Source organism: Nomascus leucogenys, chromosome 9 (assembly GCF_006542625.1).
Source record: "Nomascus leucogenys isolate Asia chromosome 9, Asia_NLE_v1, whole genome shotgun sequence".
Taxonomy (NCBI): domain Eukaryota; kingdom Metazoa; phylum Chordata; class Mammalia; order Primates; family Hylobatidae; genus Nomascus; species Nomascus leucogenys.
In genome coordinates this window covers 109,935,500-110,007,588 of record NC_044389.1, presented here as the reverse complement: position 1 = coordinate 110,007,588, position 72,089 = coordinate 109,935,500, and the positions used below count along the sequence as shown (strand labels likewise).

General features: G+C 41.4%; 1 protein-coding gene and 1 pseudogene across 1 annotated transcript; both read right to left on the bottom strand.

The window, feature by feature from the left end:
• Positions 1-21,800: 21,800 nt before the first annotated feature.
• LOC100606512 (aldo-keto reductase family 1 member C15-like) lies at positions 21,801-38,332 on the bottom strand. Its single transcript, XM_030818492.1, has 7 exons — positions 38,246-38,332; positions 35,714-35,881; positions 34,675-34,791; positions 33,557-33,634; positions 32,623-32,745; positions 24,035-24,117; positions 21,801-21,843 (listed from the first exon to the last, which is right to left on the bottom strand). Exons 1-7 carry the CDS (start codon positions 38,330-38,332, stop codon positions 21,801-21,803), a joined length of 699 nt encoding a protein of 232 aa, XP_030674352.1.
• A 17,433-nt stretch (positions 38,333-55,765) lies between these two features.
• On the bottom strand, positions 55,766-56,204 carry LOC115836653 (annotated as a pseudogene).
• Positions 56,205-72,089: the final 15,885 nt, after the last annotated feature.

Here is a 72,089-nt window from a genome sequence, read left to right as displayed (position 1 = left end):
AGGCAAGAAATAACTAAGATCAGAGCAGAACTGAAGGAGATAGAGACACAAAAAAAACTTTCAAAAAAAAATTAATCCAGGAGCTGGTTTTTTGAAAAGATCAACAAAATTGATAGACCACTAGCAAGACTAATGAAGAAAAGAAGAATCAAATAGGCGCAATAAAAAATGATAAATAGGATATCACCACTGATCCCACAGAAATACAAACTACCATCAGAGAATACTACAAACACCTCTATGCAAATAAACTAGAAAATCTAGAAGAAATGGATAAATTCCTGGACACATACACCCTCCCAAGACTAAACCAGGAAGAACTTGAATCCCTGAATAGACCAATAACAGGCTCTGAAATCAAGGCAATAATTAGAGCCTACCAACCAAAAAAAAGTCCAGGACCAGACAGATTCACAGCCAAATTCTACAGCGGTACAAAGAGGAGCTGGTACCATCCCTTCTGAAACTATTCCAATCAATAGAAAAAGAGGGAATCCTCCCTAACTCATTTTATGAGGCCAGCATCATCCTGATACCAAAGCCTGGCAGGGACATAACAAAAAAAAGAGAATTTTAGACCAATACCCCTGATGAACATTGATGTAAAAATTCTCAATAAAGTACTGGCAAACCGAATCCAGCAGCACATCAAAAAGTTTATCCATCAAGATCAATTTGCCTTCATCTCTGGGATGCAAGCCTGGCTCAACATATGCAAATCAATATGTGTAACTATTATATAAACAGAACCAAAGACAAAAACCACATGATTATCTCAATAGACGAAGAAAAGGCCTTCAACAACATTCAATGGCCCTTCATGCTAAAAACGCTCAATAAATTAGGTATTGATGGGATGTATCTCAAAATAATAAGAGCTATCTATGACAAACCCACAGCCAATATCATACTGAATGGGCAAAAACTGGAAGCATTCCCTTTGAAAACAGGCACAAGGCTGGGATGCCCTCTCTCACCACTCCTATTCAACATAGTGCTGGAAGTTCTGGCCAGGGCAATTAGGCAGGAGAAGGAAATAAAGGGTATTCAATTAGGAAAAGAGGAAGTCAAATTGTCCCTGTTTGCAGATGACATGATCGTATATCTAGAAAACCCCATTGTCTCAGCCCAAAATCTCCTTAAGCTGATAAGCAACTTCAGCAAAGTCTCAGGATACAAAATCAATGTGTGAAAATCACAAGCATTCTTATACACCAATAACAGACAGAAAGCCAAACCATGAGTGAACTCCCATTCACAATTGCTTCAAAGAGAATAAAATATCTAGGAATCCAACTTACAAGGGCCGTGAAGGACCTCTTCAAGGAGAACTACAAACCACTGCTCAACGAAATAAAAGAGGACACAAACAAAGGGAAGAACATTCCATGCTCATGGATAGGAAGAATCAATATCGTGAAAATGGCCATACTGCCCAAGGTAATTTAGATATTCAATGCCATCCCCATCAAGCTACCAATGACTTTCTTCATGGAATTGGAAAAAAAACTATTTTAAAGTTCATATGGGACCAAAAAAGAGCCTGCACTGCCAAGATAATCCTAAGCCAAAAGAACAAAGCTGGAGGCATCACGCTACCTGACTTCAAACTATACTACAAGGCTACAGTAATCAAAACAGCATGGTACTGGTACCAAAACAGAGATATAGACCAATGGAACAGAACAGAGCCCTCACAAATAACACCACACATCTACAACCATCTGATGTTTGACAAACCTGACAAAAAAAACAAGAAATGGAGAAAGGATTCCCTATTTAATAAATGGTGCGGGGTATCTGGCTAGCCATATGTAGAAAGCTGAAACTGGATCCCTTCCTTATACCTTATACAAAAATTAATTCAAGATGGCTTAAAGACTTAACTGTTAGACCTAAAACCATAAATACCATAGAAGAAAACCTAGGCAATACCATTCAGGACATAGGCATGGGCAAGGATTTCATGTCTAAAACACCAAAAGCAATAGCAACAAAAGCTAAAATTGAGAGATGGGATCTAATTAAACTAAAGAGCCTCTGCACAGCAAAAGAAACTACCATCAGAGTGAACAGGCAACCTACAGAATGGGAGAAAATTTCTGCAATCTATCCATCTGACAAAGGGCTAATATCCAGAATCTACAAAGAGCTTAAATTTACAAGAAAAAAAATCATACAACCCCATCGAGAAGTGGGTGAAGGATATGAACAGACACTTCTCAAAAGACAACATTTATGCAGCCAACAGACACATGAAAAAATGCTCATCATCACTGGCCATCAGAGAAATGCAAATCAAAACCACAAGGAGATACCATCTCACACCAGTTAGAATGGCCATCATTAAAAAGTCAGGAAATAGGTGCTGGAGAGGATGTGGAGAAATAGGAACACTTTTACACTGTTGGTGGGACTGTAAACTAGTTCAATCATTGTGGAAGTCAGTGTGGCAATTCCTCAAGGATCTAAAACTAGAAATACCATTTGACCTAGTCATCCCATTACTGGGTATATACTCAAAAGATTATAAATCTTGCTGCTATAAAGACACATGCACACGTATGTTTATTGTGGCACTATTCACCATAGCAAAGACTTGGAACCAACCCAAATGTCCATCAGTGATAGATTGGATTAAGAAAATGTGGCACATATACAGCATGGAATACTATGCAGCCGTAAAAAATGATGAGTTCATGTCCTTTGTAGGGACATGGATTAAGCTAGAAACCATCATTCTCAGCAAACTATCACAAGGACAGAAAACCAAACACCACATGTTCTCACTCATAGGTGGGAATTGAACAATGAGAACACTTGGACACAGGGTGTGGAACACCACACACTGGGGCCTTTCGTGGGGTGGGCAGAGTGGGGAGGGATAGCATTAGGAGATATACCTAATGTAAATGATGAGTTAATGGGTGCAGCACACCAACATGGCACATGTATACATATGTAACAAACCTGCACATCCTGCACATGTACCCTAGAACTTAAAGTATAATAAAAAAAGATATTCAGATTTATAGAAAAGTTGAAAGAGTAGACCAATGAATACTTATTGTTATAGACTATTATCACATTTAATACTTTTCCTTGTTTTTATTGAAACAATAAAAATAAGTGCAGACATCTTGAGTTTCCTCAGCCTGCATCTCCTATGGATAAGGACACTTTCCTGCATAAACACAACACTATTATCACACCTTAGAAAGCTAACAATTTCCTAATCTTGTCTAATAAACAACCCATGTTTCATGTTCTGATCTCCCCAGTCTTCCCCAAAATGTCCTTTTAGCTTTTAAAAAAGAATCAACTCAGAATCCAACCAAGGTTCATGAATTGGTTGTGTCTCTTTTGGCCTTTTAAATCTAGAACAATCCCTCCTTTTTGGGTGTATATGTTTCATGTCATTGACCTTTTTGAAGGATCTAGGACAGTTATCTTGTAAAATGCTTCACAATCAGCATTTGTCTGTTTCCTTGTGTGCTTTCTATTTTGGGGGTTTTTTTCAGTGAATATTTTGAAATATACATACAGAAAGGTGCTTAAGTTATAAATATGTAGGTTTGTGAAAGTTTACTTTTCAGCCTCTGGGATTTTAAACTTTTGGCTACTTTGCAAACCCTTATCTCTGCACTTCTTTCTCCATTGCCTGTAGAGAATGCCTATTGCCATGACAATTTCCTGGCACTTTCCTACAGATCAGAGTGCTAAGGCTGGGCAGCATCCAATTTAGGCAGTTCCTTGTACTTATCTCAGATCTCCCACTGGGGTTTCAGTTAAAGAAGTTATTGTTCAGTTCCCATTCTAAAAATGTTGCATTATGTAATTATCCTGGCCTAGGAGATTTGGGTTTTTATACCATGTGAATAAATTGGCTATCAGAAAAGTCATTTTAGAGCTTTTGGTGATCTAATTCAATTGTTAAAACTGCTTTAATAACTAGGTTGTAGAAGACACAATATAGCAGGTCCTTGAATAATGTTTTGCTCAATGTCTTTTTGTTACAATGTTGATGAGAAAAAAAAACCATCAATTCCTGGCTGGGGCCACTGTCAGTGGAGTTCACACTTTCTCCCCATGCCAGCGTGGGTTTTCTCTGGATGCTGCAGTTTGTTCCCACATTCCAAGGATGTGCACATGAGGTTAATTGGTCCCATTCTGAGTGACTGTGGGCATAGATTGTGAGTGCACCCTGCCATGGGATGGTGTCCTGTCCAGGTGTGATTCCTGCCTTGTGCCTTGAGCTGCTGGGATAGGTTCTGGCCACCCTTGGTCCTGAACTGTGATAAGCAGGTTGGAAAAGGAACAAATGAATAAATGCAAATTATTGTAAAATAAAAGTTTGTAAGGTCTACAATAATCCTACAAATGCATGACAATAAACGATGTGGTATGAAAGTGCAAAAAAGAAAAAACCATTTCTGATAACCCTGAGTTGCCTTTTCCTCATGAATTGCAGAGTCCTTACTGAACTCTGTTTGGTTAAATTCCCTATCAGAGTTTAAGCTCTATCCAGCTCCTCATAGTTTTCCTGTAAATAACTTCCTCCCCTTCCAGCAAAATGTTTTAAAACAAATGCTGCCTTTTCTCAGTTGATACTTTTACATGGAAGGGCTCAAACATCCTTTATTTTTCTGGAAAGTAACTCACTTGGTGCAGGAAGGCAGACATTCATTATCCCCTCATCATCCCATCTGGTGGTTCCTTCTAGAGAAAACCTGCTAGGATTTCCTTCAGTGCAGGTAGAAGGGTGACTCGAGAGTTCAGATTTGCTGAGAGGAGAGCAAATCTTGCTCAGTTCCCCATGTTTCGCTGCTTAGGTTAGCAGCTGTTACTGTTTAGTTTGGCTTTCATGAGATACAAAAGACGGAGCAAGTGAGGTGGAGAAACAGTCCACCAATATCCAGAAACATGGAAAATGGGCAGCAAAGGTGCTCAAAGAAATGAAGTATTATGATACAGATCAAGAAATATCACAAAGAACTAGCTCATACTCCAGGGAAGATCTGGGATATCGACTTCCATAGATCTCTGAGATTTCGTGTGTCTCATGGCTTTCCAGCTCCCGTGGCTTTATCTAACTGGTTCCCTTCACCTAAACAAACAAAACTACAAACACAGAACATCCGAACCTTACATTTCCTTTAGGACAGAATGGGATAAGAAAAATAAACTACAAAAGTCTCGTTCTCTGAGAATACTCAGGTGAAAAAGAAAGGTGAATTAAAATAAACGTAAATGAACAGGGTAGTATCTCTACTTTTGTAGCTATAAAGATGGTACCAAGTTACGAGCAAGAAACCCATTGTGCTGGGCCCCTCTTAACCTATAGGGCTTATTTAGGGGTTACTTACAGGGCAATCCACTGTCAGCAGGCTGGATAGGAGAACTGTAATCGCTTGCAAAAAAAAAAAAAAAAAAGCATGCAGTTTATATAGCACCATCACTTACTCCCTCCCACCAGCGACCTCCATGTAGCAACCCTCATTTCTTAGGATAAGTTATTGCTGTCACGTGCGCCTGCCTTACAGGATATGCCTAAGTTATTGTTGTCAGGTGTGTCTACCTTAAGGTTATGCTTACGTTATTGCTGCCAGGTGTGTCTACCCTACAGCGTATGCCCAAGTTATTGTTGTCAGGTGAGTCTGCCTTACAGGGTATGCCTACATTATTGCTGACAGGTGCATCTGCCTTCCAGGGGATGCCTAAGTTATTTCTTTCAGGTGTGTCTACCACACAGGGTATGCCTAAGTTATTGCTGAGAGGTATGTCTACCCTACAGGGTATGCCTAAGTTATTTCTGTCAGGTATGCCTACCACGCAGCACCAAAGACAATGGAACCAACCCAGGGAGAAAAATGGATCAGGCCTCCAATTCATGAAAAGCAATGCAAAGAGAAGAGGCCAAAACAGCAACTCTGGCGGCAAACTCAGAAGACAGGTGAGGCTGCTCAAGTATGAGCTGCATGAGGATTCAGGTCAAGGTTCTTCATAATCTTCTGCTTTGCAAATGTTCCCCTGACCAACAATTGATGACTTTAGGAAACTGACACTGGTGTGTGGATGTCATGGTGGTGATGAGAATGACCAATGCTTGGTCTCCTAAATCTGAGAGTCAGAAACAGAATCAGATGACCAACTGGGGTTTGAAAGGAATTTGGGCCAGGCAGGTAAAAGGACCACAGGAAACATTAAGAACTGAAAAATAGTCCTAGCTTTCACATCACAGCAAGCACAATGCAGAAATCTGGAGGTGGCATCCATATCAGAAAAGGTTCCCTGAAACAACACAGTGCAGAGAGAGGGAGAAAAGGGGACAGAGGAACAACACAAGCTCCGTGAGGGAGCTGCCCCCAGGTGTCCCTGGTGTATCACAGGCATTTGGATTAGGATGCACAGAGTGTGGTGCATGAAGATTGTTGCCCAAAGGAATGAATGTCCATCTGGAAGAGGAGGGTTCTTACCCTGGCAGCTCCCCGGGGAACTTTCAAGAAATGCAAATGCCTGGGCCTGACCCTAGGAGATGCTGAATGAGGAAGCCAGAGGTAGGCTTTTTTTTTTTTTTTTTTGAGATGGAGTCACGCTCTGTTGCCCAGGCTGGAGTGCAATGGCATGATCTTGGCTCACTGCAAGCTCCACCTCCCGGGTTCATGCCATTCTCCTGCCTCAGCCTCTCTGAGTAGCTGGGACTAAAGGAGCCCACCACCATGCCCGGCTAATTTTTTGTATTTTTTAGTAGAGACGGGGTTTCACTGTGTTAGCCAGGATGGTCTCCATCTCCTGACCTCGTGATCCACCCACCTCAGCCTCCCAAAGTGCTGGGATTACAGGTGTGAGCCACCGCGCCCGGCCGTAGGCTCTTTATTTTTAAATGAAACCAATAAAAACTGAAGGAAACCAAAGTATTCTATCCTAATATGGGTCTTTCTTTGACATATTTTGAGGCGGCTTTTAGAGGGACTGCCAACAGAAACAGCCCTGCAAAGCTGGCTTTGGCAGGGGAGAGTTGCATCTGGATAAAATCTGCCTCGATGCAGTCTGGCTTCCTCAGAGGCCCTCCCTTAGACCTAAGGATGATTAACTGAGAGTCTGATACCTTTAAAGACCTGAAACCTTCACCTCTTCTCTCTGAGGGCTACTCCCAGTGAGGTTTCAGCTGCACAACAAGACCACCTTTGCTAGCCAGGCTTCCTCTTCTCTCCCTCTCATAACTTATTTCCCCACCATAGCCTGTTTTGTGCTGTGCTCTCCACTCCCATTCTTTTGGTAACCTCAAGATACTACATAAACTTCTGAACCCAATTGAGGGAGGGGTTGGGGTAATCACCCTGATTCTTTCCTTTGCACATTAATACCTTTGTATGCCTCTTCTCTTATTAATCTGCCTTTTGCCTGTTAATTTTCCAGTAACATTTTTTCAGAGGCAAAGGGGATGGTTTCCCTCGGTCCCTACAAAACCAACAAACACAAAAATGTGTGCTATTTTGACCTGTTGTCAGGGTTTCGACCTTGCATTAGAGTTTCGGTAAACCCGTTTTTTGTTTTCTAGGATTCTTAGTCCCTGTACTTGTGCTAACTTCAAGTTCCTTCGGTGTATTTTAGTTCATCTCAGCTGTGCTGAAGGAGAAACAAGGCCACACAGTCTTGTCACCTCTGCTCCGGGTGTAAAGACAGTGTGGAGATCATCAGGTCAATGCAAGTAAGATGAGGACTTGGACCAGGAAGCACAGAGAATGCTGGGCCACTGTCCTTTTCTTCATGGGAGGGTGTTTAGAGAGCATTCTCTGGTGACAATGACTCTCTTCTTGCCCCAACTCTAGTCAGGCTCCTCTGGGCTCCTTTTTCAGTGAGGCCCCATTTTGGGGTATGTCCCAAGACCCCAGTTTTAGGAAGAATCCTGTTACCTCAATTCATCCAGAATCCCCCACCCATGATGTCTATCAGTCACCCTCAGCCTCAATATCTGGCCAGGTTCCTTGTCCCTCACCATCCCCAAGGAATTTCTGGCCACCCTGAGCTGCCTTCCACAGGAATCCTGTTAGGTTGGTTGAGTCAGAATGCCCCTTACCCCGGGCACTTTGTCCTAGTGATCCTCCATCCCCTGCCCCCACCCTGCTTCTTGGCTTTCCTTTAGTTGCACACTCCTGTTTTCAACAGTCATGCCCAGAATTTTAGCCAAGAAAAATTAGAATCAGACCAAACTGTAGAAAATAATAAAAATTTAAAAACATTAAGCAAGACTAGAACCTAACAACATGTGTACTATAGTTTTTGAAACATAATTTTTTGTCTCCAATTTCCCATTTTTACTAAAGACAAATCATGGTAGGACTGATTTGCTTTATTATACTTGGCCTGATTATTTGTATACAGTACAGCAAGAATAATTATTTTTTACACAGGCTTTTAAATTGGCTTTGATGGAACTTTGTTCCACAGAAGGAATCTCAGATAATATTTTTTTGAAGCGAAACCCAGCCATGGATTTGTACCATCAAATACCTATGAGTGGGTGAATTTCTCTCCTCTTGAGATCCCAAGATAAACTTGGGGCTCCTGAACCTGTCAGAAAGTTACATTCTTTACTTACCACAGATCAGGAACCCTGTACAGGCACTGTGTAGACAAAGTATGAAACCAGTTTTCCCAAGGGGCTTTTATTGTCTCCATAAGTCAAGTTTGATTTCGTAAAGAAAGACACCGTTGCAGTCAAAGCCTTGGTAAAATAACCAGTTTCTCCAATTGTGTCCTGTTTCAAATAAAAACATATTCCTATTGCACTTATGCAAATAACTGTATCGCCATAAGTTAAGAATACTAATAAATAGTTTCCAAATTCTGGAGAAATCAGGTAGAGAGAAAGAAATACGCTCCAAATTTTGTTCACGGGAGTATACTAAATTGTTAAAAGCTGCCAATAGCTCAAAAGAAAAGCTTCCTTGACTCTGAAAAATACAGAGGATCAGCAATGTTTTAAACAAAACGTCAAAAAGATTACTTCAGTCTTCTATTAGTTCAGTTCATGTAGTTAATTCTTGCTCTGCTTGATATTCATGAACATTTCAGCTCTCCATGAGTTTTCAAAGTTTTTCCTCTAGTCTGATGTCACAATCTTCAAAGTTACCAGAAACCTGCATTCAAGAGCACCTGTTAGAGTATTATAGCTCTATAAACCACCTTCTAAAGAGGAGCAAAACAAGAAAACAATTGTCTGTGGATGACAAAAATTTTAGAGCAGCCATAGTCAAAAACACAATTGACAGGGAAATTTGTTACCTCTGTGGCACACAATAATTTAACATGACAATGATTATTACTGATAATGTATACTAAGTTATATCAGAGTTATATGAGTTTCCCATAATTTCGGAACACATGCCAATTACATATTTATACAAATACAGCCCAAAGATAACCAAACACCATTTCATGTTTGACAATACTTCCTGTATAATTTTCATACCAAGTGAGCCAAATTTCATTTTTAGATTTTAGGGAACCTAGTATCTTAAAGGATTAATTAGGTCTGAAATAATTTATAATTTGATTTGGAAAGTTTGTCAAATATCAATGGTTTAAAACACTTGATATCACAGGTCATTGTAAAATAAGTCATTCATTTAACCAAAGTGATAACATAAGAATTCCGAAAAAAGGCATAAACCTTTTTTCTTTGAGAGAGAAGACTTAATTTTCCAAACTATAAGCCCTAATAAAAACAGCATGATACCAATTAAATCTGTTTTTCAAAATTTTATTAACAATTTATGAACTTTTAATCTTGACAATAAGATATAACTTTCTTAAGCCTTTTATAACCTTTATAACCTTTACTAAGGAGTCAGTTAATGCTTCACTAAAACCTTGTTAATCTGACACAGGGGGCCATATTCTTTTCTTGCTTCAGTGTGCCTTTGACATTAATGATTAATTTACAGAGAAATTGAACTTATTTTGTCTCTCAAAATTGGCCCTTTCAATCTCACACACCCACCTCTTCCACAATAGTCCTGGGGCCTTGAGGAGTTGAATAGCTTTAATTTCCGGCCCTATGTCTCAGGAATGCAATTTATTTTGATTGGCATCTTCTACTGGGCCTGAAGATGAGGCTTTAATTGTTGTCAGTGTTTAAGATGTAGCAGGACTTGTTGTCCTTTATAGATCCAGGAGTCAAAGCCCTGTAACTCAATGTCACAATGACTTTAAAAGCACATACAGAAAGATATACAGATGTAATAATCTTACTTTTTAAAAAATTTGTTCTAATCTCAGTTTTTTTTTATTTTCTGAGCAAACCAAAACTTAATGATAATGGCATAGGAATTCTTTCAATAAACTGTAAAATCTGTTAGGCCAGTTACCAAAAGGCAAAAGAAAAGACGTTCTGCACTGCACAGAATATTATGTTGGAAGAAAAAATCTCCTTTAGACTTTGAGGAAACATTGTTGAGTGGACTCCAGAGGATGTGAAAGCCACTGACATCCTCAACAGAAATTTCCAATATGCTAAGTTACAATTGTAAGTGATGCCTGCAGATTCTTTCACAGGCTGTTTCTGTAGTATGCAGACAAACAGAGGAATAAATCTTCCCTAAATCAGAGGGACAGGCCTGATTTCAGGAATAAACATGAAACAGGAGCTTCCCTGTAGCCCTCAGACCAGAGGTTTCTTCCAGGGCTCAATCTCTGTTCCAACAGGAATATGAGTTCCTAACTGAAACTGCCAATGTTTGCACCATTGTGAATCCACTTCTTTGATGCCCTCACTAATTATTAAAATAACACGCAAATTATAGAAAATTTAGAAAATACAAGGGAAAAGAGAATGTCACTGACAGTTTCTACAGGGTCAATGAAGGGGGCCGAATGCAGAAGTAAAGACAAAGACAAAAAGACTATTTTGAAAGAGGGGGTCAGGAGCTCCTTGCTTCTAGTGAGCAAAAGCAGCCCTGAGTTTCTACAGCCTTTCATATTTGTTAGGTAGAAAGAGCAGGGAGGGAGAGGTAATGGTTGGTCCACTGCTTGATTTATCACAGGTCCACATAATTGCTTTCTTTGTACAACAGGCTTCAGATGTTCCTATAGATAATCACAAGGAACACTGTGCTTGAGGCATGACTGCCCTCAGCACCCCTTCTGGCGGCAGACACAGTTATCAGTTTTCCAACATCCTGCTTTCATAAGAACAGTTTTCTGTTTGCTCATATAGCCTCCAGTGGTATCCTGAGTTGGTCACAACTCTCATTCTTTCAGCCTGTAACAAGAGAACAAAAATAAGCTGTAATATTCCCATTCAAAAATACTTAATGTGTATCCACCTACATGATTTTCCTATACAAATGTGTATGTTTGGAGTTTTTAGGGCTTTTAAAAAATTATTTTTTTTAACTTTTATGTTCAGGGATACATGTGCAGGTTTGTTATATAGGTATGCTTATTACCTGGGTGACTGAATAATTTGTACACCTCCTGCCATGACATGAAATTTACTCATGAAACAAACCTGCACATATACCCCTGAACTTAAAATAAAAGTTGGAAAGCAAAAGATGAAAAAGAATGGTTCAAATATGATGAAAAGCATGTATCTACAAATACAAGAAACTTGAAGATCTGCAGAGAGAATACACTGAAAAAGACCCAGACCCACATACATTATAATCAAACTCTCAAAAGCCAAAGACAAGGAGATCATTTGAAAAGCAGCAAAAGAAACATGACTCATGAGGTACAAGGAATTCTGGATAAGGTTATCAAGAGATTTCTTACCAGACACCTTGGAGGGCATATGAGATTATATATATTTTTTAATTGGTAAAAGAAAAAACGAAACCTGCCAACCAAGAATTCTGTATCTGACAAAAATGACCTTCAGAAATTGGGAAGTTATAAAGACAATGTGAATATAAACAAAAGCTGACAGAGTTCATTGCCACTAGAACTATTCTACACGAAATGCTTAAGGGAGTAATTCACTATGAAATAAAAGGATGTTAGATGGTTATGTAAAGTCATATCAAGTATAAAGACCTCTCATCAAGGTAAATATGGGACAAAATACAAAAACATGTATTTTTGAAAGTTTTCTTTATACTAGCTTTCTGTTCAAGATTTAAAATTTGGCTGGGCACAGTGGCTCAAGCCTGTAATTCCAGCACTTTGGGAGGCCGAGGCAGGTGGATCATGAGGTCAGGAGATCGAGACCATCCTGGCTAACACGGTGAAACCCCGTCTCTACTAAAAAGTACAAAAAGTTAGCCAGGCATGGTGGTGGGCGCCTGTAGTCCCAGCTACTTGGGAGGCTGAGGCAGGAGAATAGCATGAGCCCAAGAGGCGGAGCTTGCAGTGAGCCAAGATCGTGCCACGGCACTCCAGCCTGGGCAATAGAGCAAGACTCCGTCTCAAAAAAAAAAAAAAAAGATTTAAAATTCAAATGTGTATGATAACTATGAATCTATGTTAACATGTACACAATGTATGAGGTTGTAATTAGTGACAGCAGTAATGTGAAGTTGAGAGAAACACAGATGTGGAAAAGCGGAATTTACGGAATTAAATTTGTATTGATTTCAAAGGAGATTTTATAACTCTAGGATGTTTTATGTCATTTTCATGGTAACCACAAAGAAAACAATTATAGAATATACACAAGTGAAAATGAGAGGGAAATCCAAGTGTCCCTAAAAATCAATCAGTGACACACACAAAAAAAATTAGTAATGGAGGATATGAAGAACAAAATGCTATAGACATACAGGAAAAAAATATTAAAATGGCAAAATTAAGTTGCTGTCACTAATTATAGTTATATGTCATTTAATGGTAAGAATACATTCTGAGAAATGCATTTTTAGGCAATTCAAGCATCATGTGAACACCATAGAGTGAACTTACATGAATCTAAATGGTATGTTCTACTATAGGCTTTATGGTCTAGACCATTGCCTGTAGGCTATTAACAGTAGAGTGCAGCATGTTACTCTACTGAATACTATAAAGCAATTGTAACACAATGGTATTTGTGTACATAAACATATAAAAGGAGCAGTAATAGGTTTTGTAATCTTATAAATCCACTGTTGTATATATGGTCAATCATTGACCAAAATGTTGCTATGCAGCACATGAATGTACTTTAAATGTAAATGGATTAAACCCCCACACCAAAAGGCAGATCAATTTGCAAAATGGTTAAAAAAAGAAACAAGATCCAACTATATACTCAGCACTAGAAAATCAGTTTGCATCTATAGACGTGACTAGTATGAAAGTGAAAGACAGAAACAGATATTCTATAAAAACAGTGACAAAAAAGAGCTGTGGTGGCTAGACTAGGACCAGGAAAAATAAAATTTCGTCAAAAACTGTGATAAGATATAGACAACATATTATATACAAGCATATCTCAGAGATATTGCAAGTTCAATTCTAGACTACTGCAATGCAGCAAATGTGACAATAAAATGAGTCACACAAGTATTTAGATTTCCCGGTACGTATAAAGTTATGTTTACACTATATTGTCATATACTTAGTGTGCAATAGCATTACGGCTAAAGAAAAAAATGTGCATGCATTTGTTAAAAATATTTTATTTCTGCGAAATGCCAATAGTCATCTGAGCCTTCAGCAGGTCATAATCTTGTTGCTAGTGGAGGTTTTGGATATGATGTTGATGCCTCCTGACTGAACAGGGTGGTGGTTACTAATGGGTGAGGTGGCTGTGGTCATTTATTTAAAATAAAATAAAATAAAATAAAATAAAATAAAATAAAATAAAGTTTGCTGCACTGAGTGAGTCTTTCATGCAAGATTTCCTCTTTCACTTCACACACACACACACACACACACACACACACTATATGTTTTGTTTCTTGGGACAACCCTGACTAATATAGATTTTGGTATCTGGAGTGGTTCTAGAGGAATAGAATTTTGAGTTTCCTGAATTGGTTTTGGGGTTTCTGGCATTGTCGCTCTAATCAGATTAGACTTGAAAATGCGAAGGACTTTATTTCCAATACTAAAGAGAGCACTGATAGTCCACGATATGAAGTATTTATAGAGTACACAAAACATCTGCATTGATACTCTACTTAACAACTTAAAAGAGGCAAAAAAATAGTGACTCTGTATGTGATACTTTCAAACATTTGTGGAAAACTAAGAATAGAATGATGTTGGTTAGTTGCACCTAATATTGCTGGAAAGAGGAAGGAAAGAAAAGGATGAGCTCAGGAATTCAAAATCCTGGATCAAGCACACATGACCTAAGAGCTTCTAGGTGTTCCCTGAGTGTGGATCCTATGTCTTACAGCCACAGGGCTGAAATTGCTGAAAATCAAATGCAAGTGACACCAAAAGCACAGTCAACAGAGGAAAACAGATGAATGAGACTTCATAAATTAAAACATTTTTGCATCAAAAGAGACTACTAAACATCAGAAAGCAACCTATAGAATGGGATAAAAATATTTAGTTGCAAGTCATATTTCTGATGAAGCTGAATACCATGAAATTTCCTGGCAGATGCCCAGCACTCTCAACTTTATCCCAAGCTGCCTTTACTCAGCTGCCAAGACACTTCTTGGTGTCTTCAGACTTCTGTGTGAAGTTTCTCCAGAGTTAAACCGTGCATGTACCCCTAACTTGATGTAAAATTTGGATTATGATATCTCTTGATTGTACACAGATCAGACTTCCTGTTCTATCACCATTTCCCTTCTCTCCTGAATTCAGAATATTTTCCGACAGTCTTTGGATTTACACTTTGATCTAATCCTGGTGACTCCCAACTAGACTAATTGGAAATGCTAAAACTGGTGAAAATTTTGTCTTCAATGTCCTTGTTATAGGAACAGAACTATGTTGCTTCATTCACATCATGCCAAGCAATTCATTATATTCTCTCAACAATATTCAAAAGTAAACTCTGTTTCTCTTCTCTGTGTTTGTGTATGGATTGGTTTGGTTTTATGAGAAGGAATTGTCCAAGCTGGAGTGCACTGGTGCCATCATAGCTTATGTAGTCTCAGCCACCTGGATTCGGGCGATCCTTCCACCTCAGCATCCCTATTAGCTGGAACCACAGGCGCATGCCTCCTCGCCCGACTAATTATTTTATTATTTGTAGAGACAAAGTCTGTGGCCCAGGCTGGATGTGTGTTTTAAGACTAAAATTTTTTAGACACCACCAAAATAAAACAACTCTCAAGTGCCTGTGACACAGGATAATCCCTAGGATTATGTGAAGGTGGACAAAGTACCCTGGTTACTTCCCTCTCTCTCCACATCTGTTTCCTCCCTTCTGTATTTTGGGGATACTATGCACTCCTCTTTCGTGCTACTGTGCTCCAGGAGAAATAAAAACATGGGACAGAATAAATCTTTCTGGGTTCACACTAACAGCCTCTCAGGGTTGGAGGGGAGCTTTAAGGCCAAATTAAACCAAGTAGCTGGGGAAAGTATCAGACAGCAACAGGAATAAAATGTGAAGTCCATGGATGAACACCTTTATTATGCAAGGAGTTTATCCTAATCTATAAGAAAATGTCTGGTTCTCAAAAACAGAATTCAAAAGACTTTTCCTCTGGCAAACCTGCATTTCAAACATCACTGGGAATTCATCCAGTTGTCTTCAATGAGGGTCATTTCAACACGCCCTGCAGCAAATAACTCCACTGTTGGTGCTTTGATAGTTAGAAAACTCCTCTATATGGTGCACATAATTTTCAATCCACAAATTCAGACGAGTAAGAGGAAAGAAAAGTTACCTGTTTTCTTGAAATTGATCTTCTTTAGGCTGTTGCAACCTTGATCCTCCTTGTCAAATGCCAGCTGAGGATCTGAGGGCCTCACCTACAGACCCAAGGTCTTGGGTGGTCCCTCTGGGTGTCCTGCTCTGTTTCCACGGAGACACCCATGGCTCCCAGAGCTTTGCCCCATTCAGGCCCAGCTGCTTTGCCTTCCATGAGCATCACTCCAGCTCCAGAGGGAAAAGGGATGGTTTCCACCTTCAGATATCAAAGTCTAAATAGGGATATGGGAGAGCAACAAATGAAAAAGGCTTAATATAATGGCCTGTAAAAGTAAGGAAGGATGGTCACTGGGTGGTAACTGTGCTAGGAGACAAAACCCCACCATCCAAAGACATTTTTCTTCCTCTCCAGGCTATGGAGATTTTCTCTCAGACGGTGTCTGGAAGATCCCACAACATGGCACAAAAATATTGGCATTCACAACAGAAACAGATCAAGGACTGTTGCTCAACTGCTCTGAAAGTTAGAGTAACTTATCCTATGTGGTCACAAACTTTGGAAGTTGTCTCTTAACACAGCTGTGCTTGTCATCTCTAAAGCACTCTGCTTGGTCCTCCCAGACCAAGATAAACCCTAACGTCACAGAGAGCTGCTTAAAGTTGACAGTAGGCTCAGTGCAGCTGAGAAAGGCAACCCTGTACTCACTGTCCAATAAACTTAATATTTCTTCTGGCTAACTCAAGGGAAATTATAGTGGTGATAATAGCAATGACACCAATGCTACTAGCTAACATTTTGAGTTTCTATTCTGTATCAAGCAAGACTATCAGGGAATCCTCTCAAACACCCTATAAAGTAGATTTAACTTTTAACTAATTTTACAGAAAAAGGAACAAAAAGGGTTACTTACTTGTCCAAGGTGATTTGCAGAAGAAACTGTGTCCTGAATATGAACTGTCAGTGAGTGAAGATTCCTAAAGATTTTTTTAGATCCATGCCTATTCTGCATTATTTGTTATTTTAATATCACTCAATACTATGGCCAACCCCTAGAATCTACTGGAGCCATGCTGTCAGGATGACCCAGCAGTTTTCACACATTCTGACCACTCTTGTATAGGTACAAAATGCAGGGTGCATTGTAAAGACAAAATGATTAACTTGGATGGTTGTTTGGATTAGAGTACAGGCAGGTGCAAAAAAATATCTCAAATTGGTTTAAAATCCACAAAAATGTGTTAGTCCCATAACAAGAAGTCTAGAGGAAGGGTAAACTCTGGGTGTCATCCATGAGAGTGCAGAACTTCTCTCATCTTTTCCTTTTCTTCTTCTGTGTATTGATGTCATCCTCAGGCTGGGTGGAGACTCCACAGCAATTTCACACGTCATCTTGCAATGGGGCAATATCCCGTTGAAGAAGAGAAGCAACCTCTCTTCAAAGGTTCCTTCTTAGAAGTGAGGGAAACTCTCCTAGAAGTCCCCAGCACAGTGCTTCTTATGTGGCATTGGCTAGGGCTGGGTCACAACTCTTTATCCACAGTGACTCCTGTGCCAACCACAATGAAATTAGCATGGCTGACCTAAAAAAATTATTTAAAGTAAAACTGATGTTGGAAAGGCAATCATCTTGACTGCTGAAACCATAGTGAGAAAGTGCTTTTCTTTAAATTAGATGTTTCCAAACTTACATATGTAGAATAAGTGGAGTCTGATCAATTTCAATTTAATATATTATTTAGCCTAATTTTCATATGTAAACTTGTATGGGTATTGAAAGAATGCAAAGAGGAAAGAAGAGAGACCTAATGACAACTCTTGATGAGTCAAGAACTTGATAAATCAAGGTGTAGTAGAAACCACAGAGTTAAGAGACTTGATTAATATGTGTCCAAGTGAAGGTTTCATAGATGAAGCACGTTTAAGTAGTAAACATGGGATCCATTGCCTGAAGTATAATCTAGACATGAGTAGAAATTCTGAAGAGTTGAGAATGTCAGCAGACTGAAAAGCTTGAGTTTTCCATATGAACAATGAAAGACAATGTCAACAGATCCTGAGAATAAATTTTAGAATAAAATAATGAAGGGCATGTATCCAGAAGGAGGAAATACAATAGGGTCAAGATTACATCAGCTTTAAAGAAATAGGTATTTATTCATGTGGTTTTCCTCTTGATATCTGAGATAAAAGTCTAGAGTTTCAGGATCCAGTGGCTGGACATAGAATTCTTTCTATTACAAAAATTAGAAAACTAAAGTTTAGTAGCTCTAAATTTACTTACAAAGCTAGTGTAGTAGGCTCAATAATGGCCCCCAAAGACATACATGCCTTTATCTCTGGAACCTGAAAATATGTTACCTTAATGGCAAAAAGGGCTTTGCATATATGATTAAGTATGGATCCCGAGATGGAAAGATTTTCCTGGACTGTGCAGGTAGACCAATGTAATCACAAGGTCTTTATAAGTGGGACCCATGCAGGTCATAGTGAAAGAGATGTGAGAATAGAATCATAGATCAAAGGCTGAAAGAGACTACACAGCTGGCTTTGAGGATGGAGGAAGGAGCTATGAGCCAAGAAATGCTAGAAGCTAGCAATGGGGAGAAAATGGATTTCCCTCTGGATCCTCAAAAAGAAATGCAGGCTTGATGACACCTTGACCTCAGCCCATTGAGCCTGATTTTGAAATTCTGATCTCCATAACTGTACGAAAATAAGTTCATGTTGTTTCAAGCCACAACATTTGCAGCATTTTGTTATAGCAGGATCAGAAAACTAATTGAGACATTCTCAGCAATTCTCATCCTCTCTCTCCTGCATCATCAATTTTCCTCTCTTAGATTGTTCCTGAAAGCACACAGACATGCTGTTATTTCTGCCATCTCAAAGAAAATTCCCATTCAAATTCACTTTCTTTTCCAGTGACTGTTCAAATACCTGGTACTGTTTACAGCCAATTCTTTGAACGCTTTCTGCACTTCTGTATCTAACTCTGCTCTTCCTACACTTTTTTGAATGCACTCTATTCAGGCTTTTGCCTCTACCATGCTATCAAAGCTATTCTTGACTTTGTTATGGTCAACTGCCAATCCCAGTGGTCAACGTTGAGTTCCCATCTTATTTGTCCTATTAGGAGTATTTGACTCTTTTCTCCTTAAAACAAGCTGTTCGTTTGTCTTCCAGGACAGAACAATCTCTCCCTTTACCACGTACCAAACTAGCCACTCCTCAACATGCTTACCTGGTCCCTCTTCTTCTGTCCCAGGCTCTTGAGAATAGAATGCCTCAGTCTGGTTTGTTTGTCCATGCTCACTCATCAAATCTTATCTATGATTATATCATTTTAGGGCTTCAAGTGGCAACTATTTTCTGACAAATCTAAAACAGTTTTCTTTGGCCTATACCCTCTCTCTAACCCTAGAATTATATGCCCAAGGTCTACGTGGCATGTTTACTTGGACACAAAATAAAAATAGCATGACTGACCTAAACAAATTATTTAAAGTAAAACTGATGTTGGAAAGGCAACCATCTTAACTGCATCTCAAACTTAACATGTCTAAGGATGCACTCATGACATTGCCACAAATACCTGCTCCTCCCACATCCTCTTCATTTCAGCAATGGCAACTTCCTCCTTTCAAGTGCTTAACCCAAAATTTCTAGAGTCAACTTTTTCCCTCTAACCCTACAGTTAATACACTAGGAAGCCTTGTTGACACTACCCTAAAAATATTCCCACAAATGTTCCCACACATATTCCCACAAATGTTCACCACCTTTACTGCTGGTAATGTGTTCCAAGCTCACATCATTTCTCACCTGAATTTTTATATACAGCCCTGAGAGGAAATACCTTCACTTTATTTTTCAGTAGTGTTTTCCCACTGTAGCATCTAATTAGCCTTTTAAAACATGTCATCTCCTTTCGCTCCTCTGCTCAGAACTTGCAATCATTATTTTTATTTTTTTTAAGACAGGGTCTCTCTCTCTGTTGCCCAGGCTGGAATGCAGTGGTATGATCTCAGCTCACTGCAACCTCCACCTCCCAGATTCAAGCAATTCTCCTGTCTCAGCCTCCCGAGTAGCTGGGATTACAGGCACATGCCACCATGCTCAGCTAATTTTTGTATTTTTAGTGGAAGCGGGGTTTCATCACATTGGCCAGGCTGATCTTGAACTCCTTACCACAAGTGATCCACCTGCCTCAGCCCCCCAAAGTGTAGGATTACAGGCGTGAGCCACCATGCCAGACCTCAATCATTCTTCATTGTTCTCAGAATAAACAAGAAAGTTCTTTCAAAAGCCTATAGGATAGAACCCCCTCAGCTGCTCTGAACCTTATCTTCTGGACCATGTCCCTCACTCACAAACCTCTACCCACACTAGCTAATTCCTGCCCTATTAATGTTGCAGGAACTCTCTTCCTTTACACACATAGCATTTCCTGTTTCATGTGCAGGAATTCTCTCCCCCCAACTTCAAATCTGCATAGCTCACTCAAAGTTTTGCATGAAAGTCACTTTCTCAGTGAAATCTTTTCTGGCCATCCTATTAAAATAGCACATTACACTCCCAATTCTCACACTACCTATTCTGCCTCTCTACTTGATTGTTCTCCAAGTGGTTGTCAGCAATTAAGAAAGATCTAAGATTTTAAGCTAAGTTGCAAACTAATAAATTGACTTGCCAGGCTTCATGGAAGCTGATAGAAGTCATGAAACTTCTGGATCAGGTAAGAAGGGTAGTTTACTGCTCATGACAATATCTCTAATCAAAGTAACAGATTTTTTTTTTATTTTAGAGATGAAGTCTCGTTTTGTTGCCCAGGCTAGAGTACAGAAGCTATTCACAGTCATGATCATAGCACACTGCCAACTGAGACTCACAGGCTGAAGCAATCCTCTTGTCTCAGCCTCCCAAGTAACTGGGATTTCAGGCATACACCACCAGGCTGGGCTTGTAAGATTGTTTTTGTGCGGGTTATTGAGTTCAAGTCCCAGAAGATGAAGTAAAGGACCCAGTGGTCCTTTATACTTCCACTGCACATGTAGTGGGTTGAGAGGCAGGAGAAAAACCTTGAGTTGAGAAGGCAGTAAGAATGGATGCCATTTGGCTCCAATGGACTAGAGAAAGATATGTTCTATTACTGGACTATGCCTTCCATTTCTTGGAGAGAATTACTGTCTCTATAGGCCAACACTGTTCACTATACAAATTTCCCAAAAAACAGGGTGAAATGAAGAGCAGTCAGTGTCCCTGCTTGTCAAATGTGCAGGCATGTGAGATGCAATGCAGAATCAACTCTCTAAAAGAACTTACCAATTTCCAACTACACACTTCCTACCAGATTCATTTCATTTATGCTGTACCTCGTCCACTAAACTATAAACTCAAGACTTTTTTCTATCAATTTCATTTCACTTTTGTCTATTTTATTTATTGGTAAAACAATATCTAGCACACAATGGATATTCAATAAAGTTTTGCTGGATGAACAAATGAATAAATGGCACAATATGCAAGAACTAATACAAATGCCAAAACATGGGTAGATAAGTAAAAAATGAATAATAAGATGTACTGCTTTACAACAAGTAAAATATAAATTTGGATGTTGTGAATATTGGATACCTTAAAAATACTTATGTTAAGTTTTGAAAAAGGATGCAATCTGAATGTTGAAGATGCTTTCAGGTTTGTAAATAAAAATGCACACACAAAAAAATACACATTTGTATAAGAAAATCAGGAAGGAAGATATCCCAAATATTAAGTATTTTTGAATGGAAGAATTACAAGAGTTTTTTTGTTCTCTTTTTTATTTTCTAAATTTTCTGTAATTTCCATGTTATTTTAATAATCAGGAAAACAAACATCATGATTTTGTAGTATTTTATTTAATAAAATGAAAGGCAAGCAACCTGAAACTAAATACACTGCTTTCTAATCTTCTCCACCAAACACAGAAATCCTCTCTAGGTTGCCTGAAAGGAGAAAACTCTGGTAGTAACACTCAATAGCTCAGAGTTAATATTCTTCAGCAAATGGATAATAAGGGTGGTCGACAGCACTGAAAGACAAAAAGGGATATTAACTAATTCTTTATCCATGCTGTCGTGGAGCGAGTGTTTCTCTGAAGGCACAGAGAGCATAGGCTAAAATCTCTGAATTTACAACCACATCCCTACTTGTACCGGGCACACACACAGACATGCTTCCTGTTCATGTGCAAACGGCACATGCATGCCCAATTTCCACACTCACATGCATGTGAGTGCCAAAATGACAAGCAATTGGATTTAGTTTACAAATTCTAAGAGAGTATAAGAACTGCAGATGAAGGTCTTGGGTCCATTCAGACCTGGGTAGCCTTTGTCCTTGGATCATGAGGATGATGACAGTGAGGACTGCATTGCTATTTTCCACTCTTTCACTCCACAAACATGTACTGAGCATCCTCAATGATACAGGGTCCTTGCAATGAAAAACTTCTAATCTATGGAAGAGATAAGACGCATCTCTAATAACCAAAAACGTGATTGCTGTTTCCTTAATTATAAGGAAGACCAGCAAAATGTGATTGCTGTTTCCTTAATTATAATTTACAGGATTACTTGTGATTCAGTAATTATATTACTGTTTGTTTTCCCTTTTTCCATGTTCTTTCTTCTTTTTTACAATTTGTTCTTTTTAATTGAGTGTCATTAAAGAGTACTTTCTAAGCAGTTAAATGTGCCAGGAGCCATATTAACATAGGGCCACAGAGATGAGTAAGATGAGACATTCACAGTCTCATGAGGCAGATCACAGATTATACTTAAAGCCTGTGAGTATAGAAAGGTTGCTTTCCACATTTTTCTCATTGAAAATGTCTTTTCTTGGAAACCTGATATAGTTTTACAAAAAGAAGAGGGACCTTTCAGATGTGTTTTGGAGACTGAGTATTTTCCTAACTAAAATATTTCTCCCTGTTTCTAAACTCCCCTCCAAACTTGACTCTCTTTGATTAGTCTTCTTTCTCCTCAACCCTGAGATCTTGCCACAGTTGATCCAATGGAACGTCATGTTTGTGAATTAACTAAAGTGAAGTGATGTTGGGTTCCCTAGAGGTGGGCTTCAGACGGACAAAGATGACACTGGAGTAAGAGTCTTGCCTTGAAGATCCAGAGAAATTTCAGAGGATCTTAACTTGGTGGAGGCCACTGGGGACACCTCAGTCACTAGCACTGAGGGTCTATTAATTTCATAATTCACTTGTCATTCAGCTTAGTGAGATTATATAACTGAGGAAATGGGAGTTGTGAAGGTAAAGAAAGCCAAGGAAGACAAAAATTTGGAAGAAATACTTGGTGTCTCGGAAAAGGAATGCCACAGTAAGGAGAAAAGTCACTGGACACTTAGGGGAGGCCATGGAAGCAGGGCCCACTGTGACTTCCCTAGGATGTAGGCACATTTGCTTTCATGGACCAATGCTCTATACAAATATTAAAATTAAGTCTTACATTGCCTTGGTATAGACATGAAGATAGACGAGGCTGGATTCATTATTACATATTCATCATTGTTGTATTCTTTTTTCTTCTGACTTTAAAATAAATTAAAGCTAGAACATTATCATGGGCTCCTGTAAGTATTATGGGTCATAGACACCCTGCCTTCTATTCTAATAGGCAGTGGCCCTGAGTGCAGGACCAGGCACAGGTTTAGTAAGGGCATTAAAGAAGTGCATTCACGGCCGGGCACAGTGGCTCACACCTGAAATCCCAGCACTTCAGGAGGCCGAGGTGGGCAGATCACGAGGTCAGGAGTTCAAGGACAGATTGACCAACATAGTGAAACCCTGTCTCTTACTAAAAATACAAAAATTAGCTGGGCATGGTGGCAAACGCCTATAATCCCAGCTGCTCAGGAAGCTGAGGCAGGAGAATTGCTTGAACCCGGGAGGCAGAGTTTGCAGTGAGCTGAGATCATGTCACTGCACTCCAGCCTAGGCAATAGAGCAAGACTTTGTCTCACAAAAAAAAAAAAATATATATATTGAAGAAGTGCATTCACAATGGTGCAGATGTCAGCAGTTTCACTTACAGATTCACATTCCTGTTGGGTCAGAGATTGAGCCACATGACGACTATAGGGAAGCTCCAGTTTCATACCTATTCCTGAAATCTGGCCTGCCTTCCTGATTTAGGGAAGATGTGTTCCTCTGTTTGCCTGCATATTACAGAAAACAGCCTGTGAAAGAATCTGCAAGCATGACTTACAATTGTAACTTAGCATATTGGAAATTTCTGTTGAGGCCATCAATGGCTTTCATGTCCTCTGGAGTCAACTCAAAGTCAAAAACCTGAAAGGAAGAAAACACTCACATTAACCTTTCCCCAGGACAGCAGCTTCTTCCTGGGAATACAAGGCTTTCTGGGGGCAGAGGCAAGGATGGCAATATGTAAAGTATTTCTGTCCTCATTGGCCTCTAGGTGAGACTTCTTCCCCCTGAGTTCTGCTACTTTCGCATCCCACCTCCCTCCTGCTCTGCTCCACTTCTCAAAAGAAAGACAACTTATCAATCTAAGACATTTCTAGAGAATTGCTTGAGACAGAAAAAATAAATTCTTTATCCTAAACAAAGGCAAATCTGGACAAAATACCTGCTTCGTTGACTTAATCACACTTGGTCAGGATTTTCCTTACTCACTTCCCCTGGAACTTGACCCAGTCTTTGACTGTGCAAGCCTTGGAACACAAGACAACCTTGTTACAAGAATCTGTTGGCCTTAGAAAAGCATTTCTTGATCAATTGTTCCACCATACCACTTGCTCATTGCAGGCCCCCAAATACTATTTCCAGCTACTACTAATTAGTACCAAATACTACTTCCTTGCAAAACAAAACAAAACAAAACAAACAACAAAAAAAAAAACCTTTTTTCAATATATTTATCTTACTTAAGCCGAGAGCTGTTTGTATTTGAAAACACATTGACACAGAGTCCCCTGACGAAGAATCCCTTAAAGCAAAGAAAAAAGATATGTGGTTTAAAAAAATTAAGTTCATTTAGTGCTATAAATTTCCCTCTACACACTGCTTTGAATGTGTCCCAGAGATTCTGGAATGTTGTGTCTTCGTTCTCGTTGGTTTCAAAGAACATCTTTATTTCTGCCTTCATTTCGTTATGTACCCAGTAGTCATTCAGGAGCAGGTTGTTCAGTTTCCATGTAGTTAAGCGGTTTTCAGTGAGTTTCTTAATCCTGAGTTCTAGCTTGATTGCACTGTGGTCTGAGAGACAGTTTGTTATAATTTCTGTTCTTTTACATTTGCTGAGGAGAGCTCTACTTCCAACTATGTGGTCAATTTTGGGATAGGTGTGGTGTGGTGCTGAAAAAAATGTATATTCTGTTGATTTGGGGTGGAGAGTTCTGTAGATGTCTATTAGCTCTGCTTGGTGCAGAGCTGAGTTCAATTCCCAGTTATCCTTGTTAACTTTCTGTCTCGTTGATCTGTCTAATGTTGACAGTGGGGTGTTAAAGTCTCCCATTATTATTGTGTGGGAGTCTAAGTCTCTTTGTAGGTCACTCAGGACTTGCTTTATGAATCTGGGTGCTCCTGAATTGGGTGCATATATATTTAGGATAGTTAGCTCTTCTTGTTGAATTGATACCTTTACCATTATGTAATGGCCTTCTTTGTCTCTTTTGATCTTTGTTGGTTTAAAGTCTGTTTTATCAGAGACTAGGATTGCAACCCCTGCCTTTTTTTGTTTTCCATTTGCTTGGTAGATCTTCCTCCATCCCTTTATTTTGAGCCTATGTGTGTCTCTGCACGTGAGATGGGTTTCCTGAATACAGCACACTGATGGGTCTTGACTATCCAATTTGCCAGTCTGTGTCTTTTAATTGGAGCATTTAGTCCATTTACATTTAAAGTTAATATTGTTATGTGTGAATTTGATCCTGTCATTATGATGTTAGCTGGTTATTTTGCTCGTTAGTTGATGCAGTTTCTTCCTAGCCTCGATGGTCTTTACAATTTGGCATGATTTTGCAGTGGCTGGTACCGGTTGTTCCTTTCCATGTTTAGTGCTTCCTTCAGGAGCTCTTTTAGGGCAGGCCTGGTGGTGACAAAATCTCTCAGCATTTGCTTGTCTGTAAAGTATTTTATTTCTCCTTCACTTATGAAGCTTAGTTTGGCTGGATATGAAATTCTGGGTTGAAAATTCTTTTCTTTAAGAACATTGAATATTGGCCCCCACTCTCTTCTGGCTTGTACAGTTTCTGCCAAGAGATCTGCTGTTAGTCTGATGGGCTTCCCTTTGTGGGCAACCCGACCTTTCTCTCTGGCTGATCTTAACATTTTTTCCTTCATTTCAACTTTTGTGAATCTGACAATTATGTATCTTGGAGTTGCTCTTCTCGAGGAGTATCTAAATGCCCACAAGAGAAAGCAGGAAAAATCCAAAACGGACACCCTAACATCCCAATTAAAAGAACTAGAAAAGCAAGAGCAAACACATTCAAAAGCTAGCAGAAGGCAAGAAATAACTAAAATCAGAGCAGAACTGAAGGAAATAGAGACAAAAAGCCCTTCAAAAAATTAATGAATCCAGGAGCTGGTTTTTTGAAAAGCTCAACAAAATTGATAGACCACTAGCAAGACTAATAAAGAAGAAAAGAGAGAAGAATCAAATAGACGCAATAAAAAATGATAAAGGGGATATCACCACCGATCCCACAGAAATACAAACTACCATCAGAGAATACTACAGACACCTCTATGCAAATAAACTAGAAAATCTAGAAGAAATGCATAAATTCCTCGACACATACACCCTCCCAAGACTAAACCAGGAAGAAGTTGAAACTCTGAATAGACCAATAACAGGCTCTGAAATTGTGGCAATAATCAATAGCTTGCCAACCAAAAAGATTCCAGGACCTGATGGATTCACAGCTGAATTCTACCAGAGGTACAAGGAGGAGCTGGTACCATTCCTTCTGAAACTATTCCAATGAATAAAAAAAGAGGGAATCCTCCCTAACTCATTTTATGAGGCCAGCATCATCCTGATACCAAAGCTGGGCAGAGACACAACCAAAAAAGAGAATTTTAGACCAATATCCTTGATGAACATTGATGCAAAAATCCTCAGTAAAATACTGGCAAACAGAATCCAGCAGCACATCAAAAAGCTTATCCACCATGATCAAGTGGGCTTCATCCCTGGGATGCAAAGCTGGTTCAACATATGAAAATCAATAAACGTAATCCAGCATATAAACAGAACCAAAGACAAAAACCACATGATTATCTCAATAGATGCAGAAAAGGCCTTTGACAAAATTCAACAACCCTTCATGCTAAAAACTCTCAATAAATTAGGTATCGATGGGATGTATCTCAAAATAGTAAGAGCTATCTATGACAAACCCACAGCCAATATCATACTGAATGGACAAAAACTGGAAGCATTCCCTTTGAAAACTGGCACAAGACAGAGACGCCCTCTCTCACCACTCCTATTCAACATAGTGTTGGAAGTTCTGGCCAGGGCAATCAGGCAGGAGAAGGAAATAAAGGGCATTCAATTAGGAAAAGAGGAAGTCAAATTGTCCCTGTTTGCAGATGACATGATTGTATATCTAGAAAACCCCATCGTCTCAGCCCAAAATCTCCTTCAGCTGATAGGCAACTTCAGCAAAGTCTCAGGATACAAAATCAATGTACAAAAATCACAAGCATTCTTATACACGAATAACAGACAAACAGAGAGCCAAATCATGAGTGAACTACCATTCACAATTGCTTCAAAGAGAATAAAATACCTAGGAATCCAACTTACATGTGATGTGAAGGACCGCTTCAAGGAGAACTACAAACCACTGCTCAATGAAATCAAAGAGGATACAAACAAATGGAAGAACATTCCATGCTCATGGGTTGGAAGAATCAATATCGTGAAAATGGCCATACTGCCCAAGGTAATTTATAGATTCAATGCCATCCCCGTCAAGCTACCAATGACTTTCTTCACAGAATTGGAAAAAACTACTTTAAATCTCATATGGAGCCAAAAAAGAGCCTGCATTGCCAAGTCAATCCTAAGCCAGAAGAACAAAGCTGGAGGCATCACGCTACCTGACTTCAAAATATACTACAAGGCTACAGTAACCAAAACAGCATGGTACTGGTACCAAAACAGAGATACAGACCAATGGAACAGAACAGAGCCCTCACAAATAATGCCGCATATCTACAACTATCTGATCTTTGACAAACCTGATAAAAACAAGAAATGGGGAAAGGATTCCCTATTTAATAAATGGTGCTGGGAAAACTCACTAGACATATGTAGAAAGTTGAAACTGGATCCCTTCCTTACACCTTATACAAAAATTAATTCAAGATGGATTAAAGACTTACATGTTAGACCTAAAACCATAAAAACCCTAGAAGAAAACCTAGGCAATACCATTCAGGACATAGGCATGGGCAAGGACTTCATGTCTAAAACACCAAAAGAAATGGCAACAAAAGCCAAAATTGACAAATGGGATCTAATTAAACTAAAGAGCTTCTGCATAGCAAAAGAAACGACCATCAGAGTGAACAGACAACCTACAGAATGGGAGAAAATTTTTGCAACCTACTCATCTGACAAAGGACTAATATCCAGAATCTACAATGAACTCAAACAAATTTACAAGAAAAAAACAAACAACCCTATCAAAAAGTGGGCAAAGGACATCAACAGACACTTCTCAAAAGAAGACATTTATGCAGCCAAAAAACACATGAAGAAATGCTCATCATCACTGGCCATCAGAGAAATGCAAATCAAAACCACAATGAGATACCATCTCACACCAGTTAGAATGGCCATCATTAAAAAGTCAGGAAACAACAGGTGCTGGAGAGGATGTGGAGAAATAGGAACATTTTACACTGTTGGTGGGACTGTAAACTAGTTCGACCATTGTGGAAGACAGTGTGGCGATTCCTCAGGGATCTAGAACTAGAAATACCATTTGACCCAGCCATCCCATTACTGGGTATATACCCAAAGGACTATAAATCATGCTGCTATAAAGACACATGCACACGTATGTTTATTGCAGCACTATTCACAATAGCAAAGACTTGGAACCAACCCAAATGTCCAACAATGATACACTGGATTAAGAAAATGTGGCACATATACACCATGGAATACTATGCAGCCATAAAAAATGATGAGCTCATATCCTTTGTAGGGACATGGATGAAGCTGGAAACCATCATTCTCAGCAAACTATCGCAAGGACAAAAAACCAAATACCACATGTTCTCACTGATAGGTGGGAATTGAACAATGAGAACTCATGGACACAGGAAGGGGAACATCACACACCGGGGACTGTTGTGGGATGGGGGTAGATGGGAGGGATAGCATTAGGTGATATACTTAATGATAAATGATGAGTTAATGGGTGCAGCACACCAACATGGCACATGTATACATATGTAACAAACCTGCACGTTGTGCACATGTACCCTAGAACTTAAAGTATAATAATAATAATAATAAAGAAATTTTTGCTACAATTTCAACTGGTAAAGTATTCTGGCAATGTTTATTTAAAGATTTAGGGATTTTGAAAATATTTTACAAAACATTTTCAGATAAAATGATATCATATCTGCTTCAAAATAATACAGAGGTAGAATTATCTGTGTAACATGTTTGGTTGTGAGATAATTATTGCTTAAGTGTGATGATGGGTACATAAAAAAATTATTATAACATGAGAGGATATTCAAAAAATTGATTGAAAATGTGCATTATGAAGAAACTATATATAGATTTCAAAAAAAAATGCTCCAAAATGAACTTATACTAATTTGTTATGACGTGTCTAAACAGGATCTAGTTTGAGGCATTGAGAAAGATAAAACTACTCCCCTATCAGAGAAACATGAATTCAGCTAAATTGAAGTAAGAACAAAAATCAAATTTATTGTGAAGCATGGGTGGAAGAATGGTGAAATTATTGACTCTTTACACAAAATATATGGGCAAAATCCCCCAAAGAAATCAGAAGTTCACAAATGAATAATTCATTTGAAGAAGGAACGAGATGATGTTGAAGATGAAGCCCACAATGGCATACCATTCACATCAATTTGCTGGAAAAAAAAATGTATCTTACTAGTGCCCTAATTAAAGAAGACCAATGATTAACAGCAGAAATGATAACCAACACCATAGATATCTCAACTGGTTCAGTTTACACTATAGTGACTGAAAAATTTAAGTTGAGTGAACTTTCCAATTCATGGGTGATGAAACTGTTGTGGCCAGATCAGCTACAGACAGGAGCAAAACTTTCCAAGGAAATTTTAGGTAAGTGAGATCAAGATCCTGAAGCATCTTCAAAGAATTGTAAAATGGGGTGAAACATGGCTTTGCCAGTATAATCCTGAAGACAAGGCAAAATCAAAGCAATCGCTACCAAGATGTGGAAATGGTCCAGTCAAAGCAAAAGGAGATTGATCAAGAGAAAAGGTCATAGCAAGTTTTCTGGGATGCTCAGGGCATTCTGCTTATTGGCTCTCTGGAGGGCTAAAGAAGAATAACAACTGTTTTGAGAAAATTAGCCAAAGTTTTAGTATAAAAACACCCACAAAAGGCTTCACCAGAGATTATTTTTCACCAGACCAATGCTCCTACTCGTTTTTTTCATTAAGCAGGGGCAATTTTGCAAGAATTTTGATAGAAAAATCATTAGTCATCCACCTTACAGTCCTGATTTGGCTCCTTCCGAGTTCTTTTTGTGTCTGAATCTTTAAGAATCTTTAACAAAGACTCTTTTTTTTACAGTTAATAATGTAAAAAAAAAAATACATTGACATGATTAAATTACCAGGACTCTCAGTTATTTAGAGATGAACTAAATGGCTACTATTTGCTATTAGTTCACATACTTAGTTCATATAAGCATATACTTACGCTTTAAAAACTATATTGAATTTGGTAAAGCTTATGTTGAAAAATAGTTGATATATTTATTAACATCTTTTAATTCCATTTTTCCATGAACTTTTTGAACTCCTCATATTCTCTATATCTTTTTTTAAAAATTTACAAAAATAACAACTTTTAAAAGTTATAAAAGAAATATTTTCACGTCAGATATAGGAAAAAATACAACAAGGTCACCTAGAATTTTACCAGAACCATGTGGCAACCTCTAATCACTTTGTATGCTTAATTTTTGTCATTTTTATTGTTCTTAAGTGTTAATTTAAAATTAGCATATATACTGAATAGTATAGATTAACATATTTTATAAGAATTCTGATTTTGTTCAATTATTTCTCCCTTCCTCCATATTCAGCTTCTGTGCCCCAGAAGAAGCCAGTTCACACTTTTGTGTCACAAACTTCCTTTCTCTTACGTTAATTGGTTTACGAAAGGCACTCAAGCCAATAACACATGATAAAAAAATTGCTAGAAAACTTCTGTGACCATTATTCTTCTCTCTTTAGAAACAGCTCCAGAAAACCCTCTCTGCCGTACTGAACATGAATGAGGAGACCTATAGCCCAATTGCCATGAGGAGCCATTCTGAAGCTATCAAACATGGGGCACAGACAAAATATATTCATTTCCAGAGAGCATCTTACAGCTTCTAGAGCAACCAAGATCCAAACTTTCTATAAGTGAATCAACTTTAAGCCTGTTTGAATTGAGTTTTCTGTTTCTTCTGGCTTAAAAGCATCCTGAAAAACAGAATAGTATATAATTCTCTGATATTCTTTTGATATATTATAACATAAGCTTTCCCTTTTTGCTATTAGTCTTCATAATATCCTCTCAAAGATCTCTATGAAGCCATCAGAACTTTAATTAATTCCTCATTTGTGGATATTCAAAATTCTAATCATTTGGTTTTAGAAATTATATATATATATGTTAATATATATTATATTACTATATAATATAGATGGGAGTTTTTAACACGTTTTGTCTACAAATATCCCTAGAAATATAAAACTAAGACAGAGTATACATTTTTGAACTGCTTTTTGTATAATTATCAAAATGGTCTACACGAAGCTTTAAACTTAACAGTGTCATAAATCATGATTGATATTTGGCTGTATTGGATGTTTCTTTTAAAATCATATGTTTTGATTACGATTTATACACCTCCTCTTTCTCACTCCTTTCCTCTGATCTGGCTTTAGTGCTCACCACTCTGGAGCAGGCCCTGCATGGCTTCCCATAACCTCTACGCCACTAAATCCAGCCACCTTTATCCTTCCCTATTGGAGTGTTCGCTCACAGTAGGACCCACCTATGTCTGACTCAAGCCACTTCAATGCCCTTTCTTTGGCTCCCGACACCACAGTCTCCTGGCTGTCTCCACCTGTCTGGCAGCTCCTGTTCAGTCTCCTTGCCAGTGCCTCTCTGCCTCACCCTCTCCTGTGAACTTTCCTGCCTGTTCCTTTTCATTCCATGAACTTTCCCTAGGAGAGCTAATCCTTGTCTGTGAGTTGTTACCATCTATACAGCAATAATTTCAAACACTGTATCTCCACCTAGACCACCCCCTGAGCTCCAGACCAAAGCGATCACCTCCCAACTCTGCCTCTGCTTGGCTGTCTCATAGGAACTTCACACCCATCCCCAAAGAACTGAAGTCAGGCTCTTCTACTCCACTCAAACTGCTTTTTCTCTAGTATTTTCTCTTTCCATGAAAGGAACTGTCATCTACATAGGTGATACAAAGCCAGAAACTTGGAAGCATGATTAAGCAGCAAGTGTGTGAAGAGCAGAAAGTCAGAGAAGGTCCCAGTGGGCTAAGGGCTCACCTGGTTGCAGGTGGGCTTGTACTTGAGTCCTGGCTTGTTGAGGATGAGTTCCGGCAGTTTGTGATTGAAATTGGACACCCAGATGGACTTGGTTAAACCTGCATCTTTGCACTTCTCCAGGGCCTGGGGAGGAAGGAAATGGGTGGTAGACCTTTACTGTAGTCTGTCCATTTCATTTGTCACTGACTTTTTATAAACCAAAAATCTGATTTATGATACATTACGATTATAATGAATCAAGCAGTTTTATCACTTGAATAAATTAATTGTGAATGCCCTTTCTTGTTCTGCGTACATATTTGTCTCCTTAATTCTACTACATGCACACTCGGGACACCAAATAAACATAAAGCTGCTTTTCCATTTCCTCTTACCTATCCCAGTCACTTCTATGGTACCTATTTTGCTGTTAGGATGCAATAGTTAACAAACTACACCATAGTCAAGGGCAAAAGAAACTCTCAGCTTTTCCTCTAGTAAAGGGTTTGTTGTTACGTCTTTCTACAATGATAAAAATAAATGAATGGTATAGGCTTTGCAAGGGCAGTTTCACTGTCCTGCACCTTCCACCCTCCTGCTGAGTCAGGCCGCAGCTGTTCCTCCTCTGTGATGTGTTTCTGTCCTGGGATAAAGCGCTGACTCCTTTTGTGCTTCTCTACGCTGACTCCTCTTTAGGGCTCATGTCCTCAACCTGATCTCAGGGGTAAAGCTGCTTCCATGTCTATGTAGAGCCATAGAAGTTAAAATTAAAAATGGACCGTAGGGGTTATCTCATTCCACTCCCTCACTTCAACGATGAGAACACGGAGGCGCAGAGAAGTTCCACGTCTGAGGTCAGACAACTGCTGGAGCAAAACCCCATCTCTTTTGACCCCTCCTTCTGTGATTCCAACCTCACCACACAGTGCCACCTGGTGTCTGCAGCAGAACATACCTCCCATGCGTCACGAAGGTCCACAGTATCAGAAATAATGTTTCCACTGGCATCCTTAGGCAGCAATTCCTCCCCAGGCTGGAAAACAGAGAAAACAGAGGATAAAGAAGAAGGTTTTCTATGAGAATTCCCTTTCTGGAGCCTAAGGAGCTTAGCCACACCACTTTCAGAAGGCTGCGATTATTAATCTGAACATGCATGTGTGCATGTGTGTGGATGTATGTGCTTGTGTGTCTGCATGTGCATATGTGTGTATGCATGTACCGGTGTGTGTGTGCCTGTGTGCATATGTGTGTGTGCATGAGTGTATGTGTGTAGATATGGATATGTGTGGATGTACATGTGTGTGTTTGGGGTGGGGGTCAGTAAGAGAAGACATGGGAAAAAAGAAAGATGAGAACAATCTGAGAGACTGTAGCAAAACACTTTTTCTCCACAGTTACCTGCAGGCTCCTTCCTCCATACACCCCCACACTTCACTAAGAATGCCGTCCCTGCAGCTGAAATTTATTTCATTTCCGAAGGACAGGCTGGTGTGGAAGACAGCGCTTACCATAACTATTGATCAGTGTGTTTAGCCCCAGTTTATGCTCACCCAACTTGGATAATGAGGACATCAGAAGTGCTCAGCCAATGTCCACTGTGATGAGAGGCTGGATCACTGAAGCCCAAAGGAGTGCAGTTGTGCCACCTGTCCCATCCCATGTACCTCTCTCTCCTGTGGGCTGAGGGGTACATACGGGAGAGACCCTTACCATAAAGAGGTGGAGATTTCATGTTGCATCTCTGTAGTCTGTAGTAACCTAATAGCTCAGAACCTACAATCAGGAACTCAAGCACTAAGAATGCAGGGCAATGCCCTCATCTCTCTAGCATAGAGGAAGTGAGATAATCGAACCTGCATCCTGCTTAAGGCTGGGGGATGAGCACACACAGAAAATTTCAATGTCATTCAGCTGTGAAGGAGACTCGTGAATGATTTAGCAATTCTATGAAATTCACTCAAACCTACCTCTCTCAAAAAGAACCCAGGAAATCAAGCTGGAATGAGACGACAGAGGTGCTAATAACAGTGATGAAACTGTTTGGGGCATAAGAAGGAAAAAACAAAAGCTGACCTTCATAGCCAGTGGACTGTGGATAATGAAGAGATCGACATAGTCCAGTTGAAGTTTCTCCAGTGACCTTTCCAGGGCTGAGCAAACTAGTTCTGGTCTAAAGAAAGTTGTCCAAAGCTGCAGTGAACAAAAGAAATAAAAAGTAGCTTATGATTTCACACGTTTGGGGACCAAAATTAAACATAACAGTTAGAAATCGACACATGAGTAACAAAACACTGTGGTCTAAAACTAAAAGAACTGGGGCTACGTTTGTGTTATTCAGGGTAAATTACATCCTTGATGAGATGCTGAGATTTACTTGAATGACTGCAAAGCAAGAAAACTGTGAATAAAACTTAGATGGAGCAGGAAAATCAACTTTAATGCATCAAGGGTTAACGGCATCATCCTCTGAGAGCAGTCAAGAAATGTCAGGACAGGGGGAATGGAATCCACTGTTCTGTATAATGAATTCCTCAAAACAATTCTGCTGAGAGATGCCTTCTAAAAACAGGTAGTCATCAGTGGAAACATGCATAGGCTGTGTCTCCAGTAACCAAAGCTTTATTTACATTGGAAGAAAGGTTTTCCACCCTAGGAAAATGTTATAACATTCAGGAAACTCAATGCTGAGTTGAAAAAGAAAAAAGTATTTCCTAGTCTGGCTCCCTTTTCTGAATAATATCCCAACCTCACTTGATATGTCCTGAGAACAATTACTGAAGAATTAATGGAGTGGCCCCAGAGTGCCTTGGGTAATCGTATACCAATTACTTAAGTATTTATCAATCTCATTTTATATATGAACAATATCTGCTGCTCAGAGACATTGAAGAACAGTGTCCCACCTTTCACACATTTCAGAGCAAAGCCTTTTCTATGTTTTGATAACGTGCCTTCACAATATTAGGTAATGAATACATTGTTCCTATGTTTTGATAATGCGTCTTCACAATATTAGGTAAATACATTGTTCAAACTGAGACCATATTGTTTTTCTAAATAATACATCTGAACTGACGGTGGCCTCTGGCCACTGCACACACAGAAATTTCACCTTGGTGGTGTAGAAAATGTCCTCTCTCTTCACAGTGCCGTCAGCAATCTTCTCTCGAATGGCCTTTCCGACCTCCTCCTCGCTTTGGTAGAAGAACGCTGCATCAAGGTGACAGAAGCCTACATCAATAGCCGCTTCAGTGGCTTCACCAGCCTTGCTCTTGGGGGTCTATAAAACAGGAGTGAGAGGAGTCAATGATCTGCCTGACTCAGAGAAAATCAATGTATTTCCACAATGGCATTTTCTTTTTTTTTTTTTATCTTTTATTTTGGGTTCAGGGGCATATGTGCAGGTTTGTTATATGGGTAAACTGTGTGTCACAGGGGCTTGGTGTATAGATTATTTTGTCACCTGGGTAATAAACATAGTACCCGATAAATATTTTTTCTGATCGCCTCCTTCCACCCACCCTCCAACCTCAAACAGGCCCTGATGTCTGTCGTTCCCCCTCCCACATGTAAGTGAGAACGTGCGGTATTTGGTTTTCTGTTTCTGTGTTAGTTTGCTTAGGATAATGGCCTCCGACTTCATCCATGTTGCTGCAAAGGACATGATCTAGTTCTTTTTTTTGTGGCTTCACAGTATTCCATGGTATTTATGTACCACATTTTCTTTATCTGGTCTACCATGGACAGGCATTTAGGTTGAGCCCAGGTCTTTCCTACCCAATAGCATCTTCACATCTCCTGGTCCCCTTTTGATCATGTGGGTTTCCATGACAGATCTGCACACTCTGAGGACAGCAACTAACCAACTGAGCTTCTAGCCCCAAATAAATTAGTGGAATAGGCTTCACCCTGGAGCATGGAAAAATCACATCTCATTCCATATGAATCAATTGTACAAGAATAACCAACAGGAAAACTTCTGATACTGAGAGAAATTTTCTAAGGCACTCAATAGGCAGGACAAGTCAATCAATACACACACACACACACACACACACACCACATACACACACACTACATACATATACAGCTGACCCTTGAATAACACAGGTTTAAACTTCACAGTCCCACTTACACATGAATTTTTTTCAATCAAAATTAAAAGTGTGCCTGCTTCTCCTGCCTCCCTTCCCACTCCTTCACCTCTTCTGCCTCTGCCCCCCAGAGATAGCAACCCCAACCCTTCCTCTTCCTCCTTCTCCTCAGCCTTCACAGTGTGAAGAAGACAAGGATGAAGACCTTTGTAATGATCTACTTCCACTTAATGAGTAGCAAATATATTGTCTCTTCCTTATGATTTTCTTAAGAGTTTCTTTTCTCTAGCTTACTTTTCTCTAGCTTACTGTATTATAAGAATACAGTATATCATGCATACAACATGCAAAACAGGTGTTAATCAACGGTTTATGTTATTAGTAAGGGTTCCAGTCAATAGTTGGCCTGGTTTCACCCAGGACACAGACGTCACCTCACCAAGCTGGCGTTGCAACGTCAGGAAGATAATATATACACACTCTGCCTCAAATTTCAAACAGTGGATAGTTTAATGACTAAATATGAGATTCTGCCCTAGCAAGCTTATTAGAACAGCAGGACAAAAGACAGCACAACACACACGCAGGAATAAAACTTCTCATTCCTGCAGTGACTTAAGGTAAAAACACCAATTAGAGTATTAAGGAAGCTTCTTTTTCACTTAGTGCATTTGAAATGTCTGAATATTAAGCACATGCATGTATTACAATTTATTATGGTAAATGGGGGGTTATGGGGAATTTTGTTCTATTCTCCATGGCACTTTTCTGTCTTTCTAAGAGTAATAAACATTACATATAACATATGTAAGACACACATTATGCCTAATGGATGAAATGGATAATTATGTCATTGAAAACCTACTGACCCTTTCTGGCAGCTGTTATCTAGTGATATCTCATGACAGAGTTCTAGCAAGATTGAGCCCATCCATTGGTCTCTCATTTTGGGGGCAATCCCTCCAAAGCAACCCCAAAGCTGCCCTTACATTACCGTGACCAGAGTGTGACACTTCAAGTTCTCTGCCGTGAACTGAGTGGTTGGCTGTATTTCAGTCCTTACTGTGATGTTGTGTCCCCTAAGTCTTCCCATCGAATTACCTAATGTTTTGAATCACAGTGGCTTCTTACATGACAAAAGGTTTGGATGGTCGAAACTCCCTGGCAAATACTTCCAGCCCCAACAACCTCATAGCAAAGCTGCCAGCAAGTATTCACGTTGGCTTCCACTTCCCCCTAGGCCCTTGGCCCTTCACGTTTCTAACCAAGAGTGGAGCGTTTCTGAGCAGGTGGAAGATGACAGCAGCCTGAGTGTAGGGTTTTTTTACGTAAGAAATAGTGAGTATTCACCAAGGATGGTTGTTGAGGAATTAAATAATGCATGGAAAATACTTACAATACATGAAACCATTTGATATATGTTAGGTCACAATAATAATAATAAAAAGAATTCGCCAAAATATCAACCTCCAAACTCTCAGAGTCGACAGCTTATCATCCTCTTAGTGCAAAAGAAGGTAAGACCCTTCAGCCTCCTGGGGTCCACTTACATGATCAGGAGCGTAAGTGCCAAATCCCAGCATCGGCATGATGTGTCCATCATTCAGCCTCCCGGAATGGCTTTGCTTCAGATCCATCACCGCCCACAGCCCAGCTAATCTGACTCTGCCTTTCCTTCCGTTTCCTCACGGAGAGCCCAGTAGGAGACAAGGCTGCCGCGTTCTTTATTTCCATCGGTACGAGATGGGTGGGGCAGAGATTACAGCTGCCTATAATTTCAAAATGAAGTTGAAATCAATCCATTGACTTTGTTCTGATTCTTCCATGTCTCTGCATGCCTGTCTTACAGGAAAACCGTACAGAAAGAGTTGCATGCTAGAGGAGTTTGAATTTTATCTTCAGTGTTGTACACACTTGATTTCTAAGTTAAAAAATTAAACATGGCGAAAGAAACTATCAACAGAGTAAACAGACAACCTACAAAATGAGAGATTTTTGCAAACTATGCATCTGACAAAGGTCTAATATCCAGCATCTATAAGGAACTTAAACAAATTTACACGAATAAAACAAACAACCCCAATAAAAAGTGGGCAAAGGACATGAACGGACACTTCTCAAGAGGAGGCAAACATGCAGCCAACAAATACGAAAAATGCTCAACGTCACAGATCATTAGAGAAATGCGAATCAAAACCACAAGGAGACACCATCTCACACCAGTTAGAATGGCTATTATTAAAAAGTCAAAAAAATGACAGATGCTGGCAAGGTTGTGGAGAGGAGTGAACGCTTATACGTGGTTAGTGGGAGTATAGATTAGATCAGCCATTGTGAAAGACAGTGTGGTGATTCTTCAAAAGACCTAAAGTCAGAAGTACCATTCAACCTAGCAATCCCATTAGTGGGCATATACCCAAAGGAATATAAGTTTTTATATTATAAAGATGCATGCTTGTGTATGTTCATTGCAGCACTATTCACAATAGCAAGGACATGAAATCAACCCAAATGCCCATCAAAGATAGACTGGATAAAGAGGATGTGGTGCATGTACACCATGGAATACTATGCAGGCATAAAAAAGAATTAGATCACATGCTTTGCAGGAATATGGATGGAGATAGTGGCTGTTATCCTTAGCAAACTAACACAGGAACAGAAAACCAAATACTGTATGTTCTCACTTATAAGTGGGAGCTAAATGATGAGAACACATACAGGGCAACAACACACACTGGGGCCTATCAGAGGGTGGAGGGTGGGAGGAGGGAGAGGATCAGGAAAAATAACTAATGGGCACTGGGCTTAATACCTGGGTGATGAAACAATCAGTACAACAAACCCTCATGACACAGGTTTACCTATGTAACAAACCTGGACATCCTGAACATGTACCCCTGAACTTAAAAATAAAAGTTAAAAAAAAAGCATGCAAATATGTCTTAGATAATTGCACCAGACTTATTTTACAAGGTATAAAACTATCATTAGGCTAGTGATTCTAAACACTAATTTTCCCAGAGGACCTAAGTTAACTCCCTCACCATTCCTTTCATCATAAATCCCATAATAATACCTAGCTGAAAATTTCTTGAACAAAGCCTGACACCTGGTCCCAAGCACACATGTGACTACATTTCTTAGGAAGATCTACTCCTACTTTCATTATCTTTGTCTCCTGTACCAAGGCCCATTTCATTTTTTGATTCTCATTGTCTCGTTTTCTTTTCTTTTTTTTTTTTTTTTTTTGAGACAGAGTCTCACTCTGTCGCCCAGGCTGGAGTGCAGTGGCGCGATCTCGGCTCACTGCAAGCTCCACCTCCTGGGTTCACGCCATTCTCCTGCCTCAGCTTCCCGGGTAGCTGGGACTACAGGCGCCCGCCACCACGCCCAGCTAATTTTTTGTATTTTTAGTAGAGATGGGGTTTCACCATGTTAGCCAGGATGGTCTTGATCTTGTTTTCTTGAATCCTTTTGGTGAGAAAAACTTGTCTGAAATCATGGATAAATGTCTGTATTCTTGCCTTTCTTTCAACCATTGCCTCTTTCTGGAACAGCTTTCTCTATCCCACCTAGTTTTCAGCAGTTTAATAACTTCTTACTTATCTAAAATGCACCTCCTCCAGCCACACATCCTTTATGACTCCTTCTATGACCTCCCTAGATGAAGCTGATACCCTTCCCTGCATACTCTTTAGCTTCTACCGTCCAGGCCAAAAAACCACATCATTCAAATTACATTCTCAACTAATAAGGAACTTCCACTACATAAAACACCTAACTCATGTTTTCTTTAATGTTTCTATTATGTCGTGCTTCTTGCAACCTGTATTCGTGCCATCGGTATTTTACAGCCAATTATGAAACATACAATTATAATTTATCTTACTTTCAACTCATCCCTCTGGCTGGTCAAGGTCAGAACTCTGTCTGATTCTATGAGTCCATTTGGTTGCATTTATCTCAACATCGTGTTCGCTATAAATTTGATGAGAATATCCCTTATATTCCATTGCTAAAGCTTTTGCACTAAACAGAGATGTTCTGTATCAAGTCACAGGAAAACTCTGTCTTCATTGATGTGAACTGCCTGGAGTCCACAGTTCAACAGGTTAAAAATTTGTCTAATGTTCTTGCAATATTTATCTGTATCTTGCACTAAATGCTTGGCTAAAGTAAAAGACACTGTTTCTCCCCTACTTCTGATTGAGCAGTCTAGGAACTTAGTAGTGAAAGAAACTGGGCAAATTTCATTCTTAGTGAAGCCATAGCAGGACTTCATGCTCCCCGGCCCTCTTCTCATTACACTTGTGTTAAAAATTATCCTAAAACATTTCTAGATTTGATGTCATGCCTTATGGCATATCGTTTTCAGAATCCATCTTCTCTTTGTAATTGGAAAGATGATTGTCTCTGGTTTCCCATCACCTTTTTTATTTTCTAAGGTTTCTAGAAGACTAGTAATGAGAAAGAATGGAGCTCCTTGTCTCATGAACCAAGGGAGCTCATTGTTCATGAGACAGGAAGTGGGCAGATGGCAAGACGTTCCACTAGATCCCTGCCTCCTGGTACTCATGCCCTTGGGTAAACCTCTCCTCTTGAGTGTGGCTGGTACTTGTGTCTTTATTCTAACCAATAGAATACTGTAACTCCAAAAAAAAATACTATTTCCATCATTAGGAAATACAGGATTGTCACTTCGATTATGCTCGCCAACTCAGCAGTCTTCTCAGCCTGTGGGCTTTGATAAAATGAGTGGCTTTGTTGGAGAGGCACACATGGAGAGGAACTGAGGCTGGCCTCAGTCCACCTGCCAGCTAAAAACTGAGGCCTTAAAGAACTGAGCAAGCTTGTTCTCCTCTCAGAGCAAGTCTCAGCCACCAGCATCACCCTTTTAGCTGCACTGAAGGAAATCCTGGCGGGTTTTCTTTAGTGGGGACCACCAGATAGGATGATGAGGGGATAAAGAATTTCTTCTCACCTTCTTGGTGATGTCTTTGTCCCTGTGTCACTCTAATCGAGGTATCTCCCCAGTCCCTACTGTGTCTGTCCATCTCACTCCTCAGTTTTAGTTTCTTCAGAACAATTGTGATCAGAGCAATTGCCTGAATTATTCACACCAAGTGAGTTATTTATCAGAGGAATAAAGGATGTTTGAGCCATTCCATATCAAGTATCATCTTGTTTTAAAATATTTTGCTGGGCAGAAAGAAAAGTCATTATTTACAGCAAAACTACGGAGTTGGATACAGCCCCAAAACTCTGATAGGAGATTTAACCATACAGAACAAGAGTTCAGCAAGGATGCCGCAATTCATGAGGAAAGGGTAACCCAGGGTTATGAGAGAAATGTTAACATTGCATGGCGATAAAACGCCAAATACCTTGCTATGGTTTGAATGTGTCCCCCAAAGTCCATGTGTTGAAAGTATAATCCCCAATGCAACAGTGTAAAGAGATGTACCCTCTAAGAGATCACTAGGTCATAACGGCCCTGCTGTCATGAAGCACTGACCTCATTATTGCGAAAATGGGTCCATTATCATGAGAGTGGGTTCATTGCAAAAGTCATTTCAGCCCTCTCTTGTTCTCTCATCCTCTTACCCCTGCTTTCGTGCCCCCTGCCTTCTGCCATGGGATGACACAGCACAAATGTCCTCACCAGATATGGGTCCTGTGATCTGGGACTTTCAAGCCTCCAAGACTGAGCCGAACAACTTTCTATTTTTTTTTTTTTTTGGGAATGAAATCTGAGTCTTACTATTTCTTTTTTTTTTTTTGGTTTTTTTTTATTATTATTATACTTTAGGTTTTAGGGTACATGTGCACAATGTGCAAGTTTGTTACACATGTATCCATGTGCCATGTTGGTGTACTGCACCCATTAACTCGTCATTTAGCATTAGGTATATCTCCTAATGCTGTCCCTCCCCCCTCCCCCCACCCCACAACAGTCCCCGGAGTGTGATGTTCCCCTTCCTGTGTCCATGAGTTCTCATTGTTCAATTCCCACCTGTGAGTGAGAACATGCGATGTTTGGTTTTTTGTCCTTGCGATAGTTTACTGAGAATGATGTTTTCCAGTTTCATCCATGTCCCTACAAAGGACATGAACTCATCATTTTTTATGGCTGCATAGTATTCCATGGTGTATATGTGCCACATTTTCTTAATCCCAGTAACCAAAACAGCATGGTACTGGTACCACAACAGAGACATAGATCAATGGAACAGAACAGAGCCCTCAGAAATAATGCCGCATATCTACAACTATCTGATCTTTGACAAACCTGACAAAAACAAGAAATGGGGAAAGGATTCCCCATTTAATAAATGGTGCTGGGAAAACTGGCTAGCCATATGTAGAAAGCCGAAACTGGATCCCTTCCTTACACCTTATACAAAAATTAATTCAAGATGGATTAAAGACTTACATGTTAGACCTAAAACCATTAAAATCCTACAAGAAAACCTAGGCAATACCATTCAGGACATAGGCGTGGGCAAGGACTTCATGTCTGAAACACCAAAAGCAATGGCAACAAAAGCCAAAATTGACAAATGGGATCTAATTAAACTAAAGAGCTTCTGCACAGCAAAGGAAACTAGCATCAGAGTGAACAGGCAACCTACAGAATGGGAGAAAATTTTTACAACTTTCTATTTTTTATGAGTCACTCAGTCTCAGCTATTCTGTAACACAACAGGAAACAGACTAAGACACACCCATATAATCCTCTCTGAATAAATGGGAGTCCATTATCAAGCAACAAAGAGAAATGCTGCCCGACTCTCTGGGGAAACACACCTTACCCCTCTTTTACCACCCCACACAAGCAGGGAGCCAAAAAGATCACCTTTCAGAGTTCTCAAAATGCCTTCTGAAAAGTCTGGTTAAGACCACACCTTCTGACTGGGAGTCTGGTTCGTTAAGACTGCTGTGACAAAGTACTGTACACTGGATGGGTTATAAACAAAAGACGTAGATAGCTCACAGATCTGAAAGCTAAAAGTCCAAGATCAAGGTGCTGGCAGATTCAGGGTCTGGCAGGGGCCTGCATCCTGGGTCACAGACAGCTGTGCTCTCACTGTCCTCATGTGGCAAAACAGGCATGCGATCTCTCTGGGGGCTATTTTATCGGAAGCACTGGTGTAGTGTGGACGTTTGTCCCTTCCAAATGCCATGTTGAGGTTTGATCCCCATTGTTGGAGGTGGAGTCTAATGGGAGGTTTGGGGTCATGGGGTTGGCCCCTCAGGAATACGTGAATGCCCTCTCTGGGGAGGGGTAAGGTCTTAGTCTATTAGTTCCCATAAGAGCTGTTTGTTAAACAGAACCTGGCCCCTCCCCTCCTTCCTGCTTCCCTCTTCACCATTCGATCTCTGCACACACCAGCTCCCCTTCACCTTCTTCCATGCTTGGAAGCAGCCTGAGGCCCTCACCAGAAGCCCAATCCTGAAACTTCCAGCCAGCAGAACTGTGAGCTGAATAAACTTCTTTTCTCTATAAATTACCCAGCTTCAGGTTCTCCTTCATAGCAACAATAAACGGACTAAGAGGGGCTCTAATCCCATTCATGAGGGTTCCACCCTCACGACCTAATCACCTCCACAGGACCCACCACCAAATAGCATCACCTTGGGGGTTAAGGCTTCATATATGACTTTGGTGGGGATGTAAAGATTCCATTCATTGCACAGGGCAAAGGGAGGCCATAGCAGCAGGGTCATAGTGTTCTGGGCTGCTCACTGCCCCTCACTCCCAGGCCTGCCCCACCCCAGCCAAGGCCTTCATGCTGCTCTGGGCTACCTCTCCTGGGTCCTGCTCCCAAGCAAAGGTGCTGACTCAATTGAGATCTCCTGAGACTCACTCCCTGCCCCTGCAACAACATGGCCATGTCCTTGTCAAGTTCTTCTCTAGGAAAATGTGGGAGTCACATAGAGACTTGTACCTACCTGTGCAGAGGTTTTCCAGAGCCTCGTGTCACTCCCTCTGTCTCATCATTGGTTTTTGGCTTCAGTCTCACCTTCTTGGTGATGTGTTTGTTCCTGTGTCACTCGAATCAAAGTAGCTCCCCAGTCCCCACTGTGTCTCTCCATCTCACTCCTCTGTTTTAGTTTCTTCAGAACAATTGTGAGCAGAGCAATTGCCTGAATTATTCATTTATTTTGTGGTGTGTTTTCATATTTATTGACTGAGTTCTCCAACACTAATCACCACACCTAGAAAAGCTCCCTAGTATGTGGTCAGTGCTCAATAAATATTTGTGGAATGAATGACATTGAGTTCTAAGCATAGCCACAGTGGGTTTTTTTTTTAAGTTTTTCTGTGCTCTGTTCTTATTTTCTATGATCTGTAAACTATCTCTAAATCCTTATTAAAGGTTGCGTCCAACACTGGTTTTCGCAATGGGAAATTGAGAGGCCCATGTTGCACTCAAACAGAGCAGCAAAGCACTCGTCATCCCTCCCCTCGGGGCTGGGACTAACAGCAGGGCCTTCCTCAACAGGGTACAGCTATGCCCAGCTGAGTGACAAATGCTCTAGTCACAGAGAACACAGCAGCACAGGAGGCCGGCATGGGGGCCACAGGGGGAGTTCACGCATGGCCGCTTGTGGACAGGGGCAGGGTGGCAGCCCTGAGGAGGTTCAGAGGTGACCAGGGACATCTTGAGGTAGGAGCATCAGTCATGAACCAGGATATAAAAATCCATGCTGCTCATTTAAACAGATGGTGGGAGTATCTAGAAAGAAGCCAGTCAGGAACTAATAAAGCAACCCAGAGGCTTTTAAACACAGGAAGCCGCTACCCTCCTAGGCTAGAGAAGCAGAGGAGGCAGTGCTGGAGGCAGAGCCTGGGGTCCCTGGAAGAAGCAGCACCCATGGAGGGCCTGAGGGAGGCAGCCAGGACGACTGGAGGGATGGAAGCTGCTGCTGTGTCCCCCAGAGACGGGAAGAAAGGCACCCGGACTCCGGCTTCCCTTTCTGCTCTCAGCAGCGCCTCACAGTGGCCAAGCCCAGCTGGAAGGCAGCAGGCAGAGAGGGCAGCACCCAGGGCAGAAGGGGCTGCTCTCCTGGGCTACAGCAGAGCAGGAGAGGGAGGAGGAGGGGCACTGAGCAGACAGGAGTGTCAGTCAATCAGGCTGACCCTGGCCCCGCATCCTCAACGGGGTATCAATGAAATACCGCCTTCTTCTGTAGTTCAGGCTGATGGGGCAGGAATGCTGGGTTATGTAAGTGTCACAGTGTTCACTGAGGGGGATAACACGAAAACTTATTTGTTCCTGGGAAAGTTCTTAAATCTCATTAAGGCTTCTTAAGCATTCACAACATTAAAGCCACCTTTGCCAGAGGTTAGGATTAATAGGTGGGGCTAGATATCCTACCTGAAATTCAGTTCCAGAAATATTTACTGAGTATCTTTTATGTGTAACTGTTCCTAGTTTTTGTTTGTTTGTTTGAGACAGAGTCTCGCTCTGTCACCCAGGCTGGAGTGCAGTGGTGTGATCTCGGCTCACTGCAAGCTCTGCCTCCCGGGTTCACGCCATTCTCCTGCCTCAGCCTCCTGAGTAGCTGGGACTACAGGCACCCGCCACCACGCCCGACTGCTTTTTTTGTATTTTTAGTAGAGACGGGGTTTCACCGTGTTAGCCAGGATGGTCTCAATCTCCTGACCTCATGATCCACCCGCCTCAGCCTCCCAAGGTGCTGGAATTACAGGCGTGAGCCACCGCTCCCGGACCCTAGTATTTTTTTTTAAATCAGGCATGGAAGAGTAAGTCCAAGAGTTCCACATTCAATTTTGTGAGGCTGTATCTTCACGTTTCCCTGGGCTGGGACTAAAACAACAGCCTTCCTTGAAGCTAGGACATGGGAGTGATGGTATTAGGACAATTGCCTCGTGATGAAAGAATACCCGAGACTGGGTAATTGATAAAGAAAAGGGGCTCAATTGGCCCATGGTCTGCAGGCTGGACATGAAGCATGGTGCTGGCATCTGCTTCTGGGGAGGGCCACAGGGAGCTTACAGTGATAGTGGAAGGTAAGGGGGGAGCCCGTGTCTCACACCACAGGAGTGGGAGCAAGAAAGAGCAAGGGGGGGCAGGTGCCACACACTTTACACAACCAGATCTCCCAGAAACTCACAGCGAGAACTAACTCATCACAAGGGGAATGTGCTGAGCCATTAATGAGGGATCCCGTCCATGATCCAATCACCTCCCACCAGGCCCTGCCTCCAGCACTGGGGATTACATTTCTGCATAGGATTTGGAGTGCACAAATATCCAAATCATATCAGTAATTATTGCTGAATTTTGAAGCCCCGGGTCCCAGGGGTAAACACCTTCCCAAACTGAGGCCGAGAAGACGAAGGGAGGGTTTCCTGTCTCTCTGGGGCATGGATTACACCAGGGAAAAACATCAGGTGTTTGATTGCCAATGGCTCTGCCATTTGTAGGTTGTAACACATGATCAGAAGAATGCAACAGATCGAATATCCAGCTTTGCTAAGGTTGCAGAGTTTGGTCTGAGCTAGGAGTGCGCATTCTTCACCAAGGTCTTCCTCAGAATCCATGCCATGGGACCTGGGCTTGCTGAAGGGAGATAAGCCACAGCTGAAGACACTCTAACTTCAGAGAACACAGCTCCCTTTAATATGGAAAAGCTCGCTGCCATCAGCACCCCGAGTTTTCTCCTCTCCCAGCCTTGGATGCTTTTCCTGCGTGAACTGCAGGAAAAGAGGATGCACTCTGCATCCAAAAGAGCAGTCAGGAGTGACGGCCATTATGAAGAATAGTTGGAGGTTCCTCAAAAAGCTAAAAATAAAACTACCACTTGATCCAGCAATCCCACTGCTGGGTATGTATCCAAAGAAAATGAAATTAGTATGTCAGAGAGATATCTGCACTCCACAGTAGCCAAGATATGGAACCAACCTGAGTGTTATGAACAGATGAATGCATAAAGAAAATGTGTTTTATATACACTATGGAATATTATATTGCTTCTTTTTCAACCAATTTGTTATTGGTATATGGAAATGCAACTGAGTTTTGTATGTTGAGTTGGCATTCAGCACTTAATTCCCCAGCTTCCTTCTCCTGTTGCAGAGCCTTAGGTTGGCATACCAAAATAACATATCACCCTGAGTCCTGGAATGTCCACCTAGAGCAAAGCCCTGGACACTATGAATGACAGACAGAAGTTCATTTTGTGAAGCTGATGAGATTTGGAAATTGTTACTTCAGCGTAATTGAATCTATCCAAATACTCCAATCTTGACTCAGTTACCTGCAACCATGTTTGGTTTCAAACACTGTATTAGCTGGAACTCAGTGCCAGAAACAAGAACTGTTCTATGCCTTTTAAGCAGAAATGAGATAAATAATTTTGGTTGCTTGGAAAACACTGGTAAGGCCTGGAGATGGAAGCTTAACATGACCTCTAGGAACTGCTCCAAGAACACTGTGTACCCGCCCTATCAGGAAAGCTACCTCGGAAATGCTTGCACTCAAGAACGTACCTCCATCCACAGCTATGATGGCCAGAATCGGGAAGCCGCAGCCACAGCCACACAGTGCCCTGGACACAGGAGCCCAGTAACCACTGCACAGCAGGTGGTGCAGTGAGTGTAGCCACCCCACATCTGCCTGTGGCCACCTTGGAAGCCAGAGGCTGTGCCTGCCACCTCTATCACTTTCACTGCCAGCAGAAAACACCAAATGCCCTAGGATTTGGCTGCTGCTTCTTTCTGCCTTCCAAGACTTGTGTGAGTGCTTCAAAATGGCAGAACCCAATGAGCGTATAGAAGTCATATTTGCAAGGTCTTTCCACATTGTCTTAACCTCTTTGTGCTTGGCCAGTTTTGCCAATGTGCATTTATTTATTTATTCAGTTTGATATATCCTAATCTTGTGATTCCAGAGAGCGGAATTCATTTGGCTTTCTATAAGTTATGCTGCACTCCATTAATTGCACATTTTTTCACATAAAATGAAATTGGGATGCATCTTAAAGTTGATAGCATGACCTAAGTTAGTTGGCAGAGTTTTTTCTTTCTTAGGTAGTATATAAAATAATAACGCATCTTACAATTGTCAGCATCTTATATGTGAAGAACCCACATGCCCAAGAAGGAATGTGGCCCTGCCAACACCTCAATTTCAGACTTCAGAACTGTGAGAGAAAAAGTTTTCACAGTTTTAAGCCACCCAGTTTTGGTCAATGTGTTATAGCAGTTCCAGGAAACTGATCTAAGTGTGCACGAGGCAGGCAGGAGAGATTATGCCAGAGAGAGACTACTGTGAACAAGGCAACAGGATGTGAAATAACTGGTGTTTTTGAAACACTGAGACAAATTTAGTGTGGCCAGCCTGAGGCAACCGAGAGTGGAAGGGGTGTGGACAGGGGCTCCATCATGAGGACAGCCTGTGCCTTTCAAGGGATAGCAAAGCAGGCCTGACCCCAGCTGCCTTCACTGGGAGGGTGGGAGGCCTCAGAGGGCAACCCTAAATGTTCCACCAGGTTCAAAGCCAAGCCACAGGGAGGCATCAGCCTGACAAAGAAAGGAAGAGGGAAGTGATCAGGAAGAGGCAGAAGACCGTTCCTACCAAAAGCAACACTGACAGGACAACAGGTTCATCACTGTCGGGAAATCAACCAGGAAAAAGCCACCAGTGATGGGCAATGGGGCATAGTTGAAGACACGGGGGCTGCAGATTCCAGGGCTCTTCACTCAAGCTTACCTTTCTTTCAGACAGACCACACCACAAAGAGACATGAATACCACAGGCATTTTAGTCTACAGATTTAAGATTTGTGGATGAAGCCATCTTTCACAACCTCAACATGTATACCGGGCCATGGTTCTGCCAGGTCAGTCCTGCAACCACAAGGAAGAGGACCAGGAAAGAGGTTAGGGGAAGGAGGCACCCCAGCCATGCAAAGGCAGAAGATATTCTTAGACCGTGAGTGCCAGGAGCTGCACAGTGAAGGGGTGACCACCAGCCAGGTTAGTAATCTGCTATAGAAACTTGTCAGCTTTTTTCTTGAGGTTTATAGATTTCTCTCCTTAACATACACACATGCATGTATGCACACACATGCATACGTATACACCCATACACACACACACATACATAGATGCACATATACACATACACTCAAACACACATATACATACATGCAGACACATATACGCATATACACATGCATGCATATACACGCACATACACATACACACACTGTGATGGTTAATTTTTTTTTCTTTTTTGAGATGGAGTTTTGCTCTTGTTGCCCAGGCTGGAGTGCAATGGCGCGATCTCAGCTCACAACAACCTCCTCCTCCCAGATTCAAGCAGTTCTCCTGCCTCAGCCTCCCGAGTAGCTGGGATTACAGGCATGGGCCACCACACGTGGCTAATTTTGTATTTTTAGTAGACACAGGGTTTCTCCATGTTGGTCAGGCTGGTCTCGAACTCCCAACCTCAGGTGATCAGCCCACCTCAGCCTCCCAAAGTGCTGGGATTACAGGCATGAGCCACCGTGCCTGGCCGATGGTTAATTTTAAAAGTCAACTTGACCAGGCTAAACGATGCCCAGATAGCTGGTGAAACATTATTTCTGGGTATGTCTGTGAGGGTGTTTCCAGAGACATTAGTATTTTAGTTGAATTGACTGAACCAAATTTTGAATCTGTAGACTGAGTAGAAAAAAATCACCCTCACCAATGTGGGAGGGCATCATCCAATCCTTCAAGGGCCCACATAGAACAAAAAGGCAGCAGAGGGGCTGACTCGCTCTCTTCTGGGAGCAGGACGCCCACCTTCTCCAGCCCTTGGATGCTGGCACTCCTGGTTCTCCGGCCTTCAGATGGACTGGGACTTACACTGGCAACTCCCCTGGTCCACGGACCTGGGTCTGGACTGCATTGCACCACCAGCTTTCCTGAATCTCCTGCTCACAGATGGCAGTTCATGGGACTTCTCGGCACCCGTAATCCTGTGAGCCAATCTCTCATGATAACTCTCTTTCTACACCTGTAGCTAGATCTCCTGTTAGTTCTGTTTCTCTGGAGAACCCTGACTAACACACACCCTAGAGTGGCATCCACCCGCCTGTAAATGCCTACCCACTTCTGTTCCCTACAGTTCTCCAGTGTTCGCAGACCACTGCTCAGAGACCAAAGGCAGCAGCACCACTGCCCAGGCACAAAACACGTTTGCTCAGTTATGGGAAGTCCTTCACAAACTCATCAATCAGATGGCGATCAGTCCTTTCGCTGAACCCTTGATAAGCCAACACTTTGTTCCTTCAAAGAGATTAAAGCAAAATAGTGGGTTTATTACTTGTCTGTAAGTATTTCAGCTCTCCTTGCCAAAGAGTGTTTAGAAACTAGCTTTTGTTCTTATTTCCTTTGGATTTTTTTTAAATTTTCTTTTTCTGTTTTATTTATACTTTTTACAAATCAAGAGCTGACTTTCAATAGATCACAGCGAGGGAGCTGCTCTGCCATGTATAAAGCCCTGACCCAGAAGTAGGTTGTCTACAAATGATTTAGGTTCACCATGAACACGCATTGTGTGACGGGCCAGATTTTTGATTATTGTTAGAGAATTCTTAAACATCTATGTCACTATCTCATGTTTATTTACAGATCTTTTGTATTTTCACCACAATCTCCCTAAGAAAGCAAGCCTCTCACCCAAGTTCTTGAGATAGATAATTTCTCTCTTCCTCAATTAGGACTATAACAAACCAGCTCTCTTGGGCTGTTCTTGGGCTGTTTTTGGAAAACAATTTCCCCAGGGAGTCCAAATACACTCTCCCTCTATTGTTCTGGCCATTTAATGTTTTAAACAGGGTCCCCCGTCTCTGCTAACACGAATGATCAAGGCAAGAGTAGCTTGGAAAGCGTTTAAGTTTGGGGTATCACTCCACATGACTAACAATTTTTTGTTGTTGTTGCTATTGGAGGGTTTTTTTTTGGTTTTTTTTTTTTGAGATGGAGTCTCACTCTGTCACCCAGGCTGGAGTGCAGTGGTGCTATCTCGGCTCACTGCAAGCTCCGCCTCCCGGGTTCATGCCATTCTCCTGCCTCAGCCTCCCGAGTAGCTGGGACTACAGGCGCCCGCCACCACGCCCGACTAATTTTTTGTATTTTTAGTAGAGACGGGGTTTCACTGTGTTAGCCAGGATGGTCTCGATCTCCTGACCTCGTGATCCACCCGCCTCGGCCTCCCAAAGTGCTGGGATTACAGGCGTGAGCCACCGCGCCCGGCCTGTTGCTGTTGGAGTTGTTTTGAGACAGGGTCTCAATCTGTTGCCCAGGCTGGAGTACAGTGGCATGATTATAGCTCACTGCACCCCAATCTCCTGGGCTCAAGCAATCCTCCCACCTCAGCCTCCTGAGTAGCTAGGAATACAGTCGCGCACCACCATGCCTGGCTGATTTTTTTTAATTTTTAGTAGAGATGAGGTCTCACAATGTTGCCCAGGCTGGCCTAAAACTCCTGAGCTCAAGTGATCCTTCTGCCTCGGCCTCCCAAAATGCTGGGATTAGAGGCATGAGCCACTATGCCTGGCCATGAATAATAGTTGTATCTCTTCAGGGTTCACAGTGTCATTAACTTTTGCATTTTCTGGGAATTTAACAAGTCCTGACAGGCATAGCTGTATGCAGGATTGTAAATTATCTGAAACAATCATGAGGTTTTGTAGATTACAGAAAATCTGACGATGTTCACCTATCATGATCTATAAAATGCTAGCTTTTGATCACCCTGGAAGATAGTTTATTTTATTCCTCATTCTGTTGCCGTGCCAGTGGGTCAAAGTCTCATTCATCCTTTGCTCCTGTCTGTGTGTGTCTTCTTCCTGCATTTTGGCAATGTTTTCTCTTTACCATTATCTTGATAGATGCCCACCTCCTCGTCCTATTGCCAGTAAGTTAAATACAATCTTCTTTGCATCCATCCCACATCCAGGGCAACTGCACAAAAACAGGCAGTGAGGGAAGCAACTATGGCAAATATCAAAGCCATAACTCCTACTTACCTTGTCAATTGCTCTGAGTAACAGCGGTGTACTCCTCAGAGAAGTCCTACTCATCACTGGAAAGTGTCCTAGCAAACCCTATTGGTTCAGAACATTGTGTACCTACACCTGAGTCACTGAGAACAGGGCGCTTTCTTACCAAATAAACCTATGAAGTTCAATTACACTCTTTCCGGTACTACCAAATCCATTCACCTGAATTGTAATGGATTCTGAGTATCATAGACAATTTCACTTAAGTTGAATGCACATTTATAGAACATTTTAAAGTGTACAAAGCCCTCTCAAAAACATGAACTCATTCGTTGAAAGCATGCTTTCTAGAATCCAAATCGTAGCTCTTTTCTTTTAAAATCCCTGGTGTTGTCTCCACATGAGATTGCTTTTCTTATAGAAAGTTTAAGAGCAAGACAGCTAGTAAGCCTTGACGTCTGCTGCACTTGACCTTGCAGAAATCAATATTATTTTACAATATTGTCACAATTATGACCACAAATTCATGTCTTTACAGAAGACCCTGAATATATGTCAAAGAAAAAATTTAATCCATAGTTCAGATTGTTCTTATCGCTAGGACTTTGAAATTCTTCAGGTGGTAATAATTCCAGTAGAAATCCAAGATGTTACATCTTATGCATATAATGCCTAATCAGATTCAGTAAAGGCTACATCCTTTGAGAACATGTTGGGCCAACTGAAACCTCAAAACTGAAATCTAGAAATTCAACTAAAGTTGTCTTTAGTGTTTCAAAAGCTCATGGGCAGCTGTCAGTTTATATTTGTGTGGTATTTGATGTCTTTCTTTCTCCTTTGATTTTTCTGGAACATAACAAATTTAGTAACCTAGCAATGACCACTTTCTATAAGCCATCTCTACCATCCAAACAAAATTGGAATAGCTTTACTTCCTGGCCAATTCCAGATATTGGCTACACTCTAATAGAATTTACCCTCATTTCCTTCAATCCCCTCATCATTTAAAGGAAATTCTCTAAAATGTCTCTGTTCAAACATCTCCTAGATCCTTCAGTTTCCTTGCCGAATCACGTATGACAGTTTACTGACCCCTGATTTGGTGAAAGGGTTTGTAGTCTTTTGGGTACTCTTGCTCCCATTAGTCATTTTCAGGAGTTGGTACGGAAATGTTTGCTGTCCCTTCAGAGACAAAGCAATATTGTCTGTAAGTTTAAAAGCCAAACTGTCTCTATAATAAATATGTCACATATTAATCAAGGAGCTTCCCAGTTTTTACTTTTTCATTTATTTTTTAGAGATGGGGTCTCACTGTGTTACCCAGGCTAGACTCAAACTCTTGGGCTTAAGTCATCCTTCCACCTCAGCCTCCCATATGGCTGGGACTATACGGGTGTACCACCATGCCTAGCTGCCCTATTTTTGTTTCGAGATGGACTCTCGTTCTGTTGCCTAGGCTGGAATGCAGTGGTGCAATCTCAGCTCACTGAAACCTCTGCCTCCCGGTTTCAAGCAATTCTCCTGCCTCAGCCTTCTGAGTAGCTGGGAGGCCTGAGCCCTTGAGGTCGAGGCTGCAGTGAGCTGAGATCGTGCTACTGCACTCTAGCCTGGGAAACAGAGCAAGACCCTGTCTCACACACACACACACGCACACACAAAAAAATTAAAAGTATTGTCCAATGTTGATGTTAATTTTCTAGAACTGTAGTGTGCAGAATTCACTTCATTAAATTGATATTTCAACAAAGAATGTACATTTGTCCACCAGTCTTATTCTATTCATGATTCTTTAAGGATCACTGACTGTGGTTCAGCAACTTCTCCCCAGCTTAGGACGTGGAACAACTTCTATTCATTTCAGTCAACACTGACTGGATTTCTAACCCCAATTGAAGGATAAGTGCATTTTTTGAACTCGGAAGTCTGCTTCAAAATCATGCCATCTAGTTTATCTCCCAATTTCCTTTCCCCTGCCCTTTTTAAAACCAAATTATTGTCTTTGATGGAGAAGATGAAAGGAAAACAGATAGGAGATTCGACTTTTATCTATCACCATTTACTTTACATGAAATTTTAAATCTCCATTTTCTGTCAACTGCACTGGTTTTCATAAAATATGTTAAAGCCATTTTTGGCTTCAAGTATGAAAGCATGAGCTTGTTTAGCTTCCCTAGCAATGTGCATTTGGCCATTGCTATGTTTTGAATGTTTGTGTCCCTCCAAAATTCATATAATGAATCTTACCCTCAAGGTCATAGTATTAAGAAGTGGGGTTTTGGAGTTGATGAGGTCATGAGGATGGGGACATCATGAATGGGATTAGTGCCTTAGAAAAGAGGCCCAATGGAGCTTGTTTGCCCTTCTGCCCTATGTGAGGACACAGTCAGAACCGGGAAACAGACCCTCACCTAATACCAAACCTGCCTGAGCCTTGATCTTGGACTTCCCAGCCTCCAGAATGTTGAGAAATAAATTTCTGCTGTTTATAAGTCACCCTGTGCATGGCATTTTTGTTACAGAAGCCTAAACAGACTAAGACAGCCATGATCACTCTAATTTTTTTTTCATCTTTTCCTTCACATTTGCACAATTCAAGAGCAGGTGCTGACTGGGAGACCCTTCCCTTCCTTAGAGAATAGCGAGCTGCTTTTTCTGATTATGGAAGGGCTTATTTACCTGCCGCAGGATGTGCAATCGAGAACCTTACCTTCCCCAGGGGCAATTCTAACCCCCCACCACACTACTTTTAGATCAAAATAGACCCTCTTTCTTTTCACCTATTGTTCACTTTCCTCTGATTAAAACAAAAAAGTAAAGGCGAACCAGTACAAGCCCACATACATGCACACACAGGCAAGCACACACACCACAAGAACACACTCATGCACCCATGCATACACACATGAACACGTACAAGCACACACGCACACACAAGTATGCATACAGACACTTTTAACCTCTCCCTGTCCTACATCTGTGTTACATTATCCCCACCAGTTTTTTTTTTCAAGTTTTAATGAAAGCTTGTATACAAGATTACTTTATTCCTGCATGTTCTCAATCGTTTCCTCCTTGCATTTGCCCTTTTCCTGTCCTACTTGGTGAGATCTGGCTTTCTGTGCAAGGATCTTTTTGTGGTCTTTGTCTAATTTTAGTCTACTGATAACCCCCGTGCTGGGGGGAAAAGTCTACATGGACAGTTGTGTCATTAGCCTTTTCCCGCTGCACCCATTCGATGTAGATGACATATTTCTCTCTGTAAATCTGGACTACTTTGCCAATTTGCCGACCTTTATGGTGCCCTCACACAACCTGAACATCATCATCCTTTCAGACAGGCATGGATCAAACGTTGTACTTCTGTCTCAGCTGTTTAGAAAGAGGGGAAGACATAACTGTTCTGTGAATGTGGGAAGGCGCATTGAAATGCCTTTTGCAGTTACTGCTTCGGTCAGAAGTCACAAAGGGATTGAACTTCATTTTGGCCACTCCCACTTCAGTGATGGCCACAAAGGGCCCCACTGGTTATTAATGTCTTTTTTCAACTCAAACATTTAAACTATATAACCTGGCATATTGTAGAAGAGAACTGTGCAGCATCAAATATTAGCATCTCACACTCACACGCACAGAAATATTCAGATTCCAAAAATATACCAATTTATGAAGATTAATATTAACTCACTAATTTTTCAAAGACTCGCAATTATTTGATCAATTTCAGGAGAAACTATTCTATTTTTGCACTATGTTCATGCAAATTGCCTAAGACTCATTGGTTTCTGTTATTTTCAAATATAGAGTGACTGATTTTATGAATATTCTGCCTCAGTATTTAAAAAAAAATTCTCCTATAATAATTGGAAAAGTTAACAGAAGTGATTAGATTTAGCAGTATCTCTTATTTTGTAAATCTTCATGTGAAGCTTCAGTATCTCTTATTTTGTGAATCTTCATCATAATCTGAAGTATTCCCATTACTTTTAGGAAAAGAACCAAATGCTTAACATGATCCTCATAAGATCGCATAATGTATATATCTCTGTATGCTCACTTCGTATTTTATCATCAATATTTGAGGCAACAAATCAAAACCAACTTCCAAGATAAGGTCCAGCATATGTGGACTTCCCAGCAAATTTTAGTTAATGCTGCCCTCTAATGCCTGGCTCTAATATTACATCAGCTCAGGGTTTTGACCAAAAACAGACACAAATGAGATCACCCAAAGAGACTTTAGCAATCATTTCCAAGTTCCCTTTGACTAGCTCATTCCACAGACGACAAACTGAAGCCCAATAACTCAGGTGTTTCTCCAAAGATCACACAGCGAATGACCGTCAGAGAGAGTTAGAACACAGAATTGCTGTCTTCCCCCAGACAGGGCATGTGAGGTGTGACCACAGGGCTCTAGGGGTGGTGCCTCACCTGTTAGGCTCTCTGAAATTCACAAACTGCAAAGCATGGCACTGCCCCTAGGAATCTGTTACAGAAAACAAGAAAGGATTCTGACGTAGCTCAATTAAGAGTCAACCCGGAATTCATGCAGCCGGGGTCCTTGTGAGAGACAATTTGCATATTATACCAGAAAAGCTGGAGAGGTAGCAGAGATCAGGTGCTGCTCCGTTTCGTGTACTGAACTCAGGATTTCTAACTTAATCCTGACGATGACCAGCTATAGAAGGCTACTAAGCAAATTGAAGAAGGTCACTCCGGCTCAAGGGTATAGGGCGGGTCTGGAGACAGGAAGACCAGAAAAGCTTTATTTTGGTAGTCCAGGGTACCAACAGTGAGGACTGCAGGACCCCACCCCTAGTTCACAGAGTGTATTAGTCCGTTTTCACGCTGCTGATAAAACAAACATACCGGAGACTGGGCAATTTACAAAAGAAAGAGGTTTAACTGGACTTACAGTTTCACCTGGCTGGGGAGGCCTCACAATCATGGCGGAAGGCAAGGAGGAGCAAGTCACATCCGTGGATGGCGGCAAAGAGAAAGAGCTTGTGCAGGGAAATTCCCGCTTATAATACCATAGGATCTCATGAGACTTATTCACTATCAGGAGAACAGCACAGGAAAGACCCACCCCTACAATTCAATTACCTCCCACCAGGTCCCTCCCACAAGACGTGGGAATTCAAGATGAGATTTGGGTGGAGACACAGCCAAACCATTTCACAGAGCTAATGGGAAGATGGTATTATCAGGCTGTCTAGAGGACACAGGAGAAGGAGAAAGGGTTGTGAGGCCAGAGGAACAATCACTGTAACTGGACATGCTGAGCTTGAAGGTCGTATACACAAATGTGAACCTGACAGAGCCAGTCCTTCAAGATGGATCCCAAGCAGCTAACCAGGCACAAATTTTAAATACAGCCAAGCAGTCATTTGTTGACTGGAGGTCACACAAGCACCCTGAGTTCCCCAAAACCCACACCTCTATTTAACTTTGGAACTTTCAGAGCTCACTTGAACAAACCAATCAGAGCTTACCTGAATCAATCAATTAGAGCTCACCTAAACCAACAAAGGAGAGCTCATCTGAACCAACCAATCAGGGTTCAGCTGTATCAACCAATCAGGGCTCAGCTGTGTTGACCAATCAGTTTGAATTTTTTATTTGCATACTTGAACCTGATTGGGCAGAAACTTTTGCTATAAAAGCTAGCCCCAGCTACTTGGGAAGCTGAGGCAGGAGAATCACTTGAACCCGGGAGGCGGAGGTTGTGGTGAGATGAGATCACGCCACTGCACTCTAGCTTGGGTGACAGCAAGACTCCATCCCTCAAATAAAATAAAATTTAAGAAAACACCAAACCCTCCCTTTGTTCTCTGGAACACATCTTTGTTTACACCAGAGCCTGCATCTCCCTCGTTTGTCAGCTGTTTGCTGGAATAAAGTCTCTTTCCTCCAATTTCCTTCCCAGAGAACTTTCCCTTACAACCTTGGAAGACAGCCGGATGGAAATACTTAGTAGGTGTTGGAATATTAGGCTGAAGCTCAGGAGCAGGGGCCAGATTTCACTTACAGATTTTGCACCAAGATACATTTAATGTAATTTTGAAAATTGTCATAGTCATTATGTAATGAATTATGTAATAAAATTAAGTTAAATAATTGAATAAATTAATTAAAAATATGTAATAAAAGTATGCAATATAATAATTATGTAATGTAATATAAAATATAATTTTAAAATCCCAGTTGTTACACCGAGATAAGTCTGCCTTGGAGGCAGGTGGAGTTGCCCAGGAAGACTGTAGAATGAGAGGTCAGGAAGACAATTGGCAAACCCACATGTTGGCACGGGCAGAGTCCACACAGGAAATGAAGGAAAGGCAGATCCATTAGAACGATATTGATAGGATCTCACATTGCAGAAAGGGGGAGCAGTTATGAGAAAAATATGCTCAACACTGACAAATGCTGGGGGAGAAAACTGTAACTCCACTCTGCCAACTGAGGAAACAGCAAGAAGCTGTTGGTTAAAGCCACCAAAGCTCCTGGAACATTACAAGTTGCCCAAAGAAGAAGGGACCAGTATGAAGAAAGGGAGAAGGAACACAGGGACCCCTGAGGCTGCATCCCAAAAGAAGAGGACCATCCTAGAGGAGAAGGAGCTGTCAATCCTCATTGTCACCGCAGCTTACTTTGTAGAGGGCACAGTAATTTTTCAACACGTGAGGTGGGAGGTTCGCAAGCTCTAAGTGGGTATTCAAATCAATAGTACAATCTAAATTATAACCTGACTCTGATTTGGGAGTGTGGTGACTAATGTATCTGGGGAAGAAGATCATTGCTGCATGTGCCAAATGACAGACAGGTGACACAAGTTAGCAAAATTTTTTGTTTTGTTTTTATTAAAGAATACTTAGTGCTAATGAGGATATGGTGAAATAACTGTCTACTCAAGGATGAAAATTAATATTAACCTTTTGTACAACACTTATGCAGTATATATATTAATATACTTAACATATTAATTAAGTAAATAATTTATAATATGGAGTAAGCCTTATGTTTATCTCAGGGTTATTTATAATAGGAAAAAACTAAACTCAAACTAAATTTTTCGTGACAGAGGAATTACTGAGTAAATTATGGTACACATTTCAAGTGGAAAATCAGGCAAATGTTACAAATAATAGCTGAAAGTTTTTAATAACTTGGAGAAATCGTAATTATATAACATTAAGTAGGAGAAATAAGATATAAAATTTTATATGTATTATTACATCAGTTCTGCTTTTTTAAGTCCATATAAAAAATTCACAAGATGCTAAGTATGATGTTCTCTGCAAAGAAGAATTAAGGTGATCTATTTCCTTCTCTTTCAAATTTTCCTTACTCATCCTGCAATATTTTTATAATCAGAAAAAGTCATCCGGGCATTCAGGGATGAGAGCTGTTAGAAGGATTCCAGGAGTGTCACAGGCTAAAGCAGGTGAAGAGGGCTTCATGAAAGTAGTGGGACTTGAATTAGGATCTGACGGGAAAAAAGAATGATACACTGAAGAGGAGTGAACGTTCCTGGCATGCAGAATGATGACAACACGAACAAGATGGGGTGGTGAGTTAGGTGCAAAGAGTTGACCAGTTGGCTGGAGAGAAAGGAGACTTTGTGTGTTGGAATTGGGATTTAAGAGTAATCAGATGAATATAAGATTGATGGAATGGAAGAATAAAGCTATTGAATAGTTTTGATCAACAAAAGACTCATGTGTTTCTTCTAGCTTTAATTTTCATTAAACCCTTAAAACAATGGTTGGCATAGAGAGTGCTTGACAAACATTTGTGGGATGAATGAATGAGGAAACAAAGTCCAGGGTAGAAAATATTCTGTAAGTGCCATTTAAATGCCTTTATTTTCTTCTGCAATCAAGTGTCTCTCCCAGATGATACAGTAAGGTAGCCTCTCCACCTTTCAGCTCTGCTCATTTGCAAGTCAGGTATATTAAGCTTCTGAAAATTTCACAGACCCACTCTCCCTTGGAAAAAATGATAGAGATAAAGTAAATGAAATAATTACTTCTCTACTATTCACCAGGGTCAGATATTACTCAGCTGAGGAAAATGATGATGTGTGCCATTTACTAGTTTAAAAAAAAAAAACACTAAACAAAAACTCTATGTAAAATTTCAAATTAAAAGCTTTTCCTAAGCATGGGATTTATCTATTTCACAATGAAGACTGCATATTTTTCATCTTCCTTTCTAAATAGCTATGGATTACATTCAATTAATTCAGAATCTGATATCAAAAGATTTTCCTAAGACCTAACTCTCAAAAGAGCTAGAAAATGATGTCCAGGGGTTTGAAGCCAAGTCTCACACCAAAGCCCATGGGCGCCACCGTCAGTCATCCTGCCTGCTGCCTCTCATATCTCCATCTCCAGCTGGCTGGTGCTGTGAGTTGTTCCATCGGCCCTTACCTCCACTCCACCCTGGGATTTACATTGTCTTGAGTTCTTGTATCTTACAAAATGTATAAGCTGTCAGTCAGCTAACCTGAAAGTCCAACTGTAACTCATGACCAACAGACGGAAGAGAATAAGCATGCTCCCGCCCAAAGCCCTTTTTCTACACGAGCAGCCAAGCACTGCTCTGTCCTCAGACCTCATCTGCCTGAGCTTTCATACACTGTTGTTCACCACCCTTCTTTTTAAAAATTCACCACTTGGCTTCTTCAAGTATTTCTTAAAACGTGATTCTTGGTCCTCTTCCTTTCTTCTTTACTCTCTTATATGTGTACGTCCTGCAATGCTGCACATTTAATCCTATCAGGAAGGGTGATGAGGCATAAAGAGGACAGATTTGGATTCAAGCAAACATAGGTTTTCTGTGTGTGTTGGTTTGGTTTGTGTGTTTTTCTTAGAGACAGGATCTCGCTGTGTCACCCAGGCTACAATGCAGTGGTGCAATCATTGCTCACTGCCCCCTTAACTTCCTGGGCTCAAGTGATCCACCTCAGCCTCCCGAGTAGCTGAGACTACGGGTGTGTGCCATCACACCTGTCTAATTTTTTATTTTTTTTTGTAGAGACTGGGTCTCACTGTGTTGCCCAGGCTAATCTCGAACTCCTGTTGTCAAGGGATCCTCCCACCTTGGCTTCCCAAAGTTCTGGGATTACAAGCATGAGCAACCATGCCCAGCCAAGCATATGTAGGTTTGAATATCAGTTCCACTACTTCCTGTTCTCTGTTGAATTACTTAATCTGTATGAGCCAAACTATATTTTCCTTACTGAGAGGTTGTGGAGATTAAATGAGGCCATAGTCAGGCTCACCGCATGGTAGATGCTCAATACATGTGAGTTATCCTTATAATCATTATTAGGTGTGTGTTAATATGGGGATATTTGCTGATAATTAATTAATAGTAAGACTAAGCTTGACTGATGCTGGAGAACCAGGGTTCAGGAATTTAAGAATGATTGCCTTTGGGACACACACTTTTGGAAGAGGCCTTCCACCTGACCCTGCACGTCACTGCATTTTCTTGCCAGCCATGCCCAGAATGCATGGTCCTGACTGCTTCTTGCCTGGGCTGTGTCTCAGGGTTGTGCTTATAGCAAGCAGCCTTTAGGGAGGAAGTAATGTCTCTCCCTAGGCAAAGGGCAGGCTTCCCTCCACTTGCTCTAAAGCCATGAACCCTCCAAGCTCATTGTTCCCAACCCACTACATGTGGGAATCTGTGCAGGTGCCTAGCATGTCAGTGGTGCTGACAGGTCAAGTAACACAAGAAGGGAGAGTGGATTGTTTGGTTTGACAAAATGAATGTCGCTGGTGTCCTTGAGAAGAATCAAGGTTGCTGGTGTCCTCGAGAATGTTGCTGGTGTCCTTGAGAGAAAAAGCACCATGGGAGTGAGTTCAAAAGAGCATGTTAGAGGCCGGGCGTGGTGGCTCAAGCCTGTAATCCCAGCACTTTGGGAGGCCGAGGTGGGCAGATCACGAGGTCAGAAGATCAAGACCATCCTGGCTAACACGGTGAAACCCCGTCTCTACTAAAAATACAAAAAATTAGCTGGGCATGGTGGCAGGTGCCTGTAGTCCCAGCTACTCAGGAGGCTGAGGCAGGAGAATGGCGTGAACCCGGGAGGTGGAGCTTGCAGTGAGCTGAGATCGCACCACTGCAGTCCAGCCTAGACCTGGACAACAGAGTGAGACTCCATCTCAAAAAAAAAAAAAAGCATGTTAGAAAAGAGGGTTAAGTTGTTGAATAGAGACTTTTTAAGGCACTTTTTGCCAGAAAGAGAAATGAGAAAATGAGAAATTCTCATGCTCCCTCTAAGAAAACTTACTCTTAACTGTTATAAAGGATTGTGTGATTTATAAGGAACTACTTATGAATACTATCTTGTGAATACTACTGGTGAATACTACTTATGAATACTTACAGGATTCATAAGGAACTATTTATGAATACTATCTTAGCATGTTAACCTTCCCATAAAGTATTTATCATTTACAGGAAAAAAAAAAAAACAATGTTTTCAACCAAAGCTGTCACCCTTTCCTGTTTGGGCCACAAGCCAGCCTGAGACAGAGGCTGGAGGCTGGAAAGCTCTGCCTGTCCCCCCGCCACACTGCAGACACATGGCATTCTGGTAACCAGGCTGCATTCCACAAGCCACAGGTTGAAGCTCTGTATCCCTCTTGGTTTTATTGCCCCTTAAAGGAGATTTTAAATACATCACAAAGACTTAGGATGGAGGATGCTGTCTTAGTCCATTTTCTGTTTTTATAACAGAATACCTGAGAGTGGGTAATTTATAAAGAAAACAAATGTACTTCTTATGGTTCTGGAGGCTGGGAAGTCCGAGTTGAGGGACTGCATCTTGTGAGGGCCTTCATGCTGTGTCATAACATGGTGGAGGGCATCAGCAAATGTGCCAGCTCAGGTCCCTCTTCCTCCTCTTTTAAAGCCACCAGGCCCATCATGGGAGCCCCACCCTCTCAACCTTATCTAATCCTATTTACCTCCCAAAGGTGCCACCTTTAAATACCATCAACATATGAATTTGGGAATTAAGTTTCCAACACATGAAATTTGGGGGCTACATTCAAACCATAGCAGATGCTAATTCAGACACCAAGAAGAGTCACTAAAACAGCAACAATTGACTCTTGACTTTGAAGTGTTGTTAGATGATGTCAAGTACCCTATCGCCCACAACAGCACAAGAGAGAATAATATTTATGAGCCCATATTCTGACGCTTGCTGGAATAACAGCACCTGTGCTGATTAGGGGAACTCATACCTACAGTAAGCGTATTTCAAGAGCTGGCACCCATTGTGAACCAGCCATCCACCTCTTCCCTGAAAGGGACTAGGCATTGAAGTTTTTCTTATGCCAAGAAAGTACTTCTTTTACTCCACATGCCACCAGTGTTCTCTGTCCAAAGTGAGAAGTTGAGATACGAGGAAATAACAAGGAGACTTTCTAGAACCATCCAACTGAAAGGAGCCCTAGAGGCCACCCAGACAAGTGCCCAGAGGAGCTGGGTGATTCTCCCAAGCTCCCCCAGAAAGTCAGTGGCAGATCTGAGGTTACAACCAGGTGACCCAGTGTTCTTTGCAGAATGTCCCACTATTCAGAGGGCAATACCATTGAATGATGTCCCAGAGGGTGGGATTGAGCCAGCCTGCCTGGTTCAAACACCAGCCCTGCCACTTACTCACGGTGTTAGTGGGCAATTTCCCTAACTTTTCTGGGCCTCCCTTTCCTTGGTCTGCAATAAATTGGACAAACCGCATAACCTCCCTGGTCACCAGTATTCTCCTCTACAAAATGGGGTGATAGTAATACCTTCTAGGAGTGTTGAAATGATTCAATCATTTGAGACATGAAAAAAAAAAAAAAAAACACTTGGCTCATGATAGAAAGAGCACTCAAACATTGACTTTATTATCATTGCCTCTCTGAGACGTGTGAGTCTGAGTTAGACAATGGCTTTGCCTGAAAAGAGCCTGAAGTTGTTTAAGGAAGACAAAAAAGATTTAATAAAAATTCTTGTGGTTGTGGAAATGGTTAACGATAGGTGGGAAACCCCAGGAATAATTACCCCTCACTGGGGGACAGTGGCAGCCCTTCAGGGACTCCCCCAGCAGAGCCAATGGGCCTCAAGTCTGTCCTTCAGGAAGTCGTGAGCTTGCTCAGACTGGGTCCTTGAATAACGCAGTAGACCACCCCTTTAGGGTGGCTTCATGGTTGAGGGAAGGAAGGCCCCTAAGATCAAAGCCCCTAAGAACTTCGACCAGTGTCCAGCATCCAACAAACCACTTGGGGTAGAGACATGGGATCTGAGCTACGGTTGTGGAGGACTGATGTCAGCAGAGCCCAGGGGCTGCAGGGGGTGTGGTGGGAGGTGGGGAACTTAAGGATATCACCCAGCCCACAACAGCCCTAAATAACCCTGTGGGTCCAGGTCTTCTCACCTGCTTCTGGATCTAGAATGAGTTCCTAGGAGAGAAAGCAAGAAGTGAAGGGAACATCGACAGTACTGTCGGTCAGAGGGTTCCTGGTACTTGGTACCACTGCCCAACATTCAAATCTAAAGTCACTTTGCTGAAAAGATAGCAGCCATTCTAGGCAATATTGCAAAAGTTGTATTATCTTAACATTATGCTTCCTTGTGAAAGTCGTTTTCCATACTCTCAGTAATTGCTTTAAAATGAGATTTTTATCAGTTTTTTTCTGCTGCACTTTGAGATTGATGCCTGTGAAGTGTTAGAATGCAGAGCTCAACTTAAGGCCAAAGCACAATTCGAAACTTCTCCCACCCCATCAAGCAAGATTTGTCTTCACTCGTACATCTGTTCATTCAATAAACGCTAAATGAGCATTCTGCATCAGACACTACATTGAGGAGGTGCAGATGGGAGCTCCTGCTGAAGAAATGATGCAATATGTGTGTATCTTAAACTAGGAACCCTAGAAAGACTGACACAGACAGCTACATGCAGAATATCTTGAGGGAGTGTTCCCAGGAGATACACCTGCGAGGAAATGAGAAGGCAAGACTGGGCCCAGAGAGAAGTTGACCCAGGAAGCAACTGCAACAGAGGTCTTGGCTATACCTGCAGAGAGCTCTAGATTGTGGATAATCCTTCTACGTTGTCTCAAATTGAGGCAAGGGGCTGGCACTTCAGATGCCTGCATCAGCAGTCATTGGCAGTGAACCACCCCAGAAGAGTGAATAGTGACCTTGGGTGAGGCTGTTTCCTGCCCAGTGAGGGGCCCAGCTGTGAACCATCCTGCCATCCTGAGAATCTCTAGAACTATAGACCAAACTCATCAAGCCACACTGATGGCCACATCCTTTCCCCTTAAATGATGTGGGGGCATACTCCCTCTCCCATGAGCTACACCTTCTCCCCATGCCCTTAGAACATTCAAATGAGTAAAGGGAAAGAGTTTTCCTATTAACATATCCCTCCAGACAAATAAGAACTCAGATCATCTGACCTAATGCTTCACATTTGCTGAGAGTTTAATTACCCAGAAGAGCACCTATTGCCTCATTAACCCTCTAACTGTGGGCCATTAGCACTTAGAAAAGCAAACACAGCAGCTGAACAAAGCAAATACACGCTGGCCACCACTAAGGTTGAAGATTGCCCAGGTGGTAGTTACGTGGGCAGCAAGTTGTCGCTAATCCTGCCCAGGTGAGCATGGCTAATAGGCCTTCTGTGTCTTAAAGCAGGACTCCGTGAAAGGCAGATGGGAGAGTAAACCAAGACAGCGCCAAAGGCTCCGTTTCTTTGTTTTGCTGAGGAGCAGGCTGAAAACACGGAGTCCCCGCATGTTGGTTCCACACATCTGCAGCGCCTGGACAGCAGGGTCTGGGGTGTGTGGTTGGGTGGAGGGAGGTGAAGGTAAGGTCAGAAAGGTGGAGAGAAAGAGAGAAAGGACTGCCCTTACGTGACATGGACATTGATGAGCAGAGCTAAATGCAGTGGAAGAATAGAGAATAAAGGCTGAAAGCTGTTGTGTAAAGGAAGAAGAGCAGATGTTAGACGTCATCTCACGATTTATAATCCTTTGGGTATATACCCAGTAATGGGATGGCTGGGTCAAATGGTATTTCTAGTTCTAGATCCCTGAGGAACTGCCACACTGACTTCCACAACGGTTGAACTAGTTTACAGTCCCACCAACAGTGTAAAAGTGTTCCTATTTCTCCACATCCTCTCCAGCACCTGTTGTTTCTTGGCTTTTTAATGATCGCCATTCAACAATGATAGACTAGATTAAGAAAATGTGGCACATATACACATACTATGCAGCCATAAAAAATGATGAGTTCATGTCCTTTGTAGGGACATGGATGAAGCTGGAAACGATCATTCTCAGCAAACTATCGCGAGGACAAAAAAAAAAAAACAAACACCGCATGTTCTCACTCATAGGTGGGAATTGAACAATGAGAACACATGGACACAGGAAGGGGAACATCCCACACCAGGGCCTGTTGTGGGGTGGGGGAAGGGGGGAGGGACAGCATTAGGACATATACCTAATGTTAAATGACGAGTTAATGAGTGCAGCACACCAACATGGCACATGTATACATATGTAACAAACCTGCACGTTGTGCACATGTACCCTAGAACTTAAAGTATAATAATAAAAAAAAAAGAAGTCATCTCAGAATTCATCTGGACCACTCCTCCTTCATTTTAGAGAAAAAGAAACAATAACCCAGAGAAGAGCGATGCCATGCCCAGGGTCACACAGATGACTCATGACGGAACGCAGATTAAAACTTGTTCTGATTTCCATTCCCAGTTTCTATCCACCTCCCCAAGGAAAATAGAGGAAAAGGAGAAAAGAAAGATGACAGGGAACAAACTAGAGGAACTAAAAAGATAAACTAGGAAAAAAAGAAAATAGCGAAAATTTAAACTGGGCAGAAGAAGGAAACAAGCAAAGAAAAAACAGCCATCAAAATTGATGCTGATTCTAAAATCCATGTGCACCAGAAGAGCCAAGAAAATTTTGAAAAGGAACAAGAGGTGGAACTAGTCCTTAAGATTCCAAATTTTTGGCCGGGCGCGGTGGCTCACACTTGTAATCCCAGCACTTTGGGAGGCCGAGGCGGGCGGATCACGAGGTCAGGAGATCGAGACCACGGTGAAACCCCATCTCTACTAAAAATATAAAAAATTAGCCGGGCGTGGTGGCGGGCGCCTGTAGTCCCAGCTACTCGGAGAGGCTGAGGCAGGAGAATGGCGTGAACCCGGGAGGCGGAGCTTGCAGTGAGCCGAGATCGCGCCACTGCACTCCAGCCTGGGCGACAGAGCGAGACTCCATCTCAAAAAAAAAAAAAGATTCCAAATATTCCAGAGGTATTGTAATCAAAATAGTGTGTTACTAGAACAGTAATTACAAACATTTTGATGGTATGGAGCAGGAGGTCCAGAAACAGGCCAATGTCTATACATGGAGTTTAACACATGATAAAAATACCATTTTAACCAGCGGTAGTGGATGGGGTTGAGGGGGACCACTCAGTAACGGTATTGGCACTATGGGCTGTAAATCTATGGGGGCATTAAGTTAAATCCCTACTTCACACCATTTCCTCCCCAAAACTGAGAGATGAGTAACCTCAATAAAAATGGCAATCAATATTAGGCAATATTTATAAATCATTAGGAGAAAATACAGTCCTGCATAGCTAGGAAGATGGGAGCCTTCATACCCAATGCACACACACACACACACACAAAAAGCTAAAGGGAAAAGGAATGATAAATTTGACTATATTGTAATTTAAAACTTCTGTTTTATAATAGAGGCCCAAAATAAAGTTAAAAGTCAAGAGATAGTCCAGGAGGAATATTACAAATACCTAATGAAGAACTCGTAGCCATATAAGATAAAGAACTTCTAAAATCAATACAAAAAGACAAAAAAAATTAAAAATTGACAAAAGGCAAGCAATTTAAAGAAGAGGAAATGAAAATATTCAACTAGCATGTGAAGAGTAGATCAACCTCACTTGTGACCAGGGAAATGCCAATTAAAGTAAAATGAAACACTTCATACTCATCCACCTGGCAAACTGTTCATGTTTGATGACATGGGGAACACGGACCTCATACATTCACAACCAGCTGGCGAAAGTAAAAATGGGTACCATCACATTGAACAGCAAAGAGCAAAATCTACTGAAGCTAAATTCCCAAATTCTCACTTTCCTGTTTAAGGAAATGAATAAATGACTTGTTGTAGTAAAGAGAATCATATTGGCCAAAAAGTTAAAGATGGAATGTCAGCGCAGGAGCCTGGGTGGGAAAGGATGTTGGAATCTCATGATATCTCAGCCCACAAGTGGGGCCAGAGAAGGGCACAGTCAGAGCCAGGTGCAAGAGCAGGGTGCAGAGAGAGGCCAATCCAAGGGTCCCCACTGTATCCTTCCTCGCTGGTGTTTAAGACCACTCCCTCCTCTGGCTCCCAGACAAGGAAGACAGCTCTGCTGTCAGGTTATCTCATTTTCTAAACCTCAGGGATGAACTATTTCAGGTTGGCAAGTGAGCGAATTAAATTCCTTAGTGGCAGGGTCAGTCATGCTAAATGAGAAAGTTGACTCATCCGGGTAAGACAGAGAGATGTCATTACTCATGGTAGGGTCCCCGCACATCTGCTGCTGGGTCCTCCTTGGCCTCCCTGCCTTGAGCTGACTCATTCTTCATCTCACTTTTCTGTGCAGAGTTGCTGGAAAGGACACGTGGGGGGCCCAGATGGGAAGGAACATCCCCCAGGTGTTGGTTACACAGGAAATTGAAAAGCTGCCAGATCTGGGACACAGTGAGTGAGCTGACTTCCTGTACTGTGCGTTCCTAAGGGTACTGGTGAGACAATGTCAGAACCAGGCAGGGCGCTAGTCAGGTTGAACACATGGAAGTGAACTAGCTAAAGAGGGGAAGGCGAGGGGACACTGGGCGCTCGGCAGAGCCAGGTGTTCAAGGCCCTTGGTCCCTCGCATCCCTGGAGGACCTGTGTCTACCTTTCTCTATTGCTACAACCTTAAAACCTGGGTTCCGGGGTTTCTTTGTCATACCTGACTCTGACACCCTGTGTTTCTGGTCCCACTTCTCATTTGTGCTCTAGGATCACCCTCTGCTCCTGATCCAATAACAGTAATGATTGTCATTCCCTGGGTGCTAAGCATAGTGCTCTAGTACTAGGCACAGTACTCCCCCTGATCCAGTCACAGTAATGGTCGTCATTCCCTGGGTGCTAGACACAGTGCTCTAGTACTAGGCATAGTGCTCTCCCTGTGACAGTAATGATTGTCATTTCCTGGATGCTCGAAATCCCCAGGGATATTTTTATGGGTCCTGGTATGTATATTTTAACAAAGTACACATAACAGGACCCATCAAAACCCTCTGAAATAGAATCTATAGGGGTGGTGCCTAGGAGGGACCATTGAGGATGACTTGATAGAAATCCACCCATCTGGACTCTGGGGGCATCCTGGCTTTGACTGATCCCATCACAGGGGAAGAGACCAACCTCCTTCTACACTGAGCCTCTGCAGGGGACCCAGGCCCTCAGACAGATATTATAACTCAGGCTGCATTCCAAAGCCAAAACCCTCAGTGCCATGAGGGTTAAGCACTGGTTCAGGCAGCCCATACCTCTTCTCTTTCTCAGACTGTGCTTGGAGGCTCCTTCGGCAGAGGCCACCCAAATCCCACAGAGAATCTTTGAGTATGCCACACCCATCACTCAGAGGTCTTCAAAATAAAATGCTAATGGCAACCAGAAATAAGACTGTTCTACCCCCAGATTTCATGGTAATGAGGAAAGAGCCTGTGAATCAGGGAACCAAAAGGGTAAGGGGTGGGAAAGGTCAAAGCAAAAGGGAGTGCGTAGCGCATCACCCGAAACAGCACCCAACCCACCCGTCTCTGCAATTAAGCACCAAATACGAAAGTAATTAAAATAATAACAATAGCTGAGCCACTGCGCTGGGAAGAGTGTACAGGAGATGAGGGGGTGGTGGCCTTGACCTCATGCACTAAAAGAACATAAAGGATTTTTCTAAATGCAGAAGCCACCCATTGAACAAAGTGTTAAGGGGCCACTGATAGAGGGAGCAACTCCCGTTCTTGTCCAGAGAGAAGGCCAGTGCCACGCAGCACAGCGCAGGGGTTAAGATCAATCAGGGATTTCAAAGAAAGACATGCCATAATTAAAATCCCAGTTCCTCCACTTCCTACCTATGGGACCTCAGACACAACCTCTTTATCTGGTATCAGGAATAGTCATTGTATCTACATCACATGGCAAATGTCATGTGTTAGTAACCTGACAACTGGAATTAAAATTCTATGAGCGGAACATTTATCTCAGTGCCTAGGTCTGGGCACGAGCTCAACAGATGGTCGATAATCACTGATGTAACACAGTTTCCTCTCCCAATTTCCACTTCTGACTTCTGGACGGGTGCTGGGTAGGGACTTCGTTACTCAGTCTCATTTTCTCCACCCACAAAAAGAGAATAATTACCTCTGACCCCAATCCCACTGAAGTCTTTATTTCCCCAAAGGGTTAACACATATCCAACATCTAAAAAGAAATATTTCACCAATCTAGTGTAAAAAATGCATTTTCAGGATCCCATAGGCATCACCATTCCTGTTACCCGAACCCCGGTGAGCCAACACATAAAAAGTTATAGCACCTCTAAAAGGGCCCAGCAGCCAGAGAGAGAAAGAACTGACAAAACATTCGCAACACACACCCAATAAAATACAGCCATGCGTTGCTTAACGATGGGGATACATTCTGAGAAATGTGTTGTTAGGTGATTTCCTCGTTGTGCAAACTTTATGTGCTTACACAAACCTAGATAGAATAGCCTACTACACACCCAGGCTAGACGGTGCAGTCTATCATCCCTGGGCTACAAACCTATACGGCATATTACGGTACTGAATACTATAGGAAGTTATAATACAATGGTAAGCATTTGTGTATCTAAATATCCACAAATAGAGAGAGAGTACAGTCGAAACAAGGCATTATAATCTTATGGGACCACTGTTGTATATGTGGCCTATCATTGGCCAAAAAATTATTATGAGGCATATGACTGTCCCTGAAGAAGAAAGATGAACACCTGTGACAGAAGATAATAAGAATAGTTGACTGGGCGTGGTGGCTCATGCTTGTAATCCTAGCACTTGGGGGACTGAGGCGGGCAGATCACCTGAGGTCAGGAGTTCAAGACCAGCCTAGCCAACATGGTGAAACCCCATGTCTACTAAAAATATAAAAATTAGCCAGACGTTCTCACTGGAACCCAGGAAGCAGAGGTTGCAGTGAGCCGAGATCATTCCACTAT

Excerpts from the sequence above, each read along its gene's own strand:
- LOC100606512 (XM_030818492.1), bottom strand. The coding sequence starts at position 38,332 with ATGGATCTGAAGCAAAGCCATTCCGGGAGGCTGAATGATGGACACATC. Across the intron at positions 34,792-35,713 it reads ACATTTTCTACACCACCAAG|CTTTGGACAACTTTCTTTAG; the intron begins GTGAAATTTCTG and ends TGTTCACTGCAG. Across the intron at positions 21,844-24,034 it reads CAATATGCTAAGTTACAATT|TGCTGTCGACCACCCTTATT; the intron begins GTAAGTCATGCT and ends TTTGTCTTTCAG.